At 41.3% G+C, this 71,360-nt stretch overlaps 4 protein-coding genes across 4 annotated transcripts in view; 3 read left to right on the top strand and 1 right to left on the bottom strand.

The window, feature by feature from the left end:
* Positions 1–24,002, top strand: part of tanc2b (tetratricopeptide repeat, ankyrin repeat and coiled-coil containing 2b) — a 97,033-nt gene extending 73,031 nt beyond the window's left edge. The window contains exons 11-24 of the mRNA XM_036573383.1: positions 648–756; positions 914–1,036; positions 3,189–3,425; positions 4,807–5,232; positions 6,704–6,797; positions 6,872–7,005; positions 8,631–8,754; positions 9,400–9,575; positions 10,948–11,080; positions 13,483–13,515; positions 16,491–16,582; positions 18,807–18,953; positions 20,155–20,255; positions 21,261–24,002. Coding sequence (XP_036429276.1) covers positions 648–756; positions 914–1,036; positions 3,189–3,425; positions 4,807–5,232; positions 6,704–6,797; positions 6,872–7,005; positions 8,631–8,754; positions 9,400–9,575; positions 10,948–11,080; positions 13,483–13,515; positions 16,491–16,582; positions 18,807–18,953; positions 20,155–20,255; positions 21,261–23,325 — 3,994 coding nt within the window. The 3' untranslated portion in view covers positions 23,326–24,002. The remainder of the gene's footprint in view (positions 1–647; positions 757–913; positions 1,037–3,188; positions 3,426–4,806; positions 5,233–6,703; positions 6,798–6,871; positions 7,006–8,630; positions 8,755–9,399; positions 9,576–10,947; positions 11,081–13,482; positions 13,516–16,490; positions 16,583–18,806; positions 18,954–20,154; positions 20,256–21,260) is intronic.
* A 7,230-nt stretch (positions 24,003–31,232) lies between these two features.
* Positions 31,233–43,369, bottom strand: g6pc3 (glucose 6 phosphatase, catalytic, 3). Its single transcript, XM_036573381.1, has 6 exons — positions 43,049–43,369; positions 39,594–39,700; positions 38,017–38,107; positions 37,276–37,394; positions 34,535–34,676; positions 31,233–32,486 (listed from the first exon to the last, which is right to left on the bottom strand). The coding sequence occupies exons 1-6, from the start codon at positions 43,264–43,266 to the stop codon at positions 32,144–32,146; spliced, it is 1,020 nt and encodes a 339-aa protein (XP_036429274.1). The 5' UTR covers positions 43,267–43,369; the 3' UTR covers positions 31,233–32,143.
* A 5,250-nt stretch (positions 43,370–48,619) lies between these two features.
* On the top strand, positions 48,620–62,449 carry lsm12b (LSM12 homolog b). Its single transcript, XM_036573380.1, has 5 exons — positions 48,620–48,784; positions 54,161–54,294; positions 56,779–56,888; positions 58,500–58,626; positions 61,741–62,449. The coding sequence occupies exons 1-5, from the start codon at positions 48,658–48,660 to the stop codon at positions 61,831–61,833; spliced, it is 591 nt and encodes a 196-aa protein (XP_036429273.1). The 5' UTR covers positions 48,620–48,657; the 3' UTR covers positions 61,834–62,449.
* Positions 62,450–65,470: 3,021 nt separating this feature from the next.
* LOC118808784 (leucine-rich repeat-containing protein 17) lies at positions 65,471–69,235 on the top strand. The gene is made up of 3 exons (XM_036571661.1): positions 65,471–65,804; positions 66,921–67,275; positions 68,453–69,235. The coding sequence occupies exons 2-3, from the start codon at positions 67,000–67,002 to the stop codon at positions 69,233–69,235; spliced, it is 1,059 nt and encodes a 352-aa protein (XP_036427554.1). The 5' UTR covers positions 65,471–65,804; positions 66,921–66,999.
* Positions 69,236–71,360: the final 2,125 nt, after the last annotated feature.

Genomic DNA, 71,360 nt, shown 5'->3' with positions numbered 1-71,360 from the left:
TTTCATTCAGACTTCATTTTCTGAACAGTTAATTTTGTAGACCTACTGATAATGCAGTAGCATTAAACTTTGACAGACTGTAATACACTACAGGAAGCATAGGGGGCGATATGGCTTCTACGGTTTCATTTAAAAAGCCTCTATAATGTTCATATGATCCACACAGTCACTCTGACAGACTGTAATACTCTACAGGAAGTGTAGGGGGCGATATGGCTTCTACTGTTTCATTTAAAAAGCTCTATAATGTTCATATGAGCCACACAGTCATTCTGACAGACTGTAATACACTACAGGAAGTGTAGGGGGCGATATGGGTTTGTTTAAAAAGTGCTTTGTATTACTCCACAGTGTTCACATGAAGAAACCTGCAGACGACAGAAAGTTTTAATTAGTTGAATCAAATAATAGTCAGTAGATTAGCTGATTATTGAGGTAATCTCTGTTTGCAGCCCTGCTTTGAATAGAAAAATACCGTTTTTGGGGTTGGATGAATGTCAGAAATGTTTTTTGTTGCGTTAGGTAACCACTGCGCTCGACAGACTTAAAGAAAGAGTGGTGTTGCACAACAGCGTGATATAATGTTGTTTTTCCCCGTCATGCTCTCATGTGTCTTTATGCTTTGCTGTATTTTGCCATTGTTACAGGAACGGCCACACTCTGCTGGCCTTCTGGTTCTCCAGACAGCAGAACAAACTCAACAGACAGCAGACTATAGAACTAGGACACCATATTCTAAAAGCACATATATTTAAGGTGGGTTAAATGTACAAAAATACACAATAAAAGAAAAAACAAGTTTTTTTCTTCTTTGAAAAGCCAAACCACTCAAAGCTTTCAGCACGGCTGCAAGGCCAGCGAGGCGACTCTGACGCGGATGTTGACAGACACTTCCATTCTTCTTGCACTGCAGGGCCTCAGTAAGAAGGTGGGGGTCTCCTCATCCATCCTGCAGGGGCTGTGGGTGTCTTACAGCACTGAGAGTTTGTCCACTGCTTTGTCGTCCTTGAGAAACCTCTACACCCCTAACATTAAGGTACAGCACCGTCCCACACAGACAAATAAAGGACAGATCTAGCCAGTAAGACTGATATTACTACTAATGGATGAATGATACTAGGCATTCATTTGCATTATGTTAATGAGATCATGCTAACAGATTGCCACCAGCTTTGACTGCTTTAAATCTGTTATTTATTATCTATTATTTATTGTTTTTATAACAATTATTGTCTCAATTCAGCCACTATGCACTCATTTATACTGTGTGCTTTAGCAGCTGTTCATTTTAGTAGTAGGATATTGTGAAAAGTAGCTGAAACATCCTCACACACTTAAAACAGGCATTTTCTGCACATTTTTCTGTTTTTCTGAGTTTAACATGCTGGAAAAAATAAAACATACAGTATTAAATGTGTCATCACTTCCACACAGGCCACATTTCTTATTTCATTTTTTACCCAGTATGTTAAATTCAGCAAATAAACAGTAATGGTGCATTAAAATCTGCAGAGGTGTGTTCTCTGTAGAGGAAGTGTGCTGGTACAGTAGTATTAATAAAGTTAATAAGTTAACATTAATAAATTAATGAGCTTTCTGAGTGCTGCTACTATAACTACACTAACAGAGTTTGTTCTGATTGGACTGTTTTGTTGTTTTCTTCTCTTAGAATAACATAAAATGAATGTTACACAGTATTGTAAACATTAACCAGGCAGAAAGCACATTTACAGAAAGAAAACCTACTGTTTGTTTATATTTATGTATTTTAAACAGCTCTTTAAAAACAATCTGAATGACTCACAGTCATAGAATTAAAGGCTAAGAGGAACGCTGCTGTTTTAGGGGCATTATATAATAGAAGGGTTAATATCTATCAAATATTGCTGTAACTGAAATGCAGTATCGTGGTGTACCAGTATAGATGATATATTATACAGACAAAAGTATTGGGACACCTACACATCACACCTACAGGGAGCTTTTATGACTCCCACTCTAAATCCATAGGCATTAATATGGAGTTGGTCCCCCTTGGCAGCTCTAACAGCTTCCACTCTTCTGGGAAGCTTCTACAAGATGTTGGAGAGAGTCTGTGGGAGTTTCTGCCCATTCATCCAGAAGAGCATTAGTGAGGTCAGACACTGATGTTGGTCGAGAGAAACTGGCTCACAATCTCCGTTCTAGCTCATCCCAAAGGTGTTTGATGGGGTTGAGGTCAGGGCTCTGTGAGGGCCAGTCAAGTTCTTCCACACCAAACTCACCCAGTGAAGCCTTTATGGAGCTGCTTTGTGCTCTGGGGCTCAGTCATGCTGGAACAGGAAAGGTTCTTCCCCAAACTGTTCCCACAGAGTTGAAAGTGTACAACTGTCCAAAATGTCTTGGTGCTGAAGCATTAAGATTCTCCTTCACTGGAACTGAGGGTTCTAGACCAACCCCTGAAAAACAGCCCCATATCATCATCCCTCCTTCACCAAACTCTACAGCTGGCACAGTGCAGCCAGGCAGGTAACGTTCTCCTGGCATTCGCCAAACCCAGTCTCGTCCATCAGACTGACAGGTAGAGAAGCTGATTCGTCACTCCACACAATACGTTTCCTCTGCTCCAGAGTCCAGTGGAGGTGCTTTACTCCACTCCATCCGACGCTTGGCATTGTGCAATTTGATCTTAGGCTTGTGTGCAGCTGCTCAGCCATGGAAACCCATTTTGTGAAGCTCCTAATGCGCAGTTCTTTTGCTGATGTTGGTTCTAGAGGCAGTTTGGAACTCTTTAGTGAGTGATTTAACAGAGGATAGACACTGTGTGCTTCAGTCTGTGAGTTTGTGTGGTCTACCATTTGTGGCTGAGCTGTTGTTGTTCCTAGACACTTCCATTACACAATTATAGCACTTACAGTTGACCAGCAGGACAGATAAAGTCACTGAGCTCATCAGTGTGACCCATTCTATTGCCAGTGTTTGTCTATCGAGACTGAAAGGCTGTGTGCTTAATTTTATCCACCTGTTAGCAATGGGTGTGGCTGAAACACCTGAACACAGTAATTAGGAGGGGTGTCCCAATATTTTTGTCCACATAGCGTATATCACCAAACACCCCTTTCGGCTCCATATGGAAACCTGTAACTGTGCAACACTCGGTTTGAAAAACTCGGTTTGATCTCCACCTGTTTTCCCGCTGTGGTGTTCAGGTGTCTCGGCTGCTGATGATGGGAGGGGCGAATGTGAACTATCGTACGGAGGTGTTGAACAACGCTCCAGTGCTCTGCGTGCATGCCCACCTGGGATACATGGACATGGTGAACCTGCTGCTGGAGTTCGGGGCCAGCGTGGACTCGCCGTCCGAGAGCGGAATGACCCCACTGAGCTACGCCGCCGCAGCCGGACACCTGAGTATAGTGACCACTTTCTGCAAGAAGAGGGCCAAGGTACAGCATCCAGCACACACACCTGCAGCAGACGTTTGGAAGCACTTAAAATATTAATGGGTTAATTTATTTTACATACAGACTTAAAAATGGCGGTTCTTCAAAGGTTCTTTAGTAAAGAAAATGGTTCTATATAGAATCATGAACATTCAAAGATCCCTTTCCATGATTAAAAGGTTCTTTGCATGGTAAAATGGTTCTTCAGATTGATGTAGAATGTGCTATACATGGTTCTACATGGAAGCGTTTTGAATAGGGTTCTTTATAGCATCAAAAAGGGTTCTTCTATTGTTACAATGACAGACTTGTTCCAATATATAGAACCATCTACAGCACATTCTCCATCAATTGGAAGAACGAGTTTCATGATGCAAAGGGTTCTCTGAGTGTTCATGGTTCTGTATAGACCCATTTTCTTTACTAGAGAACCCTTGAGGAACCATCATTTTTAATTGTATACAATAATAACTTTCAATATTTGATTTTAATATTACAATCTATACAGCAACTTTTTGGGGAGCAAGAAATGAGTCAGTGATTAAAGAAAATCATAATTATCTACTTACAGTGATTTTTGGTCAGGTTATCCAAGCTGAGTCAGGTTTATTTGAGCAGAAATATCACCAAACTGTGCTAGATCGATATCGCCAAACTAAAGCTCTAAAGAACCACTGTTGCTGTCTTAAAGTGATGAATTGGCAGGAATTTAAATTTATACAGTAATCGATCAGCCAAGGCCTGTTTGGTGATCGCTTTTTCCTTCTTAAGAGGCTCCGTTTTAGAAAGTTTCCTCCCACGGTGTTCTTTAGCACCTCCATACATATAAATATACACTATTATTTACATCATATATGCCCCGAAAAATAAATTAAGGGTTCTTTAGCAAAGACAGTATAGAACTATGAACACAAATCATTTGCATGCTTAAATGGTTCTTTGCATGGTAAATCTGTTCTTCAGATCGATGGAACATGTGTTGTATATGGTTCTATATAGCACCAAAAAGGGTTCAGCTATTGTGATGATACCATGCTTGTAACAACAGAAGAACCATTCTTGGTGCTATGTAGAACCATATATAGAATTCTATATACAACACATTCTCCATCAATCTGAAGAACGATTTCATCATGCACAGAACCATTTAAGCATGCAGAGTGTTTATTATTCTATATAGGATCTTTGTCTTTACTAAAGAACCCTTAAAGAACCTTCTTTTTTAAGAGAACACACTAGCCTCTGTCCTCAAGTAGAACACTAAAGAAGCAAAGTTCAGACACCAACTCGTCTTGGCTGACATTTAGAACAGGGGGAGGACACTCTGGAAATGTTAAAGGTTATTTTTCAAAAATTATATATTTTGGCTGAACCTTCCTTGCAGCTTGACCACCTGGACAGGAACGGTCAGTGTGCTCTGGTGCACGCGGCTCTGCGGGGCCACATGGAGGTGGTGAAGTTCCTGCTGCAGAGTGACTGGGGGATGGGGGCGAAGCAGCAGCAGCTGCAGAGCCCTTCGCCAACGCAGTCACAGCCACAGTCGCAGCCCTCCAGCCCTGAACAGGCCCAGGAGGATGTGGAGCAGGTGGAGACCCCGGAGGAGGAAGAGGAGAGAGAGGCAGAGGTGACCTCAGAGCAGCCTGAGGCCGAGGACGAGTCCCAGCAGAAGATCCAGCAGCCTGAGCCTCCACAGCAGCCTCAAACCCAACCTCAGACTCAGACTCAAAGTCAGACCTCGCAGGCAGCCTTCAGTAAGAGCCACGCAGTGCAGCAGGCGCTGGTAGCAGCAGCCAGTATGGGCTTCATTGAGGTAAACACGGCTTCAGCTGTCTGTCAGCCACAGAGCCTCTCAGAGCCACGTTCATGCAAACCTTTTAGGGTGAACTCACCCTAGGCGATCCGTACTGTGCCTAGGCCCGCTTTAAGGGGGAATTCCACCAATTCTTTCACATTTTTCTGCATAATTCCATCATTGGGATGTAAACAAAGTCATTCAGAGTGGTTTGGTGTAAAATGGTTCATTGCAGAGAAACTTACCAACTTAGATGTCTTTACAGTGGTGGTGATAGGAACCAGGGGTCGCCATGACTACAACACAAAATAGACATTTTATTTACTATCCAGAACCACCAGTGAACCTACACGAGTCTTCTGAGCTTATATGGAATGTTGATGATGGAAAATAGTGGAAAATCTGGAATAATAAGTTTTCTTTGGGGACTATTTTGCATGTATCCCTCCACCATGAATGGATTAATAAGACATTTTAGGCTGGAACTGAAATCATAACCATTTCTGTGAGGGAGCTTTTAGAGGTGGACGTCTGGTTCCTATCACCACCACTGTGAACAATTCTGACTCAGTAAGTTTCTCTAGAACAGAGCGTTTCACACCAAACCACTCTGAACCTCTCTGTTTACATCTTAACCACTGAATTATGTGGAACTTCTGAAAAATTGATGGAGTCCCCCTTTAAGAGATGGGTTCGGGCCGTCAACGATGCGGCAGTCCCACTTTTTAATTCACTGGATAATACGTGGGTTAATAACGAGTCTGCTTCTCACCTTAATAAGGAATGTGCATTGTAGTCGGCAAGTAAAGCTGCACATTCCTCCTTCAACATCATAAATATCAAATATCATAAACATCATATACAGTCATGCTCAGGCACGGTACAAGGCAACAGGGCGCAGTGTGAGCACACCCTTATAACAGGTGCCTCAGCCATACTTACTGTCCTTTCGTTCTTTCACTTTCTGACATTCCTTCCACTTTTTCTTTGTGTCTTTCTTTCTGTCTTGCTTTCTTTTTCTTTCACGTACTTTCTTTTTATTTCTGTTTCTTGCTAGCATTTGATGTTTTTCCTGCTGTCTTTCTGTCATCATATATAGAGGTGGGCGATATGGCAAAAACAAAACATTGCGATACATTAAGAAATTTTCATGATACACGATGTCACAATATTAATTTTTTAAAGCCATCTGATCAGTTGTAACAGAGAAAAAAGAGCCAGTACTGTAAAATACTATCAAAAAATATGAATGCAGTGATTTTTATTTAATATTTGGAACTAAATCCAGTTAAATAGAACTAATTTTGCTCTCTTTATAATGAAACATGCGGTTGGTCAGTTTCTGCAAGGACTGACGATAAACACAATGTGTTCAGAAAAGCATGTGGTATTGTACTGTGACATAATTTATCACAATAACTAAATAAATATATATATATATATATACACTGCACAGCCATAATAATAAATATTTCTCTCTCTCTCTCAGATTGTGTCCTACCTGCTGGACCTGCCTGAGAAGGATGAAGAGGAGACTGAGCGCGCTCAGATCAATAACTATGACTCTCTGTGGGGGGAGACAGGTAGGCTGACTTACTCAGAGCCTCACACACAGCATTACATCCCACACAGTGACTGACTGCTGACTCGTCCACAGCACTGACCGCAGCGGCAGGCCGGGGGAAGCTGGACGTTTGCCGGCTGCTGCTGGAGCAGGGCTCTGCTGTGGCTCAACCGAACCGCCGGGGGCTGGTTCCTCTCTTCAGCGCTGTACGCCAAGGACACTGGCAGGTACAGAACCATGAAACAAATGCTAGAACACTGATCCCCAAGTACATGCAAACAGGCATTGACTCATCATGCCTGTGTGATCTGGTCAAGAAATTAATGTGTTAATTTGAATTTTCATTGATTTTCCTAAAAATGAACAAATAACCAGTTAGTTTTTCATTTAAAAATAAAATGATAGAACCAATAATTGGATTTGCCGTGACAAGCTAACACACCACTTTTTGCATAGTCTCCTTGAGGGGCTCGATGCCCAGTCAGGGGGCCATACCAGCAGATCAATCATTATGCCCCACTAAACAGACTGAATAAAACTCTAAATGTGTAAAAACTAATGATATAAAATACTTATAAGTTGATTTGAAATGTGGTTAGAACACTATGTGCCCTTTGCGACCGCCTTTTTGACGCAGCGAAGTTCAACTCAAAGCCTTCAGGTACCAATTAGTAGGTTTAGTTTTTGATTTTTGATTTCATGGATCCAAATTATCACATCATATCCAAATGACAGCTTTCTAGCTACACTAGACAGCATTACCCACATAGGATGTTCACTGACACTGACTAAACTGTTGCTTTGCAGAAAGCAGCCTTCAAAAATGTAACCCCCAAAGAAACCTCTCAGACTCAGCACAGTCCCCCGTTGTGTTGGTCAGTGCTTTTCTGTGGAGATAATATGAGCTATGTTTGTGCAAATGAACACCTGTATGAGCAGTAGGTGCACCTTAAGGCCCAGTCCCATTTCTTATTTCTACCTCTACCCCTGTTTTCGAGTGTTGCCCCTTGGAACTGAGTTACAGGGTAGTGGTTGAAATCTTCCCTCTGAAATGGGACCCTCAAATAAAAAGAGCATCACTTCATTAACAGCTACCAGCGCTGCTCTGTAGGCGACCCTGCCAGTCTGCAGTGACAGCAGAGGAGGGTAAAGTTCAGCTCCTCACTGCTGGGCTTTAGTTACATTTAGGGGGTCAAACGATCTTCAAAGGGGGGGCAATTATTTATTATCACCCCCCCCTAATTCTTCAGTAATATGAAGCTGAAGTCAGATATTCTCCAGATTCTTGTTCGAATTTTCCCGTTCCACCTTAACTGCTGGACTATTTAAGGTGGAATGGGAAGTTAAGCTAGCTAGCTACCGAGACATTAGCATATTATTAATGATTTGTTATGCTTGTTATGAAGAAAAGTACCATAATACACTGAAACAACATTAAGATAATATGATTTGTGGGTTTCTTTGGTCTCTTGTTCAGCCATCTTGCCGGTTTTTCTTTTATTTCCCATAACACTCTGTTTGGAGTCTCTCTGAGGGTCATGTAACACTTCACCCCACCCCTCTATCTCAACAAGAATCGGGACACCCTACCCCTAGACGTGAACGTGCACAACAGAGGGGTAGGGCTAAGTGATAGGGGCGAGGGGTGAAATGGGACTGGGCCTAAAAAGTAGCTGAATTCACTCATTAGAAGGGCTGATTGGATCCGTTTGGATCATCTGCTGATTTCTTGGACGTGCAGGTAACACGAACCAATAAATAAAAATAGATAATGAGGCGTTAATAAAGCCATAAACTGGTCAAGCTGTACTCATTTTTGCATGTTTGTATTTGACGTGTACCGTCTCCACAGATCGTGGATTTGCTGCTGAATCACGGGGCAGACGTAAACATGGCGGATAAGCAGGGCCGGACTCCTCTCATGATGGCCGCTTCAGAGGGTCATGTAGAGACAGTGGAGTACCTGCTGGCTCAAGGTGAAGCACCCATCATTTAGCTCTTGCAGATTTAATGAGTTGGTTAACTTAAAAACAGAGAGATTCAGAGTGGTTTGGTGTGAAATGGTTCAGATGTCTTTACAGTGGTGGTGATAGGAACCAGGGGTCGCCATGACTACAACACTAATATAGACATTTTATTTACTATCCAGAACCACCAGTGAACCTACACGAGTCTTCTGAGTTTATATGGAATGTTGATGATGGAAAATAGTGGAGAATCTGAAATAATATGTTTTCTTTGGGACTATTTTGCCTCACAACACCCTGCATGTATCCCTCCACCATGAATGAAGTTTAAGGCCAAAATCTTCTCAAAACTATCATAAAACAGTGTCTCAGTCATCAGGCAGTGAATTCATAACCATTTCATGTAGTAACTTTCTGTGAGGGAGCTTTTAGAGGTGGATGTCTGGTTCCTGTCACCACCACTGTGAACAGTTCTGACTTGGTAAGTTTCTCTAGAAACTTTTCACAGCAAACCACCCTGTTGTCATCATGCATCCGTAGAATGCGACAAACAGAATGAACGAGTTTACATACATTGTGTTAGAAGGGTAAATGAAAGTATATGAAAGGGGAGTCGGTGCAGGTTTTAACTGCTGGCTTCTTGCTGTTCTGCAGGTGCATCGATGCCCCTGATGGATAAGGAGGGGCTCACTGCTCTAAGCTGGGCGTGTCTAAAGGGACATTTACCTGTGGTTCGCTGTCTGGTGGAGAGGGGTGCGGCCACAGACCATGCTGACAAGAACGGGCGTACACCCCTCGATCTGGCAGCCTTTTATGGAGATGCAGATGTGGTGAGTGTCGCATTATGGAACTGTACACTTACTGTCCACTATCAGAATCCCCTCTGTTGTAGCTCCGCCTCACTGCGGCACAGTTAGATGTGTTAGTCATCCTCTAGCTCTTCATCAGTGGTCAGTTTCTGACCACAGAGCCGCTCTTGTCTGGATATTTTTGGGTGGTGGTCCACTCTCAACCTAAGAGTGACTCATGCTGTGTCTGATGATGTGTGTAAAAACTCCAGCAACTCTGCTGTGCTGAGAGTGGACCACCACCCAAATAATATCTGGACAACAGCGGTCCTGATCAATCATGAATTGGGGTTGGGGTTGGCATTTCAGATAACATGGCCAGTTGTACCAAATAAACTGGCCAGTCTAATTTATACAGTGTCCCTCGTTACCTCTTTGTTTTAGTCTAATGTAGCCAACAAAAGCCATTATTATTATTATTAGTAGTAGTAGTAGTATTGTTGTTGTTGTTATTATTATTGTTATATTTGAAGTCATAATCAGGCAGAGCTGCCATAAATAGCATTAAATGTGTGAGGAAGTGAAATGTACACCACTGTAAGCTTGTTACTAACAAAAGGGACTATTATTTTTATTATTATTATTATTATTATTATTATTGTTATGGTAATAAACAAAGACTACTTTTAATATGAAGGTTTCTTCATCAAAATGCTGCTATAATAAGCAAGTTTAGCACACATAAGATAAAAATGTATGCATAAAATTAACGCTACTATTAATTTACATTAACGATGGTCATGATTTTATCATCTTGGGAGGAACAGTTGAAAATTTTAGAGGCCAACTTGGACCATAACAGCTTTATCAGCGTAGCGGGTTTGCTTATATCAATAACAGCAACGTTACGAGTGTCTAGTCTGTTAAACTGTCAACATTTTAGATGCTCACTATATCAAGTATTTTTATATTTAATCACTAAAAGCCTCTTTTTTCCCAATATCTGTCTTAAATAACGTGAAAATCCTGCTGTATTACCAGCATTATCCACCTGGAAGTAGGTTCTACTGTGATTCAGCTATGCTAATGTAGTTTAGTCAGTGTTTATAGACAACAGTGTGTCTACTATAATCAAGCCTATTAGAGATACTGAACAACACACAATTTGAGGCAGTTGGTAATGATTTAGATAGCCAGTTAGCACAGCGCTAACTGGTGGGGCATAAGTTGGCATTACTTAGCTCCAGTGACCTCACAGCGTCAGTAGACAGCTAAAGAAGGCTGATTGACTATGTTGAGGTTAACTGTAAATTAGATTTGTTTGTGGGACTGTTCCTATTTTTGAACATGAGTTTTAATAATGTATGAGGTCCCTCACTTTCTCAGCATCGCTCCGTCCCTCTCTCCGTCTCAGGTGCAGTTCCTGGTGGATCAGGGAGCGCTGATCGAGCACGTGGATTACAGCGGGATGCGGCCCCTGGACCGGGCTGTGGGCTGCAGGAACACGTCGGTGGTGGTGGCCCTCCTCAAGAAGGGAGCTAAGATCGGTACGCATATGGGACGCGCCTTAGCCTGACACCCCAGCTGTGCAGTAAGCGCAGCTTCCACAGTTAGAGAACCATATTAAAGATAAGCAACTGTTTATTAACATCAAGGGAGGGATGACTGAGCAGAGCAGTGAATGCAGCTCTGCCACAACTCAGGAAAGGCAGTCCAGTCCAATCACACTCGTCTGTTAGAACTAAAGGGTGTCATTGTGTCTCTGGCCGCCCCTCTCTGCTGCCCTCTCCAGTCTGCAGGGTGTAACTGCAGGTGTCTGTGTGTGTCTCTGTAGCTCAGCTTTTGCTGCTGCTTAAATTCGGCTTCTGTGGCTCTGTAGTGCTGTTTACAGCTGCTCGTGGTTCCTCTCTGTATCGGTCTGCATCTCAGAGTCTGAGGGGCCGAGTTCTGTTTGATCTTATGTCTCTCTCTCTCTCTCTCTCTCTCTCTGCTGTCTGTTTCCATTTCTCTCTCTCTGACACTGCAGGGGGGTATACTATAAAGCTCATTTTGGGATAGTGAGGTCACCTCTTGAAGTCTAAGGGATGGTTTGGTGAAAAAATCAAATGTACATAATTTCTTCTTATCCCAAATGTAGACAATCAGGTCAGTGTTGTATGACAAAATTACAGGATAAATTCTGACGTGAAGACGGCTGCTGCTGTTTTTATCCATTGGTTGTAATTATTAAACATCCATTTTTTTCTCAGCACATTTCTTAAATCTGTCCAGTATATCTACTATTTTAAAATCGTAAGAACATTATGTTTATTTTATTTTGATTATTTGTAGGTGTAAGTAATTTATTTATTTGTTTCAAGACACAAATAATCAAGAAATAATACCTGAAACCAGCAAAATGTTTCTGCTAATACAATATCAGTTTTGTTAAACAGAATAACCTAAAAACGAGCAAAAAATCTAGAAATTAGTTAAATGATCTAATAACAATCTTACAACAGTCTCAAAATTAGAAATATTGGTTATGTTAACTAGATTTAAGATCAATTTTGCTTCATTATTTACAGTCAAAGCAAGTATATTTAAGATGAATCACTGAGTGTGTTTACATGCACTAAATAATCCGATCATAATCGGTTTTCTGCAGTTTTCTGATTATTCAAATGGTCATGTAAACAGCACACTCTGATTTCTTAGATCAGAGTAAAGTCTAGAAATCTGATAAAGAGAGCTGGATTTTAGCTCAGTAATCAGATTTCTCAGTGCAGTAAACTCTTACTCTGATTTCATTTCTCAGTCTGCGCCTGGGTGAAAACAGACGGCGGTACTGGAAATAAGCGAGCAGCGTCGCCGCGAGACGCAGCCAAACACTTTAGGAGCGACGCTGAAACCAAAAACATACTTGATGAAATGAAGGATTTAAATATTCTTAATTTCTAGATGATGTTTGTTCATATTTTCAGGTAAAGTGGCGCAACGTTTTTTAAAAAAGCTGCTCATGAAGTCTGAGTTTTACGCTACGTTTACGTCGCGTCTTCTTCTTTCTGTGAGTTTATTGGCTGGTTGTAAAGCAGAAATCTGATTACTGCCTGACTCGTAGACCAGTCTCTCTCTCTCTCTGAGTCTCTCTCTCTCTCTGAGTCTCTCTCCCTCTCTGTCTCTGAGTCTCTCTCTCTCAGAGTCTCTCTCTCTCCCCATCTCTGAGTCTCTCTCTCTCTCTCTCTCCCTCTGTCTCTAAGTCTCTCTCTCAGAGTCTTTCTCTCTCTCTGTCTCTCTCTGAGTCTCTCTCCCTCTCTCTCTCTGAGTCTCTTTCTGAGTCTCTCTCTTCCTTTCTGTCTCTGAGTCTCTCTCTTCTTTTCTGTCTCTGAGTCTCTCTCCCTCTCTCTGTCTCTGAGTCTCTCTTTCTGAGTCTCTCTCTCTTCCTCTCTGTCTCTGAGTCTCTCTCTTCCTCTCTGAGTCTCTCTCTTCCTCTCTCTCTCTGAGTCTCTCTCTCCCTCTCTGTCTCTGAGTCTCTCTCTCTCTCTGTCTCTGAGTCTCTCTCTCTCTCTGTCTCTGAGTCTCTCTCTCTCCCTCTCTGTCTCTGAGTCTCTCTCTCTCTGTCTCTGAGTCTCTGTCTCTCTCTCTGAGTCTCTCTCTGGATGGTTGCTGTGTGAGAGGTGACTGCTGCAGTGCTGGTGTTTGTTGTTTTGTCGTTTCTTTCTCTTTTTTGGCTGGTGCTGTTGTTCCCTGCCTCTCACAGCTGCTTCTTCTTGTGTTCCTTCTCCCACTCCTCCACCACCACCGTCATTCTCTCTCCCCTCTCTCTCACCTCCACGCCCACGCACCTCTCTTCTCCTCCTCTCTTCACCCCCTTCCACTCCGATTGTGCCGCTCACTCCATCCCACTCTTCCTCGCCCTCGCTCCCCTGCTCCCGCCCTTTGACCTTTGCACCCTGACCTCCGGCCGCAGGATGTCAGACGTTGCCGAGTCGGCACAGAGGAGGTAACGCTCACGGTCGGGAGGTCCACGCCTCGCGTCCCAGCAGGCTTTCTGACAGCTCCTCCCTCCTCAGTGTGTTCTGTGTCCCCTGTTCTGTCGCTTCTCTGGTGGTTAGAGGGGATTGGCTATCGCTGTCACCTGACCCCAAAGTGACCTGTCCATGCTCCGCCCACAAATTGCTCAGTTTATATCACAGTACCTCCATTTAGAGTCGGTTATTCATTCAGCCTAATGAGAAACTGTAGAACAGACTCAGTTTATATCGCAATACCTACATTTAGAGTCGGTTATTCATTCAGCCTGATGAGAAACTGTAGAACAGACTCAGTTTATATCACAATACCTACATTTAGAGTCGGTTATTCATTCAGCCTAATGAGAAACTGTAGAACAGACTCAGTTTATATCACAATACCTACATTTAGAGTCGGTTATTCATTCAGCCTAATGAGAAACTGTAGAGCATGACTGTTTTGGTTAAAATGTCTATATTTAAAAAAAAATCTTTTGCATGCTTATGAAAGATTACACCATTAATATAGATCTAATAATAATAATATTATTAATAGTGATTATCTTACTCTGCCTACCATGAGGGGAAGCTTGAGGAAACACACTGCTCAGAATGGTGAATGGACAGAAGTACTAGTAAGCTAGAACAGCTAGCAACAGTAACAGCACAGACTTGGGAAAAGCAGTTACACTGTTATGAAACAAAGCTATTACACTGAAGACTTGGACTGGTTCACAGTCTTAACTAAAGACATCCTAATGCACAAGCTGAGGCCTCAAATCCTCCAGATCTCCAGGTAATCTCCACAGAGTCATTTCTCCTGTTCTCTGTTCTCTAATAGTGACACAAATCCAAAGAAATATATTCTGTATTAAAATATCTAAATTTAACTGTCTAATCCTTCAGTATTGCTGCGTTTTCTGTTTTTGATGCAGTGCGGATACGGCAGGTACTACAAGGAGAATAACTGTAGTACTGTCATGTCATGTAGTGGCTATGATAATTTAGCTGGCTAGCAACACAAAATCAGGCAAATGTACTGCTTAGAAACCTGCTCACTCAAGATGGTTCTTCAAGGGTTCTTTAGCAAAGGCAGTGGTTCCATTTGTTTGGGTGTCTTCTTTGCATGGTGAAATGGTTTCTCAGACTGATGGAGAATGTGTTGTATATGGTTCTACACTGTAAAAAATGTCTCGACAGATCAACCTAAAAAATACTTCACATGGTAACAAGTAAATAATTTTTTTTAACCTAAATAAACACTTAGAATGAACGATTCTTTCAATCAGTGTAATTTTTAGGAATAAAACTAGCTCACCTGTTTGTTACCACATGGAGTCATTTTTTAGGTTGAACTGACATTTTTTACAGTGTATTTTGAGGCTTTTTAAATAATGATTCCATCTAACACCAAAAAGGGTTCTGCTCTTTTTATGATCAAGCTTGACAATAAACAATAGCAGGACCCTTTGTGGTGCTATATAGAACCATATACAACACATTCTCCATCAATCTGAAGAACCATTTCACCATGCAGAGAAACATTTAAGCATGAAATGGTTCTATATAGAACTCATGGTCCTAAATAAACCATTCCCTTTACTAAAGAACCCTTGAAGAACCATCTTTAAGAGTGAATACATAATCAAAACAACTAGACCTAACCTATCCTAACAGTGTGACCTTCACTCACTCACACACAATAAAGATCACTTAACATTCATACTGCAGTAATTAAGTTGTGAGTTTCTTATTAGGTTGAATTTTGCCAATGTTCTGTCCAGCTTGTCCAGCCTCACAACAGTGAGTATGAAAGAATGCATTTGTGGGTGGAGCACAGACAGATCAGCGATCCTGATCACTGTTAACACTCATGTTCTTGGCCTTCTAATGTCCATTTTAACCCCTGTGTGGTGTTCAGGTCTGTGGGACCCATTTTCAGTGTTTACCAAAAGAAAAAATGATGTGATTTATTATTATTTCAGCCTCAGATTCCTTGTTCTTTGCTCATTTTCTGTGAAGAACATATAAAATAACCCATTTTCAGTGTCTTCACTCTGTTCATCCCCCACACATTTATATTACACATGTGGTGTTGGGTGAACCTGCGGGGAGTAAAAGTGTGGAGGTGCTGTGTCCTTCACTCTGTTCTCCTCCTACATGGCCTGCTGTTAGTGTGTGTGTGTCTGTGTGAGGGTGGACAACATGGACAGGCTGCTGACTGGCTACAGCTGCTAAAGGAGAACCCTACGCTGGACACTTGTGATATTTTAAACATCTGGTATTTTTATTGTTATGGCTGTATTGATTTAAAACAATAATGCGGTGGGTCCAGCAGACCACTGAGTAACACATCAACACCACACAAGGGTTAAAAGGTGAGATGATGGACTGAGCTGATGGTTTGTTCGCTTTGGGGGTCTTTAGGTGGAGCAAAGCTAAATCCAATCCACCACACAGTTCAGTGTCTGCAGCTCATCTGTCTGCTTGCCAAAGCTGTGTCCTTTTGCTTTGATTTCAGTTCAAGTGACCGTCCCAGAGCAGGAAACCGTCTCCTCTGCTTCGTTTGGGTTCTTGAGCTGAAACAGCATCAAATTTAAAGCCATGCTTCGTCCTTTTTGGTTAGAGAATGTTTCCCTGTGTCATTTTTCACTGTTTCATCGGTGTTTATGTACTATGTACTTTGTTTTGTTTACTCTTTTGTTGTTTTCACTCTGTATTGCCCAAACTCATGAGTTAGACACTCCTCCCATGATAACGGTGTCCTGAATTAGGTTACAGGTCACTGGAGAAAAGTGGTTTTATGCAGAAGGCATCTGTCTCTTTCCCTCATCCTGTGTCTGGTTGTTCCTGTCCTTGGTCGTCCATGTCCAGAGCACCCTGCACCGTCTCTGTCCTCCCTCTGTCTCTCTCCCTCTCGAGCCCTTTGATCATTTTTACCCATCATGCATCCTGTTGACCCTAGGTCCAGCAACGTGGGCGATGGCAACCTCCAAACCGGACATCATGATCATCCTGCTGAGAAAGCTCATCGAGGAGGGAGACGGTTTCTACAAGGTCAGCTCCCAGCATTCTGAATGTGGTAAAAATGTGGTTCTTCAAGGGTTCTAGTAAATGCACTGGTTCTGTTTAGAACCATGAATGCTTAAATGGTTATTCACATTAATGGAGAATGTGTTGTATATGGTTCTATGTAGCGCCAAAAAGGCTTACAATGTCAAGTAACAATAGCAGAACCCAAACAGCACATTCTCCATCAATCTGAAGAACCATTTAACCATGCAAAAAACCATATAAGCGTGAAATTATTCTATATATAGATCATGGTTATAAATGGAACCATTCGCTTTTTGAAAATGGTTCTGTGTAGCGCCAAAAAGGGTCACAATGTCAATTAACAATAGTAGAACCCATACAGCACATTGTCTATCAATCTGAAGAACCGTTTCACCATGCAAAGAACCATATAAGCATGAATTGATTGACTCATGGTTCTGAATAGAACCAACTCTTTACTAAAGAACAGAAGAACTTGAAGAACCATCTTTTTTAAGAGTGTAGGCCTGGGCTATAGGGTGATGTAATCAGTTGTTGGCGGCGATTGGCTAGTGAGATAATGATGCTTCAAAGGCGATAAAGAACTGATGGAAACGTATATAAACTAATGTTATTTTAAATAGTTTGCTAAATAATCTTAAATAATATGTCCATGTAATGTACTTCACTTACCTGTTAAAACAGCGGAGTATCACGAGGCATTAATAAAACTATCACGAGGCATTAATCAGCTCCCTCTGCTGCCGGTTTCTCAGAGCATGACATATCGCCTGAGGAAAACTTAGAGCATTTTCCATACAGTTTAGTCTTCCAGTGGTTAGGAGGAGTAAAATGATGAATATATAATACTTAATGGTTAAATTCATTTTTGAGTATGTAAAGCATGTGGGACATGGCTTTAGAATTCAGTTTTACATGACAGTCTGAAGTAGCTCCAGCAGGGGGTGCAATTAGCACGCTTTTGTGTGAATCATTTAAAGAACAAACAGCCACACAATGAACCCACACCAACAGGAGCTCAAGGATGCAGTCATACATAGTTAGAGGCAAACCTAGAGGCAAAATAGTTATTATTCATCCTGATTTAAATTTACAAACAAGCATGAAAGCCAAAAGTAGATCAGGGGCCGCATTACAGAAAATTCCTATCTTTTTGTCTTAATTTAAGATCTGACAGGTCAAGATAAGAGTTTTCACAAATTCATATTACAGAAGCAAATCTGATATTAATATAGGAATCTTAACTTATCTTACAGCATCTTATCTCAAGTTAGGAAATCTTACCTTACTCGATTGAAGTCAACAATCAACTATCCTGTCTGTTACCAAGCAACCGACCATACACACACAGCTGAAACGTAGACACGTAATCAAGTTAGTTAGCCAGACAGCTAACGTTAGCTACCGTTACTGAGGTAAAAAGGTCAAATAAAACTAAAGTGTGATGAACTGTAAGTAGTGAATACTGTGAGAGCGCCCCCTGCTGTTTATCAGAGCATCACCGCTCCCCAGTTTCAGTCTCCATTTCCCAAACGCTTTAGCCGAGCGCGCTAACGTTACTCCTCCTAATAAACAGACACACGTTCAGCTCCGTCTCCTCATTATTCACCACCATCACTGTAATATTTCATCATCAACATTAACACACGAAGGTGATCAGAGGGGCGGTGGAGATCGAGTCTGCAGCGTCTGAGATTTAAAAAAAAATAGTCAAATCAGCGTTTTCAGTGTAGATAAATGTGCCGTCATTATGCTGGTTATAGTGAACTGAGCTGCCTCTCACTGCATAAAACAACAGAAACAGACGGTTAAACAGAAGTTAAGACAGTTCTGGAGTTTATCTTAAAGTTAAGACAATATTTAAGATATTTTGGCAACTTAGGATGTTTCTGTAAAACCGTTTTCTTATCTGGAAATAAGATTATAGACTTAAGAGCTGTTGTTCTGTAATGGCTTCTGTCCTAACTTCAGTTTTAACTGAAGTTACCATGACAACAAAGCAGATAAGATATGAAGATATGGGGAATACGGCCCCTAAACTGCAGCAGACTTCATATCTGTGGGTGTCACGACGATAAAATTAAAAGTCCTGACTTTTCAGCTAGAAAGTTAAGCTTTAATTATTTGTAGAAATCACCCCGGCCTACTTTACATATGATGTGATATATTTTTTCAGTATTTGTTTATAATCCCTGTGTGTAACTGCTGTATATGTGTGGCACAGAAGGGGAAAGTGAAGGAGGCTGCCCAGCGTTATCAGTACGCTTTGAAGAAGTTCCCTCGCGAGGGCTTCAGTGAAGACCTGAAGACCTTTCGAGAGCTCAAAGTGTCTCTGTTCCTCAACTTGTCTCGCTGCCGCAGGAAAATGAACGTGAGTTTAAATAGTCGTTCTTCAAAATAATTACGGCTTCTGAAATTAAAGGCATTTTTAAAGTAGCACAACAAAGAAAACAACATTAAACACTTAAGCCTTGCAATCCTGAACACTTAAGCGTTTTCTTGATAAAAGAAATGAGGTGAATCAGAAAGAAAGAAAACAGGATGACTAATTTAAATGGTTTGAAGATGTTTATTATTATGCATGATTAGTGTTCAAAGGCATCTCATCCACAGCCTTAAGACTAATAACTGAACTTGTCTGGCTGAAATCACATCGTCCTTAAAGGAAGTGATTAAACTCAGGCTGTGAACTGGTTTTGCACTGAATCACACCCTGGTAAAATGTTTTGTTTGTTCCTCTTCTTTTAATATTAGGTTCTGATTAAATTTAGCAGAAGCAGTTCTTTTCAAACAGTAAATATGTTTTTATTCTGATGCAGGTGGTTCTACAATGCTATTATAAAAAGGTTCCCAAGTAGCAGCATTTTTTCCAGTTTAATAGCAACAATTCCAGTAATTTCTCCATCACTCCTCAGCAGCACCTTCCCATATGGAGAAAAATATATGGATGTGTGTTTTATATATATGAAAATATATTTTATAAATATATTTTTGCTCATGTTCATATATTGCAAAAATACATATTAGGTATTTTTATATATTTGGTAAATACGTACATACATACATACATACATACATCATCTAAACCGCTTATCCTTCTGGGTCGCGGTGGGGTGCTGGAGCCTATCCCAGCTGTCACTGGGCGGAAGGCTATTTGGTAAATATATTTGAAATATATATTTTGTTGACATGGGCTCTGAAGACAGTTTGTCCAGTTTTGATGTTAATACAAAATTAGGTGGACTCAAAACTCAAACACATTTATATAAATCTAAAGAAACATATAGTACTATAACTGATACCTGTGCTGCACCATTAGCTCAGCTCATATACACACCTGCAGGCAAAGCTGAATGAACATGAAGGACCCTCAGCAGTCTGTAATCGAACCAGGTAGGAGAGAAGATCAGCAGAGTTACCTGCTGCACTCCTGAAGACGCCTCAGGGGCCACGAAAGTCACAGTTCAGATCTGAATGAGTCCCACTGGTTACAGTAAGCAAGTGTTTTTATCAGAAGAGGGAGTTTTGTCAGCGAGTGCCTGAATTTGTCTTATTTTCTTTCACTCTCCAAGGACTTCGGGATGGCGGAAGAGTTTGCTACCAAAGCTCTAGAGCTGAAACCCAAATCTTATGAGGCTTACTACGCCAGAGCCCGCGCCAAACGCAGCAGCAGGTACGACAACCTCCACGGTCATTCCTTCTAAGGATTCTTAAAGAAAAATCAAATGTAACCAAGAAAAACAGGGTCAGTTTAGTAATTTTATGCTGAATTAGGAAGGTGGACCCAGTCCAACTTCAGAATGCCCTGCTGAAAGCAGCTCAGCTCACTATGTTCAAAAAGAATTTGTAAAGTATCAGGTCACCTTCTTAATTGGTATCGATTAGCCAGGTAGTGGCAAAGCCCCCAGTCGGTACTGTTTTTAACCACTTAAAACAGATTTGACTCTTTGGCCCAGTCCCATTTCTTCTTTTCACCCCTTCCCGTTGTTTTCGAGTGTTGCCCCTTGGAACTGATTTACAGGGTAGTGGTTGAAATCTTCCCTCTGAAATGGGACCCTCAAATAAAAAGAGCATCACTTCATTAACAGCTACCAGCGCTGCTCTGTAGGCGACCCTGCCAGTCTGCAGTGACAGCAGAGGAGGGTAAAGTTCAGCTCCTCACTGCTGGGCTTTAGTTACATTTAGGGCATCATATGATCTTCAAAGAGGGGGGCAGTTATTTATTATCACCCACCCCTAATTCTTCAGTGATATGAAGCTGAAGTCAGATATTCACCTGATTCTTGTTCACATTTTCCTGTTCCACTGTAAATGGTGCAGCAGTTACATTCTGGGGCTTCAGGCGTCAGAACTGCTGGACTATTTAAGGTGGAATGGGAAAGTTAGTTAGCTACCTACCGAAACATTAGCATGCTGTTAGCGATTTTTTATGCTTGTTATGAAGAAAACGACCAAAATACACTGAAACGACATTAAACTAAGATAATACAATGATAAAGGAGAAAATTCTCACATTTGTGTGTTTCTTTGGTCTCTTGTTCTTCATCTCGCCGGTTTTTCTTTTTTTCTCATATCTCTCTGTTTGGAGTCTCTGTTTGGCTGAGAGCTAAGTGGGAGGGGCGAGAGGTGAAATGGGATTGGGTCTTAATCCTTTGACTGATTTCCTTCTGCACTGCAGGCAGTTCTCCGAAGCTCTAGAGGACCTCAGGGAAGCCATGAAGTTGTGTCCCAACAACCGTGAGATTGTGCGGCTCCTGCAGCGCGTGGAGGAAGAGTGCAGACAAGTGACCCAGACAGAGGAGCCTGAGATGGAGCCCCCACCATCTCCACCCCCATCCCCATTACCTGTGGAGGAGGAGGAGGAGCCGCCTCGTCATACCCCGCCCCCCGAACCACGACTGGATGACATGGAACCCGTTCAGGATCTCTTCGAAGACGATGACTTCCTGGAACAGGAGCTGGAGGGCGTGTCTATTGGCCTTCCTCCTGAACCACGCTCCAACCCATCTAGCCTGCCAATCATCCACAGCCCACCCCTCTCCCCCGTCCCTCACGAGGCTGCCTACCTAACAGGAGGCCAGGCCTTTGAGTTCCACCCAAGCCCCACCTCCATGTCATCCCCCACTCACCAGAGCTACCAGTCCACCTCACCATGCGTCTCTCCCACACACCAGAACTCCCATTATCGCCACAGCCCTCCACATACCTCTCCTGCCCACCAGGCCTCCTACCGCTTCAGCCCTCCCCCCATGGGCAGTGGGGGTCAGGGGATGGACTACCAGAGCCCCCCACCTTCCCCTCTTCGCCGTGGGGCACCGTACAGAGCCAGCCCACCCATGGAGACTGTGTGTCTCTACCGTTCCCAATCGGGATCTCCTGTCCGCTACCAGCAGGAGCCTTTGCCCAGCCGACCCAAGTCACCCCTGTCCAAGATGAGCAGCCAGCGCTCCTTCCAGCTCCAGTCCCAACCGTCCCAGTGCTCACAGTCCTCCCAGCACCACCAGGCCCAAGGCCACCGGCTGCAGCCCTCTGTGGCTCAGATTGTGCGCACCAGCCAGCCCGGGAGTGGTGTCTATGGCCAGCTGGCCCACCCGCTCAGCAGCAGATACCAGGGCACATCCATGGATGTGGAACGGGAGAGGGAGCGAGAGGCCCGGCTGGTGTACCAACCCTCCCTGGATGGAAGGTCCATGTCTCAGGTGCAGTCCAGCCTGAGCGTGGGGGCCCTGTGCCAGCACGGGGGGCGAGGCGGGCCTGGTGGAGTCCTTGAGTCTGGTGTGGGGAAAGACGACGTCCCTCAACGGCCGGCTTCAGCCTACCGCTCTGCGACCGGAGGTCCGGGAGGCATGCGATTCAGCCAGACACCCCAGATCAGCCGTAGCCAGTCGGCTGCATACTACCCCGTCTCCAAGCATGAGCTGGAGAGGGCTGTGGCGGCGTCCTCCATGCCCCCCTGCCAGCTGGGCTCACCTGAGATCCCGCACCTGGTGCGTCGGCCCATCAGTGCGAACACAGGAGACCTTAAGCAGCATGTGCCCACCCCTAGACCCCTCATCCACTCTCAGAGCGTGGGCCTGCGCTTCTCCCCTTCCAGCAGCAACATCTCCTCAGGCTCCAGTGCTAACCTAGGCCCCGGCTTCAGGCCTTCCTCCTCCATGGCCCAGATGGAGATCCCACTGCAGGTGGCATACGAGCGCAGCTTTGACGAGCCGTCCTCGCTCTCGCCATCACAGGGCGGCCTGTACCCCAGCGAGCCGGCCCGCTCCAGGACAACACCCTTCATGGGCATCATTGACAAGACGGCACGGACTCAGCAGCAGTACCTGCATCAGCCGTCACGTGCCTGGCCCTTGGACAACGTCATCACCAGCCCCACGACACCGGGGAACCTGATTCACCAGGCGTCCACTGCTTCCTCCTACAGCCCGCCCACTTCGCTAGGCAACATCGCCTACTACAACAAGACCAACAATGCCCAGAACGGGCACATGCTGGAGGACGAGTACTACGTCCAGCCGCAGCCCTCATCCCTGGGCAAGCTGGCCAATGGCGGGGCCCGCGATCGGGATCTCCTGGAACGAGTTAGTCAGGTGCCCACATACCAGGATGTGAAGGTGGCACGGACGATGCCCGTTGCGCAGGCCTACCAGGAGAACATGTATCGCCAGCTCTCACGTGACGCCAGGCAAGGCCCCACCTCGCCCATCAAACCAAAGAGACCCTTTGTGGAGTCAAACGTGTAAAGAGGCCAGTGAGGCGTGAAGAGTGTATGATGAAAGAATGAGTGTGTGAGTGAGACGGTGGGTCAAGGCAATTAAAAACAAGTCAGTATTCGAAACTATAACAAACAAGGGAGGGTAATGACACATTGCAGCTTCATAAGAGATACTGCTGATGCCCCAATCTGTGCCTATTTCAGATGCATTTGAGGCATCAGCCTGTTCTAGTATCGAGGTTTAGAGCTTTAGAGCTCGAGTCAAAGACCTAAAGACAATGGGATCGAATATGATACTAACTACTGAATGTTCTACACAGCTCTGCACATTATTGCAAAAGCACATTTATGAACCTTCCCTGAGTCAAAGCCACAAATGCACAGATTGAGGAATAGTTGCAGTTCTTACCCCATACGAGTGCGAGTGCGTGTCTGAAGTGGATAAGACTGCGTGAGTCAGGGACTCTTCGTGAATCTACGTGCTCAACTCCTTCCCTCTCTCCACTAGGCGATTTCAAAACAGGACTCCAAGGCCTTCCACAGCATATAACGTTGGATCAATGCTGTCTAATAAAGAAGAAAACCTCTCAAACTCTGTCAGAAATAACTAACCACTAAGCTGTAGTCGCAGAAGGAAAACAAAGGAATATTTATAACTGAGTTAGATGTATAGAAATATCAAAATATGAACCGTTTCTGTGTTTTGTTTTATTTCGGGTTGTCTTTATTTTTCTATCTTGGAGAAATGGTAACTAATATTTTGGAAAAATGCAAATTCAGAGTTTATGGATTAAGAGAGGGGGAATGTACAAACTTTGAGAAACGCTTCCCGATAAGGAGACGATTCCTGATGTGCAGCTTCAGAGCTTGTTTTGTCGTTTCTGAGCTTTTCTACCAGTTCGTGCACAACGATGTCGAAGTGATCATTCGCGGAGGTTCTAAAAAAGACGGATGAGAACAAATGGACTATTTCAGAAAATCTCACGTGGGTCAAAGGTTGTACATGCCCCGCTCCACAACGCTTCAGGGGACTGAAAGAGAATTAATAGTATACTGATAGACTTTTTTTTCCGGTTAACAGTTACTGTATTGCTGTCAGTTATAAAAAGCATTAGTATATTTAGCTAAAGTATTTGTTTTAACCTTGAACATTTCAGTGATATTTTTAATTACTTTCTTGCTGCACTGTCTGCCTGTGAAAGTTCAGAAGAAAGAGAGCACTTTATTAATTTCACGCTGATGATTGTGAATCATTTTTCGGGTTGGGGGAGGGGTGATTAATGTAGGTATACAATGGGAAAAACTAACAAACATACAGTAAACACTGGAAAACTTTGTGAATTAGGTGTCCTACTAGAAAAAAAATACAAAATAGCAGTTCTTGTCTTTGGTGCAATTCAGATTTTTTTTTCCGAGCAAATGAATAAGCAGTAATTTAAAAAGAGCGAAACTATGTTTTTAAAAAGATATGAAAACATGTATATAATAGCCTTTATAGAGCGCGTTGTATTTGCTGTATATACTAGCCAAATGTGTTTATGCGTATGAATTAATTAACCCTCTTATAGCTACGTTCCAGGGTTACGGCTGCCGCTCGGGAGCCAAAACTGCGAATGCAGGAGATTAACAGTGGGCTGGAGGGGGAATAGTTGAAGCTAGAGCTCCCTCAGATGTGGACCAGGGTTCAGTAGCATCCACTCCTGAAAAGGAACGGCTCGAGAGAGGTAGTGTATTTTTAATATTCGAGGCGATTAGCATAATTTATGAAAAAAAGCTCTCTGCAGTGGAATGCAATATAGCCAATGTGCAGTGTTCAAACTGTGTCTTTGGTCAGATGTTCTCAATAAGGGACTCTAGACAGCTGCTGTCTCGAGCCTGTCCATACAGTCGGATATTACCGCTAATAACTCTTCGCCCCAGTTCATGCAGACTTGCCAGAATCAAGAGGTGCCTAACTGTTAGTTCTGCTAAACGACTGTAGACAGACATTCTAAATTCAAGGGGGCTGCGAACGTCGGTCTCTCTAGGAAGGGATAGTTTTTTCCAATGTAGATTACTTTGCTGTAAATACCGATGCATGTTTTATCCACCTGTGAGCGAACCGGAGCGAACCTGCTGTTTATCTGAAGCGAGAGGAAGAATGAAGTCGGTGCCCAAATAACTCATTCCGCCCTCGCATTCCTCCACACGTTAATCAACACAAACTACTGACCTCTGAAGGGTTGAGCTGAGTTTTTTAATTTGCATTTGAGTTCAGTTTAATGTACTTGCTTGCTGAGCTGAGTTCTCTTGTCTGTAAATGTGAGCTTTCAGAGCGCTGTGACAGTTCAATGACAACAATAAAACAGAATGTGTTTTTATCATACTGGGCGCTGTGATCTGTTACGAAGTCCTCGGGTGACTATTGATGAGTAATTTCGAATAATGAACGTTATCCTGTAGCTTTAGGTTCACATCTGAAGCTTTTCATTTACTACATTTACATTTAAGCAGTGAAACGGTTTGAAATGCGACACAATATAAAATCAAAGTGTGATCATTAAAGTTAAGTATCTGAAAATTTCTGTCATGCTGTACTTTTAACCCCTGTGTGGTGTTCAGGTCTGTGGGACCTGTTTTCAATGTTTACCAAAAGAAAAAATAAGGTGATTTATTATTATTTCACTCTCAGATTCTTGGTCTTTGCTCATTTTCTGTGAAGAACATATAAAATAACCCATTTTCAGTGTCTTCACTCTGTTCACCCCCCACACATTTATATTACACATGTGGTGTTGGGTGAACCTGCGGGGAGTAACAGTGTGGAGGTGCTGTGTCCTTCACTCTGTTCTCCTCCTACATGGCCTGCTGTTAGTGTGTGTGTGTGTGTCTGTGTGTGTGTGAGGGTGGACAACATGGACAGGCTGCTGACTGGCTACAGCTGCTAAAGGAGAACCCTACGCTGGACACTTGTGATATTTTAAACATCTGGTATTTTTACATAAATTGTTTTGGCTGTATTGATTAAAAAAAACAATGTGGTGGGTCCAGCAGACCACTGAGTAACACACACATCAACACCACACAAGGGATAAACATTCGCCTTCTCACTGTTTGTACCTGAAGTTACACAGCTAAATATGAAAAAATATGATTGAGTACTGATTTGACTGAACCTAAAGCAGAAGATCTGAAGATCTGCAGGCCGAACTGCCCCCAAACAGCCGAGGAGAACAGATGACGCGATGGGAGCATTTGTGTGACAGGGAGTATAATATGCATCGTCATTTTTGCATTACGGTACTTGTTTTGCTTTAAGAGATTTTAATGAAACATCTTACAGACTTAATTCCAGAAAGAAGTCAACTGTAAGCACAGCAGATGCCCGAGCAGAGCCCACTTTAAGAAACAGTGTGTTTGATACATATTTCGATACAAAATTAGAAAAGAAACGTGAACATCAAATTGTTTTGTAAATATGTAAGTTGTGTTGGCATGACAACCCACATCAGCCTTGTGATTGGTGAGGACCCTGCCTACACAGGCACTACCCAAGATTAGGCCCGCCCATTTCACAGAGAGGGCAAAATACACTGGCTATTTTTTGGCCATTGGAAAGTTACTGACAGCACACACTGTAGATGAATAGTGTGTTTCTTAAACTGTGCTCTACTCAGGCACCTGGGTTAAACACTGCTGTGGTTGCAGTTCATTTCATTTCTGGAATTAAGTCTGTAAGATGTTTCATTAAAACCTCTTAAAGCAAAACAAATGAAAGATTTTGCTTGTTTTTCACTTCACTGCTGTATTGGTAATCAAATTTCATTGGATGACTGAAAACCTCATAAAGCTGCAGTCTGGGGTGTTGCGCACTTTGCGCTTTACTATTTTGATCTGTCAGCATTCAGACACCGAAAACTATTTTGATATGAAACTGAGAAGTGAATCTGAGCTGACCCAGCTGTACATAAAGAACATGCAACATTTAGACCCTGTTTACACCTGGTCACATTATGCGTCTAGAGTATCAGGATTACTTCTAGATGAGGCCAAACCACATACAATTACAAGTGTAAATGCACCCAAGACGCATTTAAAACAGATACAAATCTGAGCACTCAGACCACTTCAGGAGGGACTGAGACGCACTTGAGCCACATTATAGCAGCGTAAACACATCAGTCTCTCCAAAACACATTTGACAATCAAAACCCTCCCAGTACAGCCAAAACTTCTTCCAGTACAATCAAAACCCCTCCCTGTACAACTAACAATCCTCCCAAAACAAGTAAAGCCCTTCCCAGTACAACTAACACCCCTCCCAGTACAAATGAACCCCTTCCAGTACAGCTGAAACTTCTTCCAGTACAATCAAAACCCCTCCCTGTACAACTGACAATCCTCCCAATACAATCGAAACTCCTCCCAGAACAACCAAAACTACTCCCAGTACAACTAAAATCCCTCCTAGTACAGCTGAAACTTCTTCCATTACAACTAAAGCCCCTCCCAGTACAATTGACACTCCTCCCAGTACAATTGAAACTCCTCCCAGAACAACCAAAACTACTCCCAGTACAACTAGAATCCCTCCTAGTACAGCTGAAACTTCTTCCATTACAACTAAAGCCCCTCCCAGTACAACTGACACGCCTCCCAGTACAATTGAAACTCCTCCCAGAACAACCAAAACTACTCCCAGTACAACTAAAGCCCCTCCCCGCACACAGTTGGGGATCAGACGAAATGAAATGCAACACAGACAGACTTTCGAGGACTCTCCCACAGGAAGAGGCTGAGCGGATAAACAGTTGGTAACTGGTTAACGTGTAACAAGCGGATTTGCATAATTCGTCCCTCACGGCAATCAGATTTCAGTCCGACTAACCAGAGACTCGTTTCACTACCAAGTGTAAATACATGAGGCGAAAATCTTATCAGGATGCAATCCAGATACTGGACACAGGAACTGACCAGGTGTAAACGGGGTCTTAATAACTTGAGAAAACATTTTTGGTGGACGAGCAAAACACATCCTGAAGTTAACAAGGAATCCGTTTGTAGTGGCTTCCAACATTTTCTTTGACCTGAAATGGGCCGAGTCTCTCAGAGGGCCGCAGCCACAACCTCAGTTCTACAAGACGCCTGAGACGCAGCAGATGAGCCAAATGAAGAGGGATGAAGGACAAGATGAATTTTGTGGAATACAAAGTGAAGAACTTAACAAGAAGAATGAAGATAAAAATGAAGCCAAGCACACTGAGGCATGTCTCAGCCATAACTGTCAGATTTGTATTAATATTGTTATTAATCTGTCAAGCTCGAGCCATAAGCCTGGGACTAGAAGAGCGCACATAAGCACAGACTAGAAGAGAAGGAGAGGCAGAGGACATGCAGAGGGAAGGTCATTAAGAACGGATCCTTGTATATAAAGTGAAAGAAGAAAGTGAAGATCATGCTCAATCAAGCGTTTAGATACTCCTGCAATGATGGTGCCCCATGTTTTCTCTACGGGGCAGAATAAAAGATGACGAAAAGACAAATGGATGAAAAGACAAAGACAAAGTAAATATCAGTGGCCTTCAATGCTTAAAAGTCAGAATGAATAATTCAATAAAAAACTCATTTCAGCACAGAGAGTCTCGTAAAACGTGTTCAGAGTACAAACAAAGGATGACTAACCTTCAGAAGCCAAGACTTTTTTGCTTTAATATTCACATGTAATTACATGGTTACATAACTATACACACCGGTCAGGCATAACATTCTGACCACCTCCTTGTTTCTATGCTCATTGTCCATTTTATCAGCTCCACTTACTATATAGGTGCACTTTGTAGTTCTACAGTTACAGACTGTAGTCCATCTGTTTCTCTGATACTTTGTTAGCCCCCTTTTACCCTGTTCTTCAGTGGTCAGGACCCCCATGGACCCTCACAGAGCAGGTACTATTTGGGTGGTGGATCATTCTCAGCACTGCAGTAACACTGACGTGGTGGTGGTGTGTTAGTGTGTGTTGCGCTGGTACAAGTGGATCTGACACAGCAGTGCAGCTGGAGTTTTTAAACACTGTGTCCACTCACTGTCCACTCTATTTGACACTCCTACCTTGTCAGTCCACCTTGTAGATGTAAAGTCAGAGACGATAGCTCATCTGCTGCTGCACAGTTTGTGTTGGTCATCCTCTAGTCCTTCATCAGTGGTCACAGGACGCTGCCCACGGGACGCTGTTGGCTGGATGTTTCTGGTTCTCAGTCCAGCAGCGACACTAAGGTGTTTAAAAACTCCAGCTGCACTGCTGTGTCTGATCCACTCTGACCACCCAAATAGTACCTGCTCTGTGAGGGTCCTGTAGGGGTCCTGACCATTGAAGAACAGGGTAGCAAAGTATGCAGAGAAACAGATGGACTACAGTCTGTAACTGTAGAGCTACAGAGTGAAACTATACGGTCAGTCTGTTAAAATGGACAGTGAGTGTAGAAATGAGGTGGTTTTAATGTCACGACTGATCAGTGTATGTGTAAACACTGAGTATACAGATGTTGCACTGAAACACTGACAACTTCTTTGCAGGAATGTTTCCCACATCAGCGAGGAGACTCTACTTGTTCACACTCCACATGGAAGAGGAAGCAGAGTCATGGGGCCGGACTTGTTCAGGAATGGTGACTGTGTTGCTTACAGTAAACAGCTCACCAACCTAAGCACAGCTAATACAGTATCTCTGCTCTTCGAGTCAGATATCAGGTCTATGGATATCTAAAGACATATATCTCCCATGTGTCAAACTCAAGGCCTGTGGGCCAAGTCAGGAACACTGCACAATCCAATACGGCCCACCATGAGCCGAGTGTCTAATTCAAGCAAATAGGCAGTTATATAAAAAAACATACCTCCTGGGGAATTTTAAAGAGGTTATATGTAGCTAATGTCACTTATTGTTTCATACAAAACAATTTGTTTTTATTCAAAATTGTTTTTGAATTGTTGAAGTACTCATATAATATTTAAGGTCTACTACAAGTTGCAGTTGTTGCAGTTTTGGCACAGCTGGCCCATTTTTGAATATGGTCCTTTTAGGGGTTGAGTTTGACACCCCTGATGTATCTTATAGACATACGCCAATCAGCATCACCACAATACCTTCAGTGGCCGTTTGCTGTTCATACTGTGACAGAAACACGTCCAGTACACCCCGGAAATGTGTACCTGACCACATGAGCTTGACTGGTTGAATCCTTACATTTCTTGTTTTTGTTTTATGTCTCCATGTTTGTGTTAAAATGAAATAATCCCTTTAGTGGTTCATAGTACACAAATACTATGGACTGGACCATGACGTCTTAGTCTTGCGTATGAAAGTCAAATTATTAATTAGGCCTATCATAAAGAGGACGGAGTAAAAAGTGCCTTGGAGGAATCCTGGAGATTCTGAGATTGATCTAGAACAAATCCCAGATGTGTCATTTCCACCACAGCTTCCGTTTACAGCAGATAACAGCAGCGACTCAGGCTGAACGACTGATGAACCTGAATAAAGCAGGTAGTATTTATTCTGAACACAGGCTGTAATCACTCTGAATGAAGTCAAGCAGATATTTGTGTAAGTGTTTCATTTCCCTCCAGGATCGTTCTTAAAGGTCTATGAGTGCAGCTGCCTAAACGAATGTCCTGTTTGTTTTTAGAGAGATTCATGCCCTCTGATTAAAACTCATACATACACTCTTAAAGATGGGCTCTTTAGAGTAACATGAACAATCAAAGAACCGTCTGCATGCTTAAATGGTTCTTAGCATGGCGTAATCGTTCTTCAGATCGATGGAGAATGCGCTGTATACGAATCTATATGGAGCCTTTCTGAGCAGGGTTCTGTATAGCACCAAAAACGGTCCCAAGCCAAGCTTGTAACAATAGCAGAACCGTTTCTGGTGCAATATAAAACACATTTCTGTCAATCTGAAGAACATTTCACCATGCAGAGACCATTTAAGCATGCAAATGGTTCTTTGAGCGTTCATGGTTCTATACAGAACCACTGTCTTTACTAAAGAACCATCTTTTAAAGAGTGTACACTAGCTTGAAGCTAGTTGCTTTTCTATTAATTGTTTTTGATTTGTACGGTGACGTACATCCCATATAAACAAAAATAATGCATGGCCATGCCTTATTAACACATGGGAACAAGATCCTAATGCGTAGCCACGACTTTTCAAGGCATAGGAATGAGATAATTAAGTCACAGCCACCACTTAGTAAGGTATGGGGATGATATCATCCCTTACTAAGTCATGGCCACACATTAGGATCTCGTTCCCACGCCGTACTAAGTCGTGGCCATGCATTATTTTTATTTATACGGAATGTCACCAGTGGGGCTCCATGGATTCGGCCAAATGTTCACTAAAAGAAATCAGATTTTAGTTTAAAAAAAAACAATGGGAACTCATTGAGTCCTTATGACTTTAAATAAAAGACTGAGCAGCCAATCAGGTAAGCAGTCATAGCAAGAATCCTCAAAACAACCTGATACCCGCAGCATGAAATATTAAATAACAGCTAGTCTGGCTTTCAGTAATACTCACCATCTGAGTAGCTCTTACTGCGATTAGTCATCATAGGAGTGCCAACGTGTTCTTGATCCAGAACAAAAGCAGCCTGGAATGTATGTCAATACGTCTCCACTATACAGTACAATTAATAAAGAAAGGAACAATCAAACTGAGGCCAGTTTTAAACAAGAAACAACAACAACAAAAAACCGTCCCCAGACTGGACGCCTTTGCTCTGCAGCCGTGCTGCCTGCACGCATGTTCAGCATGTATGAAAGCACGTGTGAAAGTATGTAAAAGTCAAAAGCCGTGAAGTTTCAGTCTCTCTTAGGTTTGGCTGTGAGGAGATGCACGAGGCCCGGAACCATCACCATCACCACCTGCGGCACGATGGCGTATCTGAGGAAGAAGAGGGAGTAAAAGAGCAGGGGCGGAACGGTGGGCAGAGGGAACTGGCTGATGTGGAAGAGGGCCAGAGAGGACAGGGCCAGGCAGAGTGTCTTTGGTACCCAGGGAGGAGCCCATCCTCCCGGCTTCCAGAACTGAGCGAGCCCCAGGCCGAGCAGAGATCCGGCATCGCGGGTCAGAGACGAGAAAGGAGCCGTGTCCATTCGCACCCACTCGGACTTAGAGCACCATCTTTTAGCCAGAGAAATAGACCTGGAGGCAGGGGTGATGGGTTTTCATGATAAACCGCAATACAACATGCTTTTCTGAGTGTGTAATGAATACTTAAACAGCTGGATTATAAAAAAAAAACAATTATAGACGGCCTGAAAAAATAACACCAAAAAACAGCTGCATAGTAACAAGTAGCTGATTTGAAGTCATCTCACTTTGTCATTATCTTATTATATTTATTTTTTAAAATTGTTTTGATTTCCTGTCCCTTATTAATGAAGTAAAAACAAAGAAAAAAATCACTGTGCCTAGTTTTTCCACAGACTGTCTTAGCTGTGTTGCTGATGCAATTTCAGGGTCTTTTTTATTGCTTTTCTCCATTGTACTGAACTCCTACCGAACCATGATGTCCAAACTGCGGTGAGAACCAAACTGTGGCTCCTGTGCACCGTTACACATCTAGTGCATATGGTGTGTAATATTAAATATAAACATACTAATCATTGTCCAGTTATCACCATTGACTGTTTTCCATTCAACTCCGGTTGACCGATGTTCCTACATTTTTTGCATAATTCTGTCACTGCGATGTAAACAAATTAATTCAAAGTGGTTTAATGTAAAATGGCTCGTTGTACAGAAAGTTACACACTCAAATTTCTTTACAGTGGTGGTGATAGGAACCAGGGGTCGCCATGACTACAACACAAATATAGACATTTTATTTACTATCCAGAACCACCAGTGAACCTACACGAGTCTTCTGAGTTTATATGGAATGTTGATGATGGAAAATAGTGGAAAATCTGAAATAATACGTTTTCTTTCGGGACTATTTTGCCTCACAACGCCTGCATGTATCCCTCCACCATGAATGCATTAAAATAAATGGATTAACAAGATGTTTTAGCCCAAAACTTGATCACATACTATTGTAAAACAATGTCTCAGGTATCAGGCAGTGAATTCATAAACATTTCATGTAGGAACTTTCCGTGAAGGAGCTTTTAGAGGTGGACGTCTGGTTCCTATCACCACCACTGTGAACAGTTCTGACTCGGTAAGTTTCTCTAGAACAGAGCGTTTCACACCAAACCACTCTGAACCAGTCTGAACCACTCTGATTACATCTTAACCATTTAATTATGTAGAAAGTTTGAAAAATTGGTTTAAGGGATTCTGGAGAAACAGAACTTATCAGTTGCTGGTCACCTCAGCGTCACGCACAAGGGGAAGGGACAGTCCATTAAAAATATGTAGGATTTCTTTTGTGTGTGTCTGACAGAAGCATAATGTAAACATCTGGAGATTTTAATGCTAAAAGTGCTTATAGTGAACACACTTCTTCTGGTATTGCCCATATAACAATGGCCACAAATTTAGTTCTGTTTGGGCACATTTTGTTTTTGAGACAGACGTTAAGCAGCAGCCAGCCAATTTGGGCCAGGCTATAAGGTGCATTTGTAGGAAAAATGTATCTGTATCATTAGGAAATATGTCTCATCTAAGACCACATCGTAGAATTAACCATCCTGTGTTGCGTTCTATTCAGTTCTCCCTCACATTCACGTTCCCCTACATAAATCAAGCCTCTGGGGGCAGTAAGTCAAATGCAACACTGGACTTGGCAGCAGCACAACAGCCTTGGGAGGAGGTACAACCTCAGGCCAGCTGGGACTTTCCAAGGCCTTCGCAAGGGGAGCGAAGTACCACCATGACAACACCAGGGAACAGGTTCGATTTCGGCTTTCTGTCACTCACTCGACTTTTGCTCTGTCAGACGTCAGTTTTTATCATTTAAATGTGTGTCAGAGCAGCAGGTAGTCAGAGTCAAGCCTGTACTGTGGTGATTGCACCGTTTGGGTCTGTAGCCTGCTTGCTAAGTTAGCCGTTCAAGCGTCCAAATACCAAAAACAGGTTTAATTTTACCTCAAATATTTTTTACCTTTAATTGTTTTTTTAAACTGCAGGGATACATTGCTTTTTTTCCACTGTGGTAAGAAAAAAATCCATATTTTCCTTTTCCTTTCCTTTCATGCCAGAGGAAAACAGTGTAATGTTGCAAATCCAGTAGCCAGATGACTTACCAGGAAAGATCGATTCCAAACTGTTCCAGCCCAGCATACATCAGCAGTGCTCCTAACAGCAGAGCCATGCTAGAACACAGGAAGAACACCAGGGAGCGCCATTCAGGCACTGTACGGTTTAGGAGCACTCCCAGCATCACCCCTGGGGAAAATAAAGTGAAAGAATTCATAGACACACACACACACACACACACACACACACACGCACACACACACACAAAATACAATAAAAATAATGTTTTTTTTCTGTGCTGCTTGCCAAAAGTTGAAATGATCAATATTAAAAAGTGATAGAAACCACTAGGCCTGTCCTAATTATTACATAACCACCTAATCACAATTATTTGAGACAACTGCAAATATTTAAGCTGACTAATCATGATGTCGTCAGATTTCAATCATATGATGCTGCAACAACATGTGAATTTTGTTTGCTGGTTTCATGCAAATAAATGTGAACAAAGAAAGCAGTAAACGCATTCATTGAGACATTATGGGAAAAAAAGAGCTCCAACTTGCTCTTAACATGTTTAGTGGGCTGCAGTGAGCAACGTTTGTTTATTCTTTAGCTATGTAGCTGATTCTCCTGTTTTAGGATGTATGCCAGCAGAATGAGTGTTTTTTGGTTATTTTCTCTCTCATAAAAAAGTAGCTTTGCTTAACTCTCCATGTTATTCTGTGTAACTGTAGACATTTGTGCGAGTGTGCGCAGTATTGTTAGCTGCTAGGTAAACATAGCTTGCAAATAAGGTGGCTAATCAGCCAATTTAGCCACTTTAAGCTTGTACGTTCCCTGGACAAAAAATTAGTCACCTTGCTAATTTAAGGTAGTAGTAACTTCAGGCTCCTGCATGAGGATGATCAGGCTATAAATACCTGCGGGGTGTGTGACGGGATTCATAGATTGAGAAAAGGTGGTACATGGAAGTGAATGTCTCGCTCAATGTGTGGAAAATGAGTGGCAAAGCAGATGTTAATAATTGGCAGAAAGGGTGATGCTACAGCCGTCCATGGCCGGGAGTCCAAGAGAGCACAATTGGCCTCTCTGGGTGGGTAGAATGGCCTCCCGTCTCCCCCCAGTCACTCAGCGCGATGACAGAACTGGCTGTTGGCGCTTTCCTCTGAGCACATTAGGCTGTCCAATGACGTTGGGTGAGCAGCAGTTCGAAAGGATGCGGTGGTGCTTCACATTTCTCGGAGGAAGCCTCTGTTTGCCTTCACCCTCATAGCATTGGTAGTATCATATGATTGGGGGAGTCCTAACTAATGGGGTGGAATTGGAGACGACTAAATTGGGGAGAAAATTGGGGGAAAAAAAAAATTGTCAGAAAGGAGTGATTATGTTCAGGCCACAGTGTGAAGGAAGGAGCTGAATCTGCAGGTGTATTGTAGTGTGCAGTCATACGGGTCGACCAGCAGTGGCAAAAATCCCAGTCTACAGGAAATTCCCGACAGAATTGTGGCCAAAAGATGAAACTGACGGACAGGGACCGCCGGCATGTTTCACAGTTTATAATAAAAATCGCTTCGTTTCCAAGCCAGAACTGCTAGAAGTCAACACAGATTCTTCACAACCAATTTCTGAAAGAACGCTCCACAGAGAACTGCATACCAGGAACATCTGGAGCAGAGCGGCACGTAAAGGTTTCTTCTGCTCACAGAGTTGCCGGTTACAGTGGATGAAGGGAACAAAAACTGGACTGTTCATGACTGGAAACGTGTTATCTGGTCAGATGAGTCTCTGCCTGTGTGTGAATGATGCTCGGCGTCGTGTTCATCATAGACCTCAGGAAACCCTCAATGAGGACTGCGTGCAGGTGTGGTTTAAGCTGGAGGGGCTCTGTGATGTTCTGGGGTGTTTTAATTACAGAGAAATGGGTCCTTTGGTTGAGGTGACAGTAAATTTGAACCACAGTGCCGACACCGAGCCTACATTTTTTTTGTCCTGTGAACTTATTTTCACTCTCATGAAAAATGTCATAACTTCAGACATTTGTGTGAGGTGCACAGCATAACAATCAGCCAATCTGGCCACTTCAAGCTTGTATTTCAATAGTTGCAAACAATGATTTATCTAAATTATTTATACAACTATTAACCGTCAGCAAATCTCATACATCACTTTGTATCACAGAATGCAAACAGCCATGACATGATGCATCATTAAGCTGCTATAAACACATCTAAACGCTCTGCTGTATTTCCAAAGACAATGAAATACACCTTAAAGGTCCCAAATCCTACATATTTCTGCATTTTGTTATACATTAAATAGGTCCACTTGTAAAGTTTGTGTACCAAAAACGGTCATAGGTCAGTTTTACATGACCATTTCCAACCTCTCCATCCCTTAGACTTAAACAGGCTGCTTATGTTACTGTGCCTTTAAGACTGGTGTATGTAAATGAGATCTGTTCTGATTGGCTGCCCTGCACTGTGCCTCGTTTAAAAAGCAGTCTGGTCTGAAACACACCTTATAACTTCAGTGTGAGTGGGCGGGGCTAAACTGCTGTAGGCTGAATAGGAGGATACATTTGTAAATGTGTTGGTTTTCATGAAACCACAAAAATAATGAATTCAAAAAACAGGCTGTATTTGCAGCTGCCATATTTGGACTGCATGTACTGGGGAACGAACGGTGTGTTTGGAAAGCTTTAACAACGTTTACATGCAATGTAGACTATTATTATTACTATTATTCTTTAAATGTAGTGCCCTCTAAAGTGAGATCGTCCACTGACCTGCCAGAACGCCGGCAACGACCTGGTGAGGAAAGTGCGCCAAGATGAAGATCCGAGACAGACTAACCGCCGCCAGCAGCACAGCGTAGACCAGGAAAGGCACTGCAGCCAGTAACTTACTGAGTCACAGACAAAGATTCATGTTAAGTTTCATGTTAAAGATTGAAAGGGGAACTCCACTGATTTTTCAAAATTAAGTGGTTAAGATGTAAATGAAGTCATTCAGAGCGGTTTGGTGTGAAACGCTCCGTTCTACAGAAACTTGCCAAGTCAGAATTGTTCACAGTGGTGGTGATAGGAACCAGACGTCCACCTCTAAAAGCTCCCTCACAGAACATTATTACATAAATGGTTATAAATATGCTGCCTGATGTCTGAGACACTGTTTTATGACAGCTTTTTGATAAAGTTTTGGCCCAAAATGTCTTGTTGCCATTTATTTTAATCCATTCATGGCGGAGGGCAAAATAGTCCCCAAAGAATATGTATTTTTCAGTTTTATCACTATTTTATGATCATCTACATTCCATATAAACTCAGGAGACTCGTGTAGGTTCACTGGTAAATAAAATGTCTACATTTGTGTTGTAGTCATGGCAACCCCTGGTTCCTATCATCACCACTGTAAAGAAATCTGAACCATTTGGTGGAATTCCCCTTTAGGTGCTGTACAACCTCATAATTATACACGAAAATTCAAGATAATCTTGAAAGTAAGAACTTCAAAGCTTTCTGACTGACCTGCCAGTGCGAGAGTGAAGGAAGGAGGCCAGAGAGGACGCCACCACCCACCAGACTGCACCAGTGATCATGGCATGACCTGAGGGACTACCTGAAAAGCACACACACAGTTTCAGTGAGAACAGGCTCTCGAGTACTAAATGTCAACGGTTGACGTCATGAACAGTCTGTTAACCCCGTAAATGGCCAGGACCTGCTGGTGGGCCCAAAGAGTAGCTAAGCCACTGTGCACTGTAGTCCACGTTGTCACTGAATGATAAACTGTAGTAAGTAATAAGCCTGGGATTTAAATCTATAATGCAGAAACATAAGCAGCTACTTCTGCCTTTTAATCTATTCTTTTCCTTTATTACCATCATTTTCAGTGCTTGTCACATTAATGTCAATATGATAAGATTATGCTAATAAATTACATCACAATATGCTTTTCTGAGCGGACTGTGGATTTTGTCAGTACTTGAACACTGTCATGGCGTGGTGGTGGTGTGTTAGTGTGTGTTGTGCTGGTCTGAGTGGATCAGACACAGCAGTGCTGCTGGAGTTTTTAAACACTGTGTCCACTCACTGTCCACTCTAGACACTCCTACCTTGTCAGTCCACCTTGTAGATGTAAAGTCAGAGACGATAGCTCATCTGCTGCTGCACAGTTTGTGTTGGTCATCCTCTAGTCCTTCATCAGTGGTCACAGGACACTGCCCACAGGACGCTGTTAGCTGGATATTTTTGGTTGGTGGTCTATTCTCAGTCCAGCAGTGACACTGAGGTGTTTAAAAACTCCAGCAGCACTGCTGTGTCTGATCCACTCAAACCAGCGCAACACACACCAACGCACCACCACCACGTCAGTGTTACTGCAGTGCTGAGAATGATCCACCACCCAAATAGTACCTGCTCTGTGAGGGTCCATGGGGGTCCTGACCACTGAAGAACAGGGTAAAAGGGGGCTAACAAAGTATCAGAGAAACAGATGGACTACAGTCTGTAACTGTAGAACTACAAAGTGCACCTATATAGTAAGTGGAGCTGAAAAAATGGACAATGAGTGTAGAAACAAGGAGGTGGTCAGAATGTTATGCCTGATCGGTGTATTAATCCTGCACAATTTGACTTCTTGATAAAAACATAATTCTGTGGAAAAGAAGGTTTTATACAGCTAAACAACAATGGAACAACACAAAGCCCTGCCATTTCAAGGGGTGTGTAGACTTTTTATATTCACTGCACCTGTGGTTTTTATGCAATTATTCCAGAATCCATAATGAGCTTTTGGGAATGCTTTGAGCTTAACTGTATTCAACATTACACACACTGAGCTGCATTAAATCTCATTAAACAGGACTAATTAAGCTCTCTTTGCAATCAAAGATGCAGCTGGTAAGTGTTTTTGATTACTGGCGATATTCACGATACATTAAGAACAGCATATTGAGTCATACTGTGATGTAATTTATCACGATAATGATAAATATCGTCGTATTGCCCAGTCTGACTTGGTATGAGTTATATACCCGCGCACAAGGTGTGTCTAGAGGCCTGGCCACTGATCAGTACATTAAAGGTCTCCTCTGTTGCCTCACCTGGTCCAGTTTCGCAGGTGCACTGGAACTGCTGGAGCTCCGGTTTGTTTTTCAAAAATAAACCAGATTCACCGATCCACCAGTACGGCCTCTGTCCAATCAGGATCCTACAGAATAACAGAATAACAGAATTCCTCGTTTGCCTTTATTATCACAGTTTTCTACAAACCCATTTCCCAAAAAGTTAGGATGCTGCGCAGAATGTAAATAAAAATAGGATGCAATGATATGTAAATCATGTAAACCATATTTTTAAAGAAAAATACTACAAAGACAACATTTCAAACGTTGAAACTGAGAAATGTTATTGTTTTTTAAAAAAATGTCCATTTTTAATTTGATGCCAACAACACGTTCCAAAAAAGTTTGGACGGGGGCCTGTTTACCACTGTGTTTCATCACCTCTTCTTTAACTCTGTAAGCGTTTGGGAACTGAGGAGACACTGCTATAGTTTAGAAAGTGAAATGTTTTCCTGTTCTTGTTTGATACAGGATTTCAGCTGCTCCTCAGTTCAGGGTCTCCTTTGTTGTATTTTTCATTTCATAATGCAGCACATGTTATCAGTAGTGACAGGTCTGGGCTGCAGGCAGGTCAGTTTAGCACCTGGACTCTTTTAATACAGAGCCATGCTGTTGTAATACATGCAGAAAGTGGTTTAATGTTGTCTTGCTGAAATAATCAAGGCCTTCCCTGAAAAAGACGTCATCTGGACGGCAGCATATGTTGCCAAAACATGTATATATCGTTCAGCATTAATGGTGCCCTCACAGATGTGCACGTCACCCATGCCATGTGCACTAATGCCCCCCTATACCATCATGAACACTGGCTTTTGAACTGTGCACTGATAACAAGCTGAGTGGTCTTTAGCTCGGAGGACACAGTGTCCATGATTTCCAAAAAGAATTTCAAATGTTGATTCGTCAGACCACAGGACACTTTTCCACTTCCCCTCAGTCCATTTTAAATGAGCTCAGGCCCAGAGAAGGAGGCAGCGTTTATATTTAGTTTCTTCTCTGAGTTTTAGAGTTTTAACAGCATTTGTGGATGCAGTGATGAACTGTGTTCACAGACAGTGGTTTTCAGAAGTGTTTCTGAGCCCATGCAGTGATTTCCACTACAGAATCATGTCTGTTTTTAATGCAGTGCTGCCTGAGGGCCCAAAGATCACAGCCAGCATGTACTGGTTTTTGGTCTTGTCCCTTACATACAGAGATTTCTCCAGACTCTCTGAGTCTTTTAATGATATTATGTACCGTAGATGATTAAAAGCAAAAGTTCTTTGCTATTTTACATTGAGAAACATTATTCTTGGATTGTTGCTCTATTTGCTTGTGCAGTCTTTCACAGAGTGGTGAACCCCTCCTCATCTCTACTTCTGAAAGACTCCACCTCTTTTATACACAATCATGTTACTGACCTGTTGTCAATCAACCACCAGGTGTTTTTTTTTAGCATTACACAACTTTACCAGTCTTTTGTTCCCCCTCCCAACTTTTTTGGAACGTGTTGTTGGCATCAAATTCAAAATGGGTAAATATTTTTCAAAAAAAACAAATTTTTCAGTTTCAACATTTGATTTGTTGTCTTTGTACTATTTTCAACTTTGCACATTTTGTTTTTATTTACATTTTGCACAGCGTCTCCCAACTTTTGGAAATGGGGTTGTAATATAATACAATTCTACAACATGGCAGTGGATAAAACAGTGTGGAGAGTTTGATCCCCATCTACCGCAAACAGTCTGCAACACCAGACCCAAACATACAATCCAGCTCCAAAAGTATCCAGACAATCCTTCAAATGAGTGAATTCAGGCACTTAAAGGTGCTGACACAGCTGTTGCACACAGCTTGTATAATCTCCATAGAAACGCAATGACCTACAGAATGGGACGAAAGAGCCACACTTGAGCCTGAGGTAGTGAGGCAGGAGTGTCCAGTCTTACCTGCAAAGGGCCAACGGGGCTGCAGGACCAACTGAAGGCCGAGACCAACTGATTTAACGAGCAGAATCAGGTGTGTTCAGAATAAACACCTGCAGGCACTCTGGCCCTTTATGGATAATATTGGACACTCCTGGCTTAAGGTCTTCGTGCCCAATGCCCAGCGAGGGTTAGAGGGGTATAAAGCCCCCCAGCATTGGGCTGTGGAACAGTGGAACTGTGTTCTCTGGAGTGATGGAGCTCCATCCAATACCTTTTAATATAAAATTAATCAATCATTCATCTCTTCAACACAGAACAGCATAAAACATTAACACTGCTGTTATATTTTTAAGAGCTTTTAAACTCGAGTTATAGGAGTTTAAAACAGCACCTCATGTACAGCCATGACGTCTGTGAGCGCGAACAGCCAATGAGCTGCTCCGCTCACCGACCAATCAGCACTCAGTAGCCCGCCTCCTGCTGCCCAAAACCCGTTTGCTGTATGAAAAGGAAACATACAGGTGAGATTTCTTTGTTTTTTTAGTGAAATCCATCCTTCTACTGTCTAAAACTAAAGGAAAGTTCTGGTTCTAAAAAAACTATTTTAACCTTGTTTTTAGCTGTTGAGCTCCATTCACTTCCATTCATTAAGGACTTGCTCACGGGCGCCCTCTGCTGTTTAGCAGGCCTGTTTTTGATATAATGGGGGTAATAGGAAGCGGCCAGACTCCTCATAAACGGCCCCTGTTCTAACTTTACCAGATTACCTAATTGGTTAGCATCACTGCTACTGAGCGCTGATTGGTTAGCCTCACTGCTAATGAGAGCTGATTGGTTAGCATCACTTTTACTGAGCGTTGATTGGTTAGCATCACAGCTACTGAGCGTTGATTGGTTAGCAACACTGCTAATGAGAGCTGATTGGTTAGCATTACTGCTACTGAGCGCTGATTGGTTAGCATCTTTGCTAATGAGAGCTGATTGGTTAGCGTCACTGCTACCGAGCCCTGGTTGGTTAGCGTCACTGCTACTGAGCGCTGATTGGTTAGCATCACTGCTACTGAGCCCTGGTTGTTTGGCGTCACTGCTACTGAGCCCTGGTTGGTTGGCGTCACTGCTACTGAGCGCTGATTGGTTAGCGTTACAACTACTAGGGAAGCGGTTTGCGCTCAGTCTTATAACTAAAGTTCAAGAATATTCATAAATATATCAGCAGTGTTAAAATGTTTTCCGCTGTTCTGTATTCAGGAAATAAGCGCATCTCCTACAGAAACATGTTTAAACATTGACCAACTATGCGCCATAGTAACCCATTCATTGTGGGCTTGCTCGGGAGCGCCCTCTAGCGTCTGACAAACCCGGAACACATTACTGCGTGGCAGTTCTCTCCGCTCATTCTCTGATAGGAGCACTTTTAAAACAGACCTCACTCTGAGGTTTAGGGTGCTGCATCACTAAACCTCATACCGGTACTACGGCGTAACGGTGCTGTTTAAGCCCCCTCAGACGAGCCTTTCCTCAACTTACCATTTAAAAACCAGATTGAGCCACTCAGACAGAGCGGCCACCCAAACCACCGCGACGCCGGTGCGGCGGTGCACATAGAAGGCGAGCGGGAACACAATCAGGAAGGCGGCTTTAGGGTCTCCGATATGAGTCGCGAACAGCCAGAAATCCTCGTATTTCCTCGTTTTCGACTGAAAAGCCTCCGCAACCCAAATACCCTGGACATAAATGGTCTCCATTTTTAGGAAGGAGTTTTAATAACTGGAAAACAACACAGAGACCCGGGTGAAAGGTAGCGAAGCCTGCTAGCTACATTAACATCAGGTGTCGCTGACTAGCAACGGTGGCAGTGGCTGCGTCCCAAATGGCGCTCAGTTAGTGCACTACTTGGGTCACGAAGTCGGAAGTCGTGATTCCCATCTAGTTCACTAAATAGGGAGTTCGTGAGCCATTTAAGATTCGGCCAGTGTAGTAACGTTTTTACCGGTGCGTTACGAGGCTGGATTTAGCTTCTTATTCTAACTTCGCGTTCCACCTTAAATGCGGCAGCAGTTACATTATGCATGTCTATTCAAAATGGAACAGCTGCCCCATTTAAGGTGGAACGGGAAGTTCGAAAAAGAAGCTAACATCTGTTTCGTCTGTTGTTGTCTGACTGATACGGAGAACCTCAGCCAAATAAAATCTAATTAAATAACCAATAGAAGTTTTTTTTAATAGCTCGTCGACACTCAGCATCTGTTTTTGATTTTTGATGCATTACGGGTACTACACTGGGACAAACAGCAAGCGTACCGCGAAGAGAGAGCCCAGTTTTAAAGGGGAACCCCACCGATTTTTCAAAAAAGTCTACATAATTAAGTGGTTAAGATGTAAACAGAGTGGTTTAGAGTGGTTTGGTGTGAAACGCTCTGTTCTAGATAAACATACCGAGTCAGAATTGTTCTCAGTGGTGCTGATAGGAACCAGACGTCCACCTCTAAAAGCTCCCTCACAGAAAGTTACTACATGAAATGGTTATGAATAAATTTTGACTTAAAATGGATTTGAATAAATTTATTTTAATCCATCCATGGTGGAAGGATTCATGCAGGGCGTTGTAGGGCAAAATAGTCCCCAAGAAAAATTATTTTCAAATTTATGACTATTTTTCCATAATCAACATTCCATATAAATATATATAATAACTCAGAAGACACGCGCAGATTCACTGGTGGTTTTGGATAATTAGTAAAATGGCTGTATTTGTATCACCACCACTGTAAAGAAGTTTGAGTCTCAAGGACATAATTATTCAGGGACTTAATTGTTCAGAAATTTTGAAAAATTGGTGGACTTCCCCTTTAAGGACAGAACGTGTAGAACTGCGCCATCTGCTGCTTGCATTCAAAACATTTTGAATGACCATTCATTTCGCCATAGAGACGTTTATGACGGATTAAAAAAATCAGTAAAAGATGAAATTTTGGTGAAGCCATAATTTTAGGAACATACAAGCACAGCATAATAGTAGCACATTTGGTGAACTGTATAACTGGAGATTAAAAAAACAAACAAACAAGCAATTGAACTACAAAACCCATGCTTCAGTGCTGGCTCCTCCCAGTAAAAATGCCTGGTAGTGATGTAATGGGCACCACAGACTTTGTAGTCCATTTTGGGGAAGCACTCATATAACCTGTATTTTAAACATACTTCAGCCACAACAGCATTAGTGAGGTCAGGTCCTGATGTTAGATGGTCAGTTCTGGATCAATAATCATCCCAAAGGTATTGGATGGAGCTCCATCACTCCGGAGAACACAGTTCCACTGCTCCATAGCCCAATGCTGGGGGGCTTTATACCCCTCTAGCCCATGCTGGGCATTGAACATGGTGACCCCTAATGTAGAAATCCTCACTGTTTCTTTTAATTATAGGCAAAGTGAGGGTTTTGTTCCCAAATCTTAACTTTAAAAGTCAACCTGAAATTAAAACTGACTTATTAGTTTGTCCTTTTAAGCATGATTCAATACATCATTTAAAGGACTACATTTTTGTTTTCTCTGTAATCTTCCATCAGACTGTAGTGACTCATTTAGCCTCACCTCTAAACTATCTTTTGAGTTTTGATTACCTCACCATGCACCAGTGGGTGAGGCAAATAACACTGACCAATAAAATCATGTTTCGTTTCCCCACTTATCATGGAGAGAAAGGCCATGTTAGCTCAGAGACCCTCCTTGATGGTGACCCTCCTTGGAAAAATGGCATGTTTCTAACTCAGAAATGAAACTTCACCAACTTCACTAACACAAAACAAAAAACAATTATTAATTGTTATTTATTAAACAATTGTTATTAATTATTAAAGATGAAGGCCTCACAAATACAAGCGTTAACCTGAGTTGCCCCGTCTTAAATGAGCTCTGGCCCAGAGAAGGTGGCGGTGTTTCTGGGTCCTGTTTATGTAGTTTCTTCTTTGTGTTTTAGAGCATTTGTGGATGCAGTGATGAACTGTTTTCACAGACAGTGGTTTTCAGAAGTGTTTCTGAGCCCATGCAGTGATTTCCACTACAGAATCATGTCTGTTTTTAATGCAGTGCTGTCTGAGGGCCCAAAGATCACAGCCAGCAAATACTGGTTTTTGGCCTTGTCCCTTACATACAGAGATTTCTCCAGATTCTCTGAATCTTTTAATGATATTATGTACCGTAGATGATGAAAAGCAGAAGTTCTTTGCTGTTTTACATTGAGAAACGTTATTCTTGAATTGTTGCACTATTTGCTGGTGCAGTCTTTCACAGAGTGGTGAACCCCTCCTCATCTCTACTTCTGAAAGACTCCGCCTCTCTGTGACGCTCTTTTATACCCAGTCATGTTACTGACCTGTTGTCAATCAACCACCAGGTGTTTTTTTAGCATTACACAACTTTACCAGCCTTTTGTTCCCCCGTCCCAACTTTTTTGGAACATGTTGTTGGCATCAAATTCAAAATGGGCAAATATTTTTCAAAAACAATAAAATTTCTTAGTTTCAACATTTGATTTGTTGTCTTTGTACTATTTTCAATTAAATATAGGGTTTAAATGATTTGCACATCATTGCATTTAGTTTTTATTTACATTTTGCACAGCATCCCAACTTTATTGGAAACGGAGTTGTATTTATTAATATACCTTCATTAAAATAATAATCACAATATATAATATCATAATATTAAAATGTTCTATTAATATCAGCCCATTTCACCATGAGATGCACTACAGTTCCCAGCATGCACTATAACATAATGTGTGCTCCCACCCCTCCCCAACAATGATCTATGGCACAGCACCAGAGGTCAGGGGTTACTGAGGTCCAGAGAGGCCATGAGCTGCTGCTATAATTTTCTGGATTGTTCTCTTGAGATAACGAGTTAATTATCTTGTGATATCAAACTAACAACTGTGTTATCTTGAGATCAGAAGATAATTAACTCGTTATCTCACGATAACAACTGTTGTTGTCTCGCGATAGCGAGATAACTAACTCGTTATTTCAAGATAACAACTTTGTTATCTTGAGATAACAAGATAATTAACTCGTTATCTCAAGATAACAATTTAGAAAATTATAACTACCTTATGTGTCTAGTTCAAGCGAATGGGCAGTTTTAAAAAAATAACTGGGGACCTTTAAAGAGGTTTAACAGTGATCTGCAGATAATGTAGTTTACTGTTTTATATAAAACTATTTTATTTAACCCTTTAATGTCTTCACCAAGAAAAAAGCAATGGAATTTTATTTTTGTATTTTTTATTTGTTTGGGGCAATAATAAAAACAACTGGTGTTTTTTTTGTTTGTTTGTTTGTTTTTTTGACCACACAATTTTTAAAATATACACGTCTACCAAACGGTTCAGAAGACACTTTGTGGCATATATAGTAACTCAAAATGTGCTCTACCAAATGGTTGAGCAGAACATTAAAGGGTTAAAATTATCTTTGAATCGTTCAAGTATTCAGTGCCTATTTTTTGCAATTGTAGTTTAGGGATATTTTGAATAACAATGGCCAGTTGGGGTCGTAACAAAATGTTAAGGAATAATGAAATAAAACACAGCTGGCCCACAGATTTGCTGAGATTCTTTAATACGGCTGAGTTTGACACCCCTGAGTTATAATATCCCACTCACAACTTTAATAATCATCTGCAGCTGTACTGGGCCTGTTGGTAGTGTGAACGCACTTTTTTTTGCGTGGTTTATTATTATCAATATATTGAACTGTAAAAGTTTTAGCAGTTTTGTGCTGTTGATATGCTTCTAATTTTTAGATTATCCCATTTCCCTGTGACGTTCAGCTGGTTTTCAGGTGGGATTTTTTAATTTAGTTTCGTTTTATGTAGTAAAACATTTTCAGTTTCAGCAGCCAGGCAGGCCTGTAGGCAGTGATCAGACACGCCATCTGTGTTTTACAGGTTTGAAGAACTAACATGACCGGTTTTCGGGCCTGTTTTTATTTCCTGTTTCTTACTTTTTTCGTTCTGTAGTGTTTACTGCAGTTAAAGGAGAAACACAGCTGATGCAGACGTCTTCGTGCTTTATTAAAGGCTGTATCGGCCGCAGCCACGCCGCACAATGAGCGAGGCTTTCCGCTAACAGCTCGCTCCACACTCAGCTTGCGCCTGCACTCTCTCACTTCCGAGCTCCCACTGACACAGTTCTTCCAGCTCTATTATAAACAAGGCCAAGGAAGGCATCACAATGCCAAGTGAGAATAAACACAGGAAATAACTGCTGGAGAGCAATAACCCAGAATAAACAACATGCAGAACACTTTCTTGAACATCCTACAATACTTTAATCATTTTATACTATTTAAGTTTTGTATTTAATATATTTGTTTAATATTTTTTTTTCTTGGATATAACAATTTTTACGCTACACTCTTTAAAAATGTGGTTCTTCAAGGGTTCTTTAGTAAAGACAATGGTTCTACATAAAAAAAAGACATTTTTGGAGAATGTGTTGAGTACGGTTCTATATAGCACCAAAAAGGGTTCTGCTGTGTCAAGCTTGTGACAACAGATGAAGCCTTTTTTTTTGGTGCTACATAGAACAATTTTCAAAAAGATACTTTATAGAACCATATACAGCACAAGAACCATTTCACCATGCAGAGAACCGTTTAAGCATTGCCTTTACTAAAGAACCTTTGAAGAACCATCTTTTTTCGTGTACTGTTTTCATCACTGTATACTATTTCAGGTATTTTCTGTATTTAATCTTATGGTTGTTTAATATCGGCTCAATTACGTACGTGTATTATTAAATTTTTTTCTTGAGCAGCCTTAGTTTTTACACATTTTTGTGCTATTTCATTTCGGTTGAATGACTTTTATTCCGTTCTCTAATGAATTGCATTCATTACTTTTATTTATCATCATTTTTTGTTTCCGTTTTACATTTTGTCACTTTTTTGCGTTTACAAAAATATGTTTTAATAGTTTTCACCCCGATTTTTAGTCCCGTTTAGTTTCAGCGTGGTGTGTTTATATTTTGGAGGTTTGTATGAATGGGTGAAATGTCCTCCGACACGCCCCGTCTCTGTCCGCGGTGTGTGTCCGCCGTAAAGCGGCGCTCTCCGGGTTTCCCAGGCGGAGAAGATGGCGGCTCCTGGACCGGGGGAGTACTTCAGCGTGGGCAGCAGCGTCTCCTGCCTCACCTGCCTGGGCCAGCGCCTGCAGGGAGAGGTGGTGGCCTTCGACTACCAGACCAAGATGTTAACTCTGAGTATCCTTTTTTTGGTCGTTGTCCGCCGTCGGTTCCCCCCGATCGCGGCCCGGTTTCGCTGAGATGTGTCCGGCTGAGCGTGTTTACGCGCCGGGAGGAGCTGCGAGCTTTAGCCGCGGTGCTACCTCAGCTAGCGCTCTCGCGTAACTCATTCAAACCGCGTCCGCGCCGAGTTCTCCGGCTTTGTCGGTCGTGTCGCCGCCGTTAGCGGCTTTACTCGCCGGTCGAGCTTTGGCGGATCCGCTGTGGCCGTGTGTTCGCCGAATTATTTGTGGTTATTGATGAGGCTTCTTATTCGCCAGCTTCTTGTTCGAATTTACCCGTTCCACCTTAAATGGTGCAGTAGTTCCATTCTGGCGACCCAGGCGCTAGAATGGTACTGCTGCGCCATTTAAGGTGGAACGGGAAAATTCGTTTCGATTAGCTTAGCCTAGCCGTTTAGCCTGTCCTCCAGCGGGCGCACGTTAGCGTCAGTTAGCCCGCACACCTTCGGGCTTTACTGTAGCGTATCCCGTTACACATCTGCTCGTTTTTGAGTAAAAATTACTTTATAAATTCTGTAGTATGTCATATTATATTAGATGTAAATATATTGGGGAAATCACTCAGATGTCGCTGTGTTTATCGATTGGCTAACGCTAGCGTTTAGTTAGCTAGGTTAGCTAACCTGAATGCTTCCACCGTTTGTGTCAGCTACGCTAAATCAATCCACGATAACATGTTAAAGTTGTTCTTTGTAATCAATAAGCAGTTTGCAGTCACTGGTCAGAACAGCTGGCTAGTTTCAGGTCATTTATTCAGATTAAACCAAGTGCTCTTTAAAACTCTCCAGTTTGCTGGCTAGCTGAGTTCACACTGCGAGAAATGTCACTTAAGTGGACTTCATTCTTGACCCCGTGTGTTGGGTGTTAACTGGTGGATTTCTCCTTTTTCATAAGTTCCTCATAATTAAATGGTTAAGATGTAAACAAAGTCATTCAGAGTGGTTTGGTGTGAAACGCTCCGTTCTAGATAAACTTACAGAGTCAGAACTGTTCACAGTGGTGCTGATAGGAACCAGACGTCCACCTCTAAAAGCTCCCTCACAGAAAGTTACTACAGGAAATGGTTATGAATTCACTGCCTGAAGTCTGAGAGGTTGCCTTATGATAGTTTTGGTAGAAAGTTGTAGTCTTAATGTATTGATGGCGGAGAGGTATATGAAGGGCGTTGTGAGGTAAAATATTCCCCAAATAAAACCTACTTTTTCTGATTTTTTTTTTTTACCATCATAAACATTCCAGAAGACTCGTGTAGGTTCACTGGTGGTTCTGGATAGTAAATAAAATGTCTATATTTGTGTTGTAGTCATGGCGACTACTGGTTCCTATCACCACCACTGTAAAGACATCTGAACCATTTACATCAAACCACTCCAAATGATCTGGACTAAATTAGTCAGAAATTTAGAAAAATTGGTGGAATTCCCCTTTCATATAATAAGAAATGTCGCTTGAGTGAACATCGGTCTTGACCCCTGTTAAGTGCCTTGGGTGTTAACTTGGTTACAGGTGATAGTGGTTTCTTTATTTTGTGGTTTGTCACTGATTTCATGAGGTTGTTTCTGAGGGACATTGAGTGTGTGTGGTGTGGCAGGGTGGCTTTTGATTCATTCATCATATTTTCTTGGGTGAATAAGCCTTTTATTAATTTGGGAATGCAAATTTGGCCAAACCGAATGGCATGAAACCTTGAACTTAAAGGATGATTGCACTGATTTTTCAGAGTTTCCGCGTAATTAAAGAGTTAAGATGTAAACAGAGTGGTTTGATGTGAAACGCTCAGTTCTAGAGAAACTTACCGAGTCAGAGCTGTTCACAGTGGTGGTGATAGGAACCAGACGTCCACCTCTAAAAGCTCCCTCACAGAAAGTTACTACATGAAATGGTTATGAATTCACTGCCTGATGACTGAGACACTGTTTTATGATAGTTTGAGAAGATTTTAGCCTTAAAATTCATTCATGGTGGAGGGATACATAATACGCAGGACATTATGAGGCAAAAATAGTCCCCAAAGAAAACGTATTATTTCAGATTTTCCATCATCAACATTCCATATAAACTCAGAGGACTCGTGTAGGTTCACTGGTGGTTTTGGATAGTAAATAAAATGTCTATATTTGTGTTGTAGTCATGGTGACCCCTGGTTCCTATCACCACCACTGTAAAGACATCTGAACCGTTTCACACCAAACCACTCTGAATGACTTTTACATCTCAGTGATTGAAGTTCCCCTTTAATGTATGAGTTTATGTAGTCTGCTATAAGAGACACGGCACCAAAATTACCACTTCAGAGGCTTCATGGTCGGTTTGGGTTCAGGTTCAAATACAGGTTACGTCCTTGGATGCGTCCAAAACCACATGCTATATTAGACTCTGCGCAGACGAATGTGCTGCATATGCTGCTGTCGTGTTTTGATAAACTCTTTAGTACGTCTGTATGCGGTTTAGGACACAGCCTTTGGTTTGTTCTATTGCCGGAATGCTTCAGTTTTTATGTGCTGTATGGAGTCGTCCTCTGCCATAAGTACAGTTTCGGTGATTTGATAAGCTGCAGAATAAATGAGTCTAATGTGCTAAAAACACAGTTCACTACTTTAATTATGTGCTAACGCCCCACATATAGCTCCTTTATGTTTATTGGTCACTGTGAGAAATCAGTAAATCTACAGTCTTACTGTAGCTGTCTAAATCTGCTTTAGCGTATGTCCTACACTGTTAAAAAAATTGGTTCTTCAAGGGTTCTTTAGTAACAGAAATGGTTCTGTATTGAACCATGAACACTCAAAGAACCCTTTGCATGATTAAATGGTTCTTTGCATTGTGAAAGTGAACTGTTTTCAAAAAGGTTCTGTATATAACCATATACAGCACATTCTCCGTCAATCTGAAGAACCATTTCAGGATGCAAAGACAGTTTAATTATGCATGGGGTTCTTTGAGTGTTCATGGTTCTATTCAGAACCACTTTTTTTTTTTTACTAAAGAAGGCTTGAAGAACCATCTTTTTAAGGGTGTAGCTGGTCTTCTTTAAATACATTTTGCATTTACGATTCACGTTAGGATACTAGAACAAATGTGGTGAATTTTATTGCCTGAAATAAATAATAATAATCATTTATTATTATTATTATTATTATTATTATTATATTATTATTGTTATTATAGATCCTTTTTTTTTATTTTGGTTGTCTTGAGCTGTGTGAGCTGGACTGAAGCAGCTGGAGACACTTATATGGATGTTGTCTAGACACAGGCTGAGCTAATCTTTGACTAAAACATTGTCAAAATATTAAGTTTGGCTTACTTCAGTACTGACTACTGAGAAATTCCACGTCGAGTTTTAATACGTAAATATTCAGTCTTGTCAGCATCAGTGAGAACGTGTGCATGTTTATGTCAGAGCTTCTTAATTAGTCTGCAGTTTGTTGAGGTCTGTAAATGCACCCACTTCCAGCTCCTCTCAGTGATTTCTGGTTTAAAGCGCACCCACTTTCAGTGTGTGATGTAAAAGAAGGATTTGATAAGTTTTGTTCAGGAGTCGGTATCGAAGTTAAGGTGTTGTTGTTGGTTTAAGTAACAGAGTTTTGAGCAGTGCTCAGCCCTGCTCATGGAAGAAGCCCAGCTAGTGATGGTCTGTATTATTTTTGCTTTGTTTATAGCTGTGTTTGTGTGATTTTACATTTCCAGCATTTAGCAGACGCTCTTATCCAGAGCGGCTTACAAAAAGTGCTTTGTCTATCTAGAGAAAGTATCTTTGCTAGTTACCAATAGGTTAGAGAGAAAGCCAGTCCTGAGCTCAGATACTGCGGGGAACAGAGTTAAACACAGCGCAGTGCAGTACATTACAATAAATACTAAACCCAGTTCTCACTTAAGTGCTGCATAAAGAGATTTGGGCTCTGCTTCTCATTTAAGGATGGGAAGTGAGAAACTAAAATTGGCATGGTTTTCTGACGGTAGCAGATTTCAAAACCCCGCGTCACAGCGTCGAATTCTGCATCTACGCTGCTGGAAACCTGCGGAGAGGAAGAGGCGTCCAAAGCGTGGCTTCAGTTCTCTGAGAAAGATGATGTCAGTGCCGCTCGCAATGTCTGTAAAACGATCATTTCTAGTGAGGGTGGAAACACCAGCAGTCTGTTTAAATCTGCGTAGATATCTTTCAGTGCAACACAGGTTAAAATCCCATCCCAGGAATTTTGTGTATTTGATGCTCTACGCACAAGTGCCGCTGCTTCCCAACAGAGCATGCTGGTACCGAGGGTAAACATCCTGTTAAATTAACGCCACGCAGGCAGGCTTAGCAGATTTTATTTTTCTTTGACCGAGAAAAACAAAATAAGAATGAATGCAGAAGTAATGTTTTATCAGTCAATTTGTTTTCCAAGTTACATCCTTTCAAGAAAAGGAGCATCATCATTTATTTTTAATCAAAAGAGATAATGAAACAGCTGCGTTGACACTGAAAACCAGTGTAGGTCGACTTTTTTTCCCCACACATAAAATTGATAAGGGATCAGTAAGGGAATCATTAAAGGTGCCGTATACGATTCTGGAGAGAGAAGTAGGAAAAGAAATAAACCCCTCCCTTCAGTGCTCCGCCCCCCAAGTTCATGGATGTGCACTGCCAAGGCGAACAACACTGGTCTAGCAAAGTGTGTGGGCTTTTTCTTTTTCTTTATTTATTAATTTTTTTTTAAGGGTCTTCTTGGCCGTAAAACCCTTCGCAAATGTTGTACGGACAAATGCCATGATATGGCATTAGAGCAACGTTAGCTGGGTTGTGGGTTGGCAAACTGTTGCTGCAGTTGCTGCTGTGAAGCTGAGCAGTTGTTACCACGAACATTAGCAAACAGAACAAAACAATATTGATCTATTGATTCGGTGAATCAGCAGAAATAAGTTAATGTTACCCACCTGTCAAGCAGCCTCCTCATCCCTTTTCATGCCTTTTAACTCTCCTCATAAAGCTGAAATTGGCTTCTTTTTTGCATTTTCCTGTTCCACTTTAAATGGTGCAGCAGTTACGTTCAGGCGCAGAATGGAACTGCAGCATGATTTAAGGTAGAATGGGGAAAATATGCACCAGTTTAGCCAGTTTGTGTGTTGTAAGAACTGTTATGTGGAAAGCCCCTTTTTTTTATTCTGCTCTTAACCACATATCAGTTCATGAATTTTTACAGATACTCGAATATCCAAATTAATGAGTGCACATGTTTATATACTCTAGAGCTGCTCCTACACAAAATGTAATATGAGCACTAACAACATCTAAAGCTACACCGCTGATTAGACTTGTGTGATCACATTGCCTTGACTTAACTCCTCCCAGAATGTGCTTCCTCCAGCGGCAAGCCCAACCTCAACGACGTCATCCTGGTGAACTTAGCCTACGTTTCAGAGGTGAATATTGTTAATGACCGCACTGAGACTCCACCTCCTCTAGCATCTTTGAATGTGAGCAAGGTAAGGTCAGCTCTTTTTCCTCTGTGACCTTTATGACCTTAAAGGCCCGATCACTTTACCACTTTAATTTTCAACACTGGCTGTGTTTACATGCAAAGATTGCCAATCTGATTAAATACATTCCGATTACAGATTAAGACTGAGGTGTTTATATGCACACTTTATTCAACAGTCCGATGGAAAATCTCTGTTTACATGCTCACTACAAGTAATCCGATCCAAAATGACACGCATGCGTGGAGAACCACTTAGAGTAAACGTTACCATGACAACCAGCATCACGTGAGTCCAGTCAGAGTGAGATGAGCAGCAGTGAGCAGTGCTTGTGTTTCTAACTGCTTTAAAATGATGTCAGACTCAGGAAAACGTCCTTCACGTGTCCTTATTAAAGAAGGCCGAGAGGAAGACGTCGTGTTCTGAGACACATAAGCTGGACGTCCGTCCCACCGCCGTCTTTTAAAGATCAGAGCATAAACTTCGTCTCCTCTGCAGACCAGTTTCTGCTCCGCCATGTCGAACGGTATAAACTTTCACTATGACGCGACGAACATGATCAGAACGGACTTAAACTTTCCGATAGGGAATGTAATCAGATACAGGCGTTTACACAGATATTATTCTTCTATTTAACGGATTATTTACAGGATTACCCACCTCGATCAGTCGGATAGAAACTGTATTCTGAAAGGCCTCAATCGGACTAGACTATTCAGATTGAAGTGTTTACATGGACGTATTCTATTCCGATTGAACTATTAGATGGATTATTAACGGAGTATTAGGCTGCATGTAAACATGGCTACTGATATTTACACTCTGAATATGAGATCTGATATTTTTCTTTAAAAACTGTTAATTTAAAACTCATTTTAAAGCGTTTTGTTTGTTACGGCATCTCAACTAGAGGTAATATGACTTATTTTGATCATTTTTAATCATGATCGTCGATATCCTCAGTGCTTAAAGAACAGTGACCGACCGAGTTTCATTAAAAGGAAAGCATTATTTAGTCTTGTTTAACTGGCTTTAGTGCCGCATGGTATGTTTATTATGAATAATAATTGTATTGATTTGATTTTTATGGCAGATTGTGTTCATGGGTCAAAATATCGTGATATGTATCGCATCTCGTGAAATTATTTTTCCTCATATTGCCCACCCCGAATCTCAAGACCACACTCATCACTACAGGAAGAAATACCCAGCCAACAACATGACTTGTACAAAACTTATTAATGTATATATGTAGACTGCTGTGAAAAAGTGCCCCCGTCTGAATTCTTCTTTTTTTGCTAATTTGTCAGATTTAAATGTTTCAGATCATCCAACTAATTTTAATATAAGTTAGACAACACGAGTAAACACAAATCCTGTATCACCCGTGTGAAAAAGTGATTGCCCCCTAAACCTAATAACTGGTTGTGCTGCCCTCAGCAGTAACAACTGCAGTCAAACGTTTGCAATGAGTCTTTTACGTCACTGTGGAGGAATTCTGGTCCAGTCTTCTTCGCAGAATTCGTTTAATTCGACTACGTTGGAGGGTGTTTGAGCCTGAACTGCCCATTTAAGGTCTTCCCACTTCCCACAGTCCTGCTGTGTAACCCGACTGCGCTTGAGCATTAGGTCACAAACTGATGGGCGGGCATTCTCCGTCAGGATTTTCTGATGGAGAACAGAATTCATGGTTCCATCAGTTGTGACGAGTCCGGGTCCTGTAGAAGCAAAGCAGCCCTGGATCATCATGCTACCACCACCATGTTTCACTGTTGGCATGATCTTCTTATGGTGGAATGCGGTGTCAGCTTTACGCCAGATGTAACAGGACCCATGTTTTCCAAGAAGTTCCACCTTTGACCCATCAGTCTACAGAATATTATCCTAAAAGTCTTGGTGGTCATCTAGATGTTTTTTGGCAAATGTAAGACAAGCCTTTGAGTTCTTTTTGGTCAGCAGTGGTTTGTGCCTTGCAGCTCTCCCATGGATGCCATTTTTGCCCAGCGTCCTTATTGTGGAATTGTGCATATTGACCTTAACTGTGGCAAGTGAGGCCTGCAGTTCTTTAGATGTTCGTCTGGGTTCTTTTGTGACCTCCTGGAAGAGTCGTCAATGCGCTCTTGGTGAAATTTTGGTAGGCCGGCCACTCCTGTGAAGGTTCACCACTATTCCAAGTTCCTCCAAAAAAGTGAAAGATCTTACTACAGCCTGTAATGGTTGGTTGGAGCTCACAGTTCCACTTGCTTTTTGATTGCTTGTAAAAAACTGTAAATTTTCTGCGTATGTGGTCCTGTAATGTTAATTCAGTGATTCACGTCATGAAATGATGCTGCTTGTTACTGTTTTGCCAGTTGTTACTGGATGAGGGATCTGTATTATTATGATAATTGTTTGTTAAAATAAAATGACGTTTTTCTCTGAATTTCTTGGCTGCTGTTGCTCCATGTAATAGTTTGCTGTCTGTCTGTTTGTTTTTCTTCTTGTTTTTAGCTTGCCAATCGGGCGAGGACGGAAAAGGAAGACAAGTTATCCCAAGCCTATGCAATCAGCGCTGGGGTTTCAGTCGAGGGCCAGCAACTATTCCAGACTATACATAAAACGTAAGACACAAAAAGTCACATGCAGTGTTTTACATTTTTGTGGTAAATAATGCCAAACTAGGAAAAATGGACGAGTCAAAAAGCCAAGATAAATGATTCCCAAACGGCACCGGTACCTTGCGGTATATTGAACACTCTGGTGAACCTCTGATCACCTGATTAAATATTGATTTACATTATTTTGACCAATATTATTTACATTTGTTGGATCACATGAACACAGAATGCTTAATGCACAAATAACTAATTTGATAGAGGACTCATTTGCATATTACTGCCAGTATTGCAGTAATGATTAACGAACGATATACTGTGCATATCGTATGGTGACGTAAGGCTTTAGAGGCTGAGAGTTCGGTTGAGATTGAACCGCTCTGCTGCGCTCTCGTCAGCGGCGTGCCTCTGATCAGTTTCAGTGTCCGATGTCCATGTTCGTGTGACGGTATATTTTCGGCCTCTGTGTTACATGAGATCAAGTTATGTAGGCGGATTGTTGCACTTCACTAAGCGCTCTTGTACAGATTGTCAGCACTTCATTTTGGCCTGAAGGAAATAATAAATTAGTAGCTGTAGCTTCACCTCTGTTGACCTTTAAAGAAGAAAAAATGCAAATAAAAAATCAAATTATATTTTACATATTTTTCAGCCGTGGCAGACTGGAGCTCTTCAAGGACTGCAGACACCGCAGATTAATAATGCATATAAATGAATATAAATCCACTCTCGCTACTGTTTGTGTAGTATGTGACCACACTAGAGAACTCTTTACTTTCACGGTTCTACTGTGCGATGGGAAATGGACACAGGTACCCGACAGGGCTATGAATAGTTCTGGATTCAGATTTGTAACTGAAAAACGCCAGAATGTGTCCAGGGTGGAAAGCAGAAGTGACCGCAAATCTCCCAAACAGCTGTGTCAGACAGCGACACTTGAACCAGCTGTATACTTGTAGTTTAAACATCATTAAGTTTGAGTTATCATTTTAAAGATTCTTGCTTTTGCCCCACCTCTAAAACATCATCTCATTTTTGATCCCCCCTCCCACCACCCCACTTCAAGGGTTCCATTTAGAACATTAAACACTCAGAGAACCCTTTGCATGATTAAACGGTTCTTTCCATCGTTAAATCGTTCTTCAGATTGATGAAGAATGCGCTGTAGATGATTCTATATAGAACCTTTTTGAAAATGGTTCTATGTAGCACCAAAAAAGGGTTCTGCTATTGTTACAGGTTTAAAATCGCAACAATAGAAGAACGCTTTTTGGTCCTATTTAGAACTTTTTATATAGGTTGTTTAGAACCATATAAAACATTCTCCATTAATCTGAAGAACACTTTCATGATGCAAAGGGTCCTTTGAGTGTTCATGGTTCTATATGGAACCATTTTCTGTACTAAAGAACTCTTGCAGAACCATCTTGCGTTGAGAAAACTGTCAGCTAGATTCTTTCACAGATAATTCACAGCACAGAGGAGGGAATCGGTTGTGATTTCCAGTTGATGTTGACTTTAAATCCACTGTTACACTAAATGTGATTTACTCAGTAAATACTCTGATTTGCTGCTTCTGTCACTTATTTCTAATAAACCTTTCTTTCTCCTCTCCAGCATCAAAGACTGTAAATGGCAGGAGAAGAACATTATTGTGATGGATGACGTCGTAATCTCGCCGCCGTATCAGGTGGAGAACTGCAAAGGCAAAGAGGGAAGCGCTTTAAGTCATATACGCAAAATTGTGAGTCTTTCCCTCTCGCGCCACCTCACAGCCCTGTGTTCAGTTCCAGACCATTCATTGTGTTCCTTTTCAGTTCAGGACTCAGGGCTGTGTTTCAAGCCAGTGTCACAGTAAATACATTTATTTATTTTTTTTGTGATCAAGAATTTTTATTTCACAAACAACAAGGGATAGGGGGCAACAGACAGCCAGAGACATAGACAGCAACAATGATCATAGGTACAACATCACAAAATTAAATAAGGGATGAACTGTCCATATTCAACGTATACCTTGCAGGAAATCCAAAATACGTAACACAAAAGTTTGCCATGTTTCAACAGTCATGTGCTTAGCATGGTTAAGTCGCGCAGCCGTACATTCAAGTTTTGCTATGTTAAGTAAATTAACAGCCCAGAATGATTCCAAGTGAAGTCCAGGTGTGATCCAGTTTTGTAGGATTGTCTTTTTAGCAGCAGTAAATCCAGAAAACAATAGTTTACTCTGTATAACCTTTAGCCCTATATTGGAGTTGTCATTCAAGAGACACAAACATGGGTCATAATTATATTCAATTTCCAGTAAATCAGACAACACTACAGTAAATACATTTATATCTTGAACCGGGGTGAGAGTTGTGGCAGAAATACAACATAATGCTTGAAGACAGATTCATGATACAGGAGAAGTAGCGATACTTATTTTTACAATGATGTTTAAGCAACTTTTGACATTGCACTGCAACAAATACATTTAAACAGGAGTTTTTGTTATGTTTGTAATGAAACATGCTTGGTAGTTGTTCTAGAAGTACTGACAATGTGCATGATATGCTCATAAAAGCATACTGTGCCACAGTTTATTCTTAAAAATGATGGTTTTTCAAGGGTTCATCCATTGTACTCTTCTATTGTTACAAGCTTGACATCGTAACTGCAGAAGAACCCATTTTGGTGCTATTTAGAACCATTTTAGAAAGGGACTATACTGAACCATATACAAGACATTCTCCATCAATCTGAAGAACGCTTTAAGCATGCAAATAGTTCATTAAGTGTTCATAGTTTTATGTAGAACCCGTGTCTTTACTAAAGAACACTTGAAGAACCATCTTTTTTTAAGAGTGTAGTTGTTAGCTAGTTTGAAGAACGAAGTTTGGTTCTATATTTCTCCTGAGCGCCTCCAGCTGTCACACAGGTTTATATTCTGGATTAAATTAATATATTAAGTACACACATTAAAAAGATGGTTCTTCAAGGGTTCTTTAGTAAAGAAAAAAAGATTGCTGAACAGTCAAAGAGCCGTTTGCATGTAGAAGCTTTTTGAAAAGGGTTCTGTTATTGTTACAAGCTTAACGTCATAATAGAAGAGCCCTTTTTGGTGCTATATAGAACCACCTTCAGCACATTCTCCATCAATATGAAGAACCATCTTGCAAAGGGTTCGAGTGTTCATGGTTCTATGTAGAACCATTTTCTTTACTAAAGAACCCCTGAAAACCCATCTTTTTAAGAGTGCAGGCAAACGCAGCTTGAATTCACTGATCTTTGCACAAATTGCCCCTTACTTCTAATGTAGTTGATCACCTGAGACGCATTTGGTGTAATGAGTTTCACATTTGTCCTGGAGCTACGAGGCTAAAGTAGCTAACAAGTAATGGAAGCTATAGCCCACCAATTAGCATTGTGCTAACTGCATGCCTAATTCACACACTTGCCTCAAATGGTGTGGAGGCGTTCAGTGTCTCTAATAGTCTTGATTATGTGGTTCCTGACACTGTATGACTCACTGTTATCTAGAAACATTAGACTAAATTCAGCTGTCAGTGGCTACTACTGTTTTAAAACGGGTGCACATGTTTTGTTTGGCCCATTGAAGAGTTGATAGTTATTTATTTTGTGACTGTGGATAATAAAGTACTGAATGTGTGCTAATGTGTTTTATATTTAGCCAAAAACGGCCATCAGCCAGTTTATTATGCGTGCATCCCTAGTTATTTGCTACGCAACGTACTTTTGACGAGTGGCGTGCCGTGGCGTGGCGTGGTTTAGCCAATTTTAAGGGCAGTGCCATCACTCTAACAGTCACCCAGTCTCATACTGGACTGGACTGCCCTCAGCGGTGCTACAGTTCCATAACTATAGTTATTTATGCAAGTTCCTCCACTGTAATAATGCACACAGGCTTCAGCCCATTACTGCTATACGTCAATGTGTCCGCCATATTGGTACAGGCAGGACTGGCCTGTAAACAAATAAAAGTAAACGGGGAGCTGCTGTTATGCTGTTATGATGTTTACTTTTCTCTACCGATTTCAGTGAGTTGTTTTTATATTCAGGGGTTTATGATCTACATAGAACGCAAAAAAGTTTTGTCTGCAGCTTCAAGTCTCGATAGTTATAATCACTATACTGAAGAGAGGAGTGTGTATCAGCGTTTAGGCTGACGAACTGAATTACTAACATGGTGGAAAATAATTTGCTGTAAGGAACTGTAAAAACTTACGTTTGGAGACGTCCCTATATAATTCCATGTACATTAAATGTGATTTTTTTTTCTTTTTTTCTTTAAGTTGTGAAAGACTTGCTGTCAGTTTTCATGTCTGTCACTCAGCCGAGTAGCTTGTCATAAAGATTGGTTTGAAGAAAAACATCAATATAGATGAAAATCTTGATTATTTTACCAATTTAGTTTATATTATTTCTTATAAAGTCTTAGCTTTCATAGCTGGCAAGCATTATTGCAGACGTTAGCTATTAATATTCTGACTCTGGTGGTCAACTAGTTAGCTCTTAGCATAGTGTTATAATGGCAAAATACAGCCAAAAACAGCAGGTCAGTCTTACCTGTGAAAGGGGATTCCCTGAGATCTCGTTTGGACTGTGTGATGGTTTGTACTCCTCAAGCTGCACATGACTTCTGAAAGTTATGAAGTTACCCAGACCAATGTGGCGGCGACATTGATGCAAGATCCAGCAGCCGATGCGGCGTTAATGAGTGTGTCTATAAGATTGCCTGACTGTATTTGGGGTAAAGGTGGGGGGGCTGTGTGTAAAATAGATTTTTTTTAGTTGAATTATCACTTTTAATTTAACCTTTTTCAAGAGTTACCATCATCTTCTCTCTCTGTCGTAGGTCGAGAAACATTTTAGAGATGTGGAAACTCAGAAGTCGATGCAGCGTTCACAAGCACAGCAAACACAGAAGGACTCGTCGTTATCCTCCTGAGGCGGGCGCGGCGGGCGTGGATCGCCCGGAGAGGGCCCCGCGGGCATCAGCGCCCCGAGAGCCGGGCCAGAACGGCGCTCCTCTCTCTCCTCCTCCTCCCCTTCAACGCCGCAGTCAGAGGGCGGCGGTACCAAGACCCCAGGGTCTTCAAGATCAAACAAAAACAAATGAAAAACTAAAAAAAAAAAGATAAATCAGAAAAAGTGAGGGTGGAAAGAGTTAATTCTAAATTAGATTTATAAAGATAATTTAAAATACCAACTATTAAGCAACCCATAGTTTTCCTGACTAACTTCCAGCATCTTATTCCCTCTCTTTCTCCCTGTGCTCTCTCTCTTCCCTCTTCTCCCTCCTTCTCTCCTTTTCTTTTCTTCTTCTCCCCCCTCCTTCATTTTCATCCTTCAATTCCATTTTGTCAAAAAAGGAAAAAACAGAGCAGTCAGAGAAGCTTGTTAGCTTTTTTTCTTCCCCCAGATTTTCCTTTTTTGCTGTCTTCATGTTCTACATGTGTCTGTATTTTCTGTATTTTAAACAAAACAAATGTGACTTGAAATGCCACACTTTAAAAAAAAACGGACATTTTCTAAAATAAAAGTAACAAAAATTCTGACTGTAATGCTGTAATTTTCACCACTTTTTGCAAAATGCTTCACACAAAAGCTTTAATCTGTTCCGGGAGAAGAAACGCCGGACACCTTCTCATAACGTCTGCCGTTCCTTTGACCGTGTGCTTTATACCGGTCATCATACTGACGTATGAAGTGGTCAGTGCGTTAAGTTGTTGTTTTTAATGCATTTTATGTCTGTTTTGTATTTACACAACAGGTTGAACGTTTGGAAAGCAACAATAAAATTGTCAAAAATTACTATTTATATATCGCTGCTGTCCGAAGAAAAATAAGGATCTCCAAAATAGCGAGTTTACAGGAGAGGCCAAAACCGTCCTTTACTTTTAGTGTAAATTAATGTAAAGTGATTTCATTCGAAGCAGTTTTGAAGCATTTCTTTTGATCCATTTAGCATTGTCACAAAATGTAAAGAGCAGCTGCTCAAATGACGTAGAAAAGTAAAAATGGAGATACATGATTTTTCTTTGGACAGTGATGATATATTTTCTTTTATGTGCAATAACTTATTTTTTCAAGACTTTCAGCTGTTGCAGATTCTCCTGAAGGTGCATCAACTTGGTGTCTAAAACATTTCAACAAAGACTGACATGACAGCTTTTCCACAGAATACGTAGAGTAAGAGTACAGCACTGCAACACTGGTGGGAATATTCTGGAACAAAACTGCGTTGGTTAAACTACCCTCACAAAAAAGTTGACTGAAGTGTGTACTTCTTTTAAACTAATAATAAATGAGTATGCTTTCAGTATACTTTTATGTATTTATCAGAGATACACAACACAAAATTATACCTAAGTATACTTGGCTTACATGTACAAGTACACAGAGTTTTTTTATAGTTTTATTAAGTATATTCAGCCTATACTTGTACTTAATCTTGTGGTTGAGATTTATTTAAGAAAAGTATAAGTGAGCATAAAGTGTCACAAGAAGCAAGTAGGCCTGGGTTCGATTCCCCAGCTGGGTAACCCAGGGTCCTTTCTGTGTCTGTGTGGGTTTCCTCCCACTGTCCAAAGACATGCAGTCGTTCCAGTGGTTTTATGTATAAGTTTAATTGTGATATACTTCAAAGTATTCTTTTATAAACTATAAACTGGGCCAATTTAGTCCCAAGAAGTACTGAAATAGTACACTTACAAGTAACCTACTCGTACACTGATATTAGTATACTTACTACAAAGTATACTTGGGAAATATACTTGAACTTTACTTACGTTAATAAAATGAACTTGTTTTTTTATGTAAGGGTACCCAGCACATTTTTTGAATAATGAATATTTTTGAAGCTTATGCATCAACTTGCTTCCACACTTTGACCTGTACTGTGTATTTATACAAGATGGTGGAGTTACACAAAAAGGAGACCTGGATGAAGTTCCCATAAGCGTAAGGGTTAAAATGAGGCTGTGGAAGGGATCTATGTGGGATGATTAGTTGATAATAAGAAAGAAAAAGGAGAAACTCCTTCAGAGCATGAGGACGAACCACACAGGAACCGAGAAACATCTCAAGAGCGTGAGGAAGAGGAACGGGGAGCCCATCCTCGTCTGGGCGGCACCATATGGGTCATTCTTCATTTGGAGTGGGAATTCAGGTGGATTTTTAAAAATCAGTTTCTTTCATCTCAAAACTAAATCATCTTATGTCCATTAACATCTCCTGGTATCATACATGCAGAAAGGAGAGCTGAACTCCAAACATAGTTTTACAGTCACTGGTGTTGTATGAATGTGGTGTAACACCAGTGACGGTGACTCCAGTGACATTCTGGTTCAAACAGGATTCTGTAAACTGGCTGACTCGTTGGCTGATCAGGTGACGTGCAACTATATAAAATCAGTAATAAAAATGATATTTGGAATTATTTAGACAAAATTTTAATTAGCCAGCCATTAAAGCCCAAAACACCAGTGACACATGGAAGTTCTGAGCTGCCTGATAAACAAAATTATTAATAAATTAATTAAATATAGTGAGCGAGTGTGACTCGCCTTCTCAGGCCTTGAGCTGCTTCCTCTCCGATGAGCCTCGACTCAAAGAAGCAGTTAAATAGAGCTGAAAATACTGTGTTAAAATGTAAAATAAGAGTCCTGAAAACACCAGAGACCAAAATCTGTGACAAATAATTTTTAAAATAAAATACATATTTTTTAAACATAGTATAAGGTTAATGATATAAAAAGTAAACATGAATCTGTTTTATACAAAGTTCAAAGTTAAACCTCTTTAAAAAAAATTTTATATTAAAAAAGGTTTGAAAACTGGTTTAGTGATGAGCTGTTTTACAGATGCAGAGCGACTGAAACAGGATAAAAAGAGAAAAATCAGAGAATCATAAAGGAAAAGTGTCATTTAATCTCAGCTCAACTGTGTAAATGTACATACTGACTTTTGTAGCTGTGCCGGATATTTTAAGCATCTTTTTAGGCCCTGAAAACTCTGTGACATGGTTTCCCCTCCAAATGGAGAACGACCCACATAACATTCTCTATTGAACCCCTTTTTAAGGACGGCAGGTTAGAAGTTCATTAGGGAGCTCTGAGGGGTCCTAACATAACACTTGATTACATCAAGGTGGATAATGAATTATTTATAAGCTGTTCTAGAACGTAAAACCTTACTTGATGTGCTCATTAGAATAATGTTTTAATGGTTCCTAAATAAATCATGAAGCTGGGCGGCTTACTGCTGAAACTGATCTGGCCGATTGCATCATTGCTGACAATGATCTTTGATGTTTCCGTGTCTGAAGTTACACCACGGCCTAAATCAAAGACTGGCGACAGGAATAAGCTGTCGAGACTTTTCCACTATGAGGGGTGAGTTTATTTACAGCAAATCCGAGACGTCGGTGCTGTTTTATTAATGTCTGCCTGCCAAGGGCTCTTTGTTTTCTCTAATGGTGCAACTTGGAGATGAAGTGAGTCTGAAGAGCACTGAGGGCTATCTAGGCTGGTCAGTTTAGCTGTTGTTTACTGGTAGAGTTCTAGTAAAGTAGGGACGTCTCAGATGAGGGGTATCATGATGACAGGAATGATGCGCAAGTAGCTGTAATTAGAACTCTCCTGCGGAACACGGTCAGACTCGGAGAAGAACCTGTGAAGAATGGCAAAGAGTTCAGAGCATCGAATGGTATGGTAGTGTGTTCAAGAGATGATTACGTGTCAGTTTTAGGTTAGTTTATACAAATGTACTTTATTCACTGGGGTATCCCACTTCTGACACCAATTCATCAATAGATGCATCATAGAAGCTATCAGTTCTTGTTCCTTCAAGAATTCACCCTGGATTGTGGTCACTGGGTTACACAGAAGAACAGCAGTTCTGTGGAAGGAGCCCACGGTAAGTCTCTTACAATAAAAGCTCATAGATGGAAAAGTGATTTTGTGCTGGTTTCCCAGACCTGGATTAAGCCTACACTCTTAAAGATGATTCTTCAAAGGTTTTTAGTAAAGAAAATGGTTCTATATAGAACCATAAACACTCAAAGAACCATTTGCATGCTTAAAGTGTTCTCTGCAATGTGAAATGATTCTTCTGATTGATGGAGAATGTGCTGTTTTCAAAAGGGTTTCGAAAGGGTTCTGGATTGTTACTATGTCAAACTTGTTACAATAGAAGAACGTTTTTTGGTGCTAGACATAACCATATACAACACATTCTACATCAATCCGAAGAACAGTTTCACTATGCAAAGAACTCTTTAAGCATGCAAACCTTTTGAAAAGGGTTCTTCTATTGTTACAATGTCAAGTTTGTTAAAATAGAATAACCCTTTTTGGTACGTTTCGGTTCTGTATAGCACCAAAAAGGGTTCTAGTATTGTTATAACCTCAGACTTCCAAAAATAGACTAAACCTTTTTATAACCTTGTTGTATAGAACCATATACAACACATTCTCCAAAGAACCCTTTCATGATGCAAAGAACCCTTTAATCATGCAAAGGGTTCTTTGAGTGTTCATGGCCTTATAGAACCACTTTCTTTACTAAAGAACCCTTGAATCTTTTTAAGGTCTTGGACTGAATTGCAGATCCTATGGTGAAATCCAATTGAAACCTTTTAGTCTAGGTTTAGGCTTAATCTGGGTCTGGCCCTTCATCATTTTCCCTTTCAGGGCTGGGACGTGATTAAATATTGTGCTGATGCTAATGATAATCTGCCCACAGTAAAATAAACCATCCAACCATCTGTCAGCACATCTGCCCAGCAGTGTTGTCTGGCATGATAATGACTGACTCGAAGTCTTGCTGTGCAAAATGGTCAACGGATTAAGGGATTAAGCTCTTTATATAATTTCTCTTATTTTATGTAATATAGAGACAAATCCCGTCTGTGGAACCAATCAGATTAGGCTGTTGAATTCACTGCAGTCACACATGAGGTTTTCCGGCTCGGAAAAGAGCAGCACTGCCATGGCTTCTGCTGGAACTGCACTGTTTCCGTCTCCTTTCCAGCTTCACCTTTCAGCCTGCGGGATGGACAGGAGTGAGTAGCAGGTTCCGGCACCGACGCTGGCCGAGCAGTGGACTCAGAATGTTCAGGGTCATCTGTCTTTTGCCCCTCGCCTTAACTCTGGTGACGGGTTCCAAGCTGTGTCCTCATCACTGCCTGTGTTACGGTAACTCTGAGATGGTGGACTGCCGAGCCCGCGGGTTCACGCACATCCCGCACGGGATCCCTCACGGTACCTGGCTCCTGGACCTCAGTGAGAACAAGCTGTCTCAGCTCCGGAGCTCCACGTTCACTGGGATTTGGACTCTGCGCATCCTTTTACTCCAGAACAGCGGCATCCAGGTGCTGCAGTCTCGGGTGAGTTCTGGCTCTGAGCCCTGTTTTACTGTACACTACCGTTAAAACATCAGACTCACACCAGTAGATCTGTTAACAACACGTCATGGAGGATTTTAGATGTTTTACTCAGGATTTCAATATTTACATTTTGGGAATAACAAGAAATCATATAAAATGACAATATAATGTCAATAATTTTATTCTAGATATTGATTTTATTAGAACTTCATTCTATATATAAATTTTATTAGAACGTCATTCTAGATTTTAATTTATTAGAACTTCATTCTGGATGTTAATTTTACTAGAACTTCATTCTAGATATTAATTCTATTAGAACTTCATTCTGTATATTAATTTTATTAAAACTTTGTTCCATATATAAATTTTATTAGAACCTTATTCTACATATAAATTTTATTAGAACGTCATTCTAGATATTAATTTATTAGAACTTCATTCTGGATATTAATTTATTAGAACTTTATTCTGGATGTTAATTTTATTAGAACTTTGTTCCATATATAAATTTTATTAGAACTTTATTCTAGATATTAATTTTATTAGAACTTCATTCTATATATAAATTTTATTAAAACTTTGTTCTAGATATTAATTTTATTAGAACTTCATTCTGTATATTAATTTTATTAAAACTTTGTTCTAGATATTAATTTTATTAGAACTTCATTCTATATATAAATTTTATTAGAACGTCATTCTAGATATTAATTTATTAGAACTTTATTCTGGATGTTAATTTTGTTAGAACTTTATTCTGGATGTTAATTTTATTAGAACTTTGTTCCATATATAAATTTTATTAGAACTTTATTCTAGATATTAATTTTATTAGAACTTCATTCTATATATAAATTTTATTAGAACGTCATTCTAGATTTTAATTTATTAGAACTTTATTCTGGATGTTAATTTTGTTAGAACTTTATTCTGGATGTTAATTTTATTAGAACTTTATTCTAGATACTAATTTATTGGAACTTCATTCTGGATATTAATTTATTGGAACTTCATTCTGGATGTTAATGTTATGAGAACTTGAACCTTCTGTAAAGTTACTGCATCAGAAATATGAGGTTTTCGTATGACGACGAGGTTTTAAGCCTTTTCAGGTAGAAACTGTCTCAGTCAGAATGAATACAGTTCTATATGGAACATCTCTGCTCTGTTCCAGGCTCTGTCGTCTCTGTCTTTCCTGGAGAAGCTGGATCTGAGTCACAATGACCTCCATTCGCTCACCCAGGACTTCTCTTACGGCTTGACGGCCCTCAAGGACCTTCGGCTGGCTCACAATTCCCTAGAGCGCCTCGAGACTCGCTCCTTCGCCCACCTGGAGAGCCTGGAGAAGCTGGACCTGAGTCACAACCACATTCGGGTCATCCAGTGCGGAGCGTTCCATGGCCTTACCAGCCTGAAGCAGCTCAACCTGGCCTGGAACCAGCTGCCCATGCTCCACAGCGGAGTGCTGACCATGCAGCAAAGGCTCAGCATCCTCCTCCTGGGCCACAACAACATCTCCAACATTGACACAGAAGCCTTTACCCCCCTGCAGAGCCTCAGTTTGCTGGGCCTGGAGGCCAACCAGCTGGGGAACCTCAAATTCAAGACGTTTCTGAACCTCCAGACGCCCAGCACGCACCTGCAGCTGTCGGAGAACCCGTGGGTGTGCGACTGCGAGCTGCACCGCATCTTCAGCAAAATCCTCCACGTTCGGCGCCTCCACATAGACGACTACTGGAACATCACGTGCCACTCGCCTCCCCTGCTGGCTGGGGCGTCTCCGGCCTTGATGGACAGCCAGCTGTGCATCGCAGAGACAGCTACCGTCCTGGTCATCACGGCGACCGTAATGGTTACCGTCGTGGCAGCAATAGCGATGGCAGAACGGAACCGCAGGAAGAAGCAGCTCAACCTGGGAAAGCAAGGGAACGAGCCGGAGACGGAACACCATAAATGAGACCAGTGAAATACAAAAACAGACTGTGTTCTCTCAGGAGCCCAGCGAGGAGCTCTGAGAACCTGAGATCAAAAATAAGACTCCAACAAGATCAACAGGACCGGTCAAAAGTTTGGACACATGTACTCATAGGGTCTTCCATATTTATACTAATTTTTCACATTATAGAATAATAGACAAGCGTATGAGATGTGAACAGCAGCCTAAACCCACAACTCCAATAAAAGTGTTGCTGCTGCAGTGAAAGTAAATGAGTCTTTCCAGAAAACAACTTTAGTAAAACTACAAAAAACAAGTTCTGAAGTCAGAGATGTGACCAGTCATGCAGGAGTACAGATGCTGTCACCAACAGATCAATCAAATTAAACAGAAAATTCAATTAGGAGTAAAGGAAAGAGGTTCGGATGGCGAAAACAGAGAAACATAGCAAAAAAATATCAACAGTACTTTATAGTAAATAAGTAATTCTTTGAATCCATTTGTCTTGATTGTAAGAGAGATTCTGCTGGTAAAAACACTATAATAACATTAGAAGAAATACAAATAAACAATATTTTCAAAATTATGGTTCTTCAAGGGTTCTTTCACAAAGACAGTGGTTCTATATAGAACCATGAGCACTCAAAGAACCCTCTTCATGCTTAAAGCATTCCTCAGATTGATGAATGTGTTGTATATGGTGCTATATAGCACCAAAAAGGGTTCTGCTATTGTATGTTGTTGACATCATCATAATAGCAGAACACTTTTTGGTGCTATGTAGAACCATTTTCAAATAGGTTCTATACAGAACCATATACACCACATTCTCCATCAAACTGAAGAATGCTTTAAGCATGCAAATGGTATATATATTAATAATATGTTATAAATAACGTAGTATATAAAGTACACACTTAAAAAAGATGGTTCTTCAAGGGTTCTTTAGTAAAGAGAATGGTTCTATATAGGACGATGAACACTCAAAGAACCCACTGAATGATTAAAGTGTTCTTGCATGGTGAAATGGTTCTTCAGATCTTTTTTCATGTTCTCCATCAATCTGAAAAAAACATTATGCAAAGGTTTCTTTGAGTGTTCATGGTTCTATTGAAGAACCATCTTTATTATGTAGTTGATAGCTAGTTTGCAGGACAAAGTGCGGTTCCATGTTTCTCCTGAGGCCTCCAGCCATCGCATAGATTTATATTCTGGATATTAATATATTATGAATAACTTAATAAAGTATTGACTTAATTAACTTAATATATAAAGTACACACTTTAAAAAGATGGTTCTTCAAGGGTTCTTTAGTAAAGAGATTAGTTCTATATAGAACACTGAACACTCAAATAACCCTCTGAATGATTAAAGGGGTCTTCGCATGGTGAAATGTTTCTTCAGATTGTTGCATATGGTTCTATATAGAACCTTTTTGAAAAGGGTTCTATATAGCAAAAAAAGGGTTCTGCTGTTGTTACAAGCTTGACATAACAATAGAAGAACCCTTTTTAGTGCTATACAGAACCATTTTCATAAATGTCCTATATCGCACCATCTTCAGCACATTCTCCATCAGTCTGAAAAACCCTCATGCCAAGGGTTCTTTGAGTGTTCATAGTTCTATATAGAACTATTTTCTTTACTAAAGAACCCCTGAAGAACCGTCTTTTTTTTTAAGTGTCTACTTAATTAAGTACTGACTGAGCCAAAGCAGGTGCTGGATGGTAACTGCGACTAATACTGGGCTTCTTTGAGGAAACGTTTGGGAATGTTTAAGGAGGTTAACACACATAGAAATGAATGGATTTTGTATTAACGTTATTTGAATGTATCTAATTAGTGTCTTTCTGTTCCAATTACTACGTTCCTTCCATATGGTTTAACATAAACACCCATGCAAAGGGTTCCTAATTCTGTCCTTGGCTTCCATTCAAAGGCTCTCGGTCTCTGAAGTGGAACGAGACCCAGTTAAGACACGGGAGTGTTCGGTCGGCGAGTCTTTAAGCTGAATGGCAGTTGAAACACACAAAGACTTGTTTACATCATGCAACTCAATACCTGGCAACCCAACACGGACCTAGAACGACCTGTTGTTTTATTAACGCAGCGTTGCTTTATTTAACGTGGTTGGCTGTGGAGATGG

The sequence above is a fragment of the Colossoma macropomum genome, unplaced genomic scaffold (genome assembly GCF_904425465.1).
Source record: "Colossoma macropomum unplaced genomic scaffold, Colossoma_macropomum, whole genome shotgun sequence".
In the NCBI taxonomy this organism is placed as follows: domain Eukaryota; kingdom Metazoa; phylum Chordata; class Actinopteri; order Characiformes; family Serrasalmidae; genus Colossoma; species Colossoma macropomum.
This window is presented reverse-complemented; position numbering and strand designations above follow the sequence as displayed.

Excerpts from the sequence above, each read along its gene's own strand:
- g6pc3 (XM_036573381.1), bottom strand. The coding sequence starts at position 43,266 with ATGGAGACCATTTATGTCCAGGGTATTTGGGTTGCGGAGGCTTTTCAG. Across the intron at positions 39,701-43,048 it reads CTCAATCTGGTTTTTAAATG|GATCCTGATTGGACAGAGGC; the intron begins GTAAGTTGAGGA and ends GTTATTCTGTAG. Across the intron at positions 38,108-39,593 it reads CACCTGCGAAACTGGACCAG|GTAGTCCCTCAGGTCATGCC; the intron begins GTGAGGCAACAG and ends TGTGCTTTTCAG.
- lsm12b (XM_036573380.1), top strand. The coding sequence starts at position 48,658 with ATGGCGGCTCCTGGACCGGGGGAGTACTTCAGCGTGGGCAGCAGCGTC. Across the intron at positions 48,785-54,160 it reads GACCAAGATGTTAACTCTGA|AATGTGCTTCCTCCAGCGGC; the intron begins GTATCCTTTTTT and ends AACTCCTCCCAG. Across the intron at positions 54,295-56,778 it reads CATCTTTGAATGTGAGCAAG|CTTGCCAATCGGGCGAGGAC; the intron begins GTAAGGTCAGCT and ends TCTTGTTTTTAG.
- LOC118808784 (XM_036571661.1), top strand. The coding sequence starts at position 67,000 with ATGTTCAGGGTCATCTGTCTTTTGCCCCTCGCCTTAACTCTGGTGACG. Across the intron at positions 67,276-68,452 it reads TCCAGGTGCTGCAGTCTCGG|GCTCTGTCGTCTCTGTCTTT; the intron begins GTGAGTTCTGGC and ends GCTCTGTTCCAG.